Here is a 71,888-nt window from a genome sequence, read left to right on the forward strand (position 1 = left end):
TACTCCAACAAGTCCTAAAATATCATATGAACTTAGTAAAAATCTCAAATCACATCAAACAAAGCTAAAACCACAAATCATACCTCAATTCAAGCTTAATGAAACTTAAGAATTTCCAACTTCTACATTCGATGCCGAAACCTATCAAATCAAGTCCGATTGACCTCAAATTTTGCACACATGTCATAAATAATATAACGGAGCTATAAAAAATTTTAAAAATAGATTCTGACTCCGATATCAAAAAATCAACTCCCCGGTCAAACTTCCAAACTTAAATTTCTATTTTAGCCATTTCAAGCCTAATTTAGCTACGGATTTCCAAATAATTTTTCGGACACGCTCCTAAATACAAAATCACCATACGGAGCTATTGAAATAATCAAAACTCTATTCTGGGATCGTTTACACATAAGTCAATATCCGATCAACCTTTTCAACTTAAGTTTTCAACCTTGAGACTAAGTGTCTTGATGTAACGACCCAACCGGTCGTTTTGAGTATTTGCACTTCGCTCGGTGGTTTACGGGCATGAGTAGCTCTGTATGATGCATTATGACTTATGTGAATCGTCGGTTTTGATTTTCAGGTTATTCGGAATCGAATTGGAAGAATGAATTTTATTGTCAAAGCTTTAAATTGGAAGAGTTGACCAAGTTTAACTTTTTGTGAATTTGAACCCGGAACAAAATTTTGATGGATCTGTTAGCTCCGTTGGGTAATTTTGGACTTAGGAGCGCGTTCGGATTGTGATTCGAAGGTCCGTAGTGGAATTTCGCTTGAAATGGCGAAAGTTAAAATTTTGAGAAGTTTGACCGGGGGTTGACTTTTTGATATCGGGGTCGGAATCTGATTCTGGAAATTAGAATAGGTCCATAATTTGAAATGTGACGTGTGTGAAAAATATGAGGTTAATCGGACGTAATTCGATAGGTTTCGGCATCGGTTGTGGAAGTTGAAGTTTCAAAATTCATAGATTTCGATTTGAGGTGCGCTTCGTCGATTCGATGTGGTTATGCGTGATTTGAGGCCTCGCGTAAGTCCGTGTTATGTTATTGGACTTGATAGTATATTCGGACGGGGTCCCGAGTGGCCCGGATGAGTTTTGGACGAGGTTCGGATCATTTTCACTTCTTGTGCAAAGTTGGAGGTTGTTGGTTCTGGTATGATCGCACCTGCGATTGGTTTGTGCAGGTGTGATGGCTGCAGAAGTGACAAAGGCATCACAGATGCGAGATGAGAGCTGGATGAGGAAGACCGCAAAAGCGGAGATTTGGGTGCATATGCGATGTCGCAGGTGCGGCAGCTCGAGCGCAGGTGCGGAGTTGGAAGGTGTCAGCAGAGGTCGCAGGTGCGATGGGATTTCTGCACCTGCGATTGCGCAGATGCGGGCAGGGAGTCACAGAAGCAAAAATGGTGAGGGAGCCGGGCAGCACAGGTGCGAAGTGTTTCTGCAATAGCGGTGGTCGCAGGTGCGACGAATTGTCCCCAAATGCGGAAGTACTGAGCAGAATGTTATATACAAGGGTTCGCGATTTTGGCTTCATTTTTACATTTTCAAGCTCAGATGGAGGCGATTGTTGGAGCAACTTTCACCATATGAATTGGGGTAAGTGTTCTCTACTCGATTTTGGTTATATTTCATGAATCTATCTTCAGTTTTAGGAACTGGTTGATGAATTTAAAGAGAAATTTGGGGTTTTTGGCCTAAAGTTTCATAATATGAATTTTCGGGTTTTGAACATCGAATTGGAGTAGGATTTTGGTGAAACTAGTATGGTTGGACTCATAATTGAATGGGTTATTGAATTTTGTACATTTTGTCGGGTTTCGAGGTGCGGGTCCGGGTTGGGCTTTTGGCCAATTTTGGGCTTTTGATTCAAGATTTGACCTTTTTCGATCGGAATTGGTTCCTTTAGCATTCTTTGATTTACTTGAGTTATTTTTGGTTAGTTTCGAGTCGTTCGGAGTTCAGAACGCGCGGGATGAAATCTTTGGAGCACCGCTTGGCTTGTTCGGCATTGGTATTGGCTTGTTCGAGGTAAGTAACCCTTCTAATCTTAGTGCTGAGGGTGTGAAACCCCGAAATGCATGTTATGTAGTTGGTATTGAGGTGATGCACATGCTAGGTGACGGGCGTGTGGGCGTGCACCATGTGAATTGGGACTCTGTTGTTTCCATGGCACTATATAGCGGTCCTACTTTATTGATATCCATGTTTTCACCATGTGATAAAGTAGTTAAGTTGTCAATCATGCTAGATATCATGTTTAGGCATTATGCCGATATTGTTTGGACCCATAATGGTCGTTTCTTACTATCATCTCACTGATTTCATTTATATTTAGTACTCAGTCATATTCATGCATTCATATCATATCTCAGTCTCGGTTATTTATTGATACATCATATCATTGTTGTCGGGCTAGTTTCATGATATTGTGAGCCCGTGAGTGAGACTGGAGAGATTGATGACAGAGTGAGGCCGTGAGTTTTTCGTGCAACACGTGACTTGTCAGTGCGATTCCAGGTGTTGATATTATAGCACGTGAGTTGTCTATGCGATTCCAGATATTGATATTATGGTGCGTGAGTTGTCCGTGTGGATTATAGCGCTTAGATTTATAAAACTCTAATTATGTACTTTTCAAATAGATGATGTATTTATTTCATTCCCGCTTTGTAAACTCTATTCTTAGAAGCTCATGATTTTTACTACCAGTTCTTGGGGAATGTATCAGATTCATTTAATTTCTTACTTAATTGCTTTATTAATTATTATTGGAATTGGTTAGTGGTTAATTGGCTTACCTAGCGGGTTGGGTTAGGTGCCATCACGACTAGTGGTTTTGGGGTCGTGACAATGTGGTATCAGAGCTCTAGGTTCATAGCTTCTACAAGTCATGAGCAAGTGTCTAGTAGAGTCTTGCGGATCGGTATGATGACGTCCATACCTATCTTCGAGAGGCTACAGGACATTTAGGATATACTTCCCATCTTTCATTCCTTATCGTGCGACATTGATTCAGCTTGAAGCGTTACTCTTTAAATTCCTTCCATGCATTCGTATGTGCATATGAGCGCTCGGTATCGGTTGTGCGCCAGCGGCTTATGATTCTATGAATGAGGTTCGAGATGTGTATTTTGTGTTTTGGTGAAGGGCCAGTCTGGAGGACTTGAGGCCATGGTTACACCGCAGCTTGAGCTCGGTAGCTTGGTAACTTGTATAACTAGACTCATATGTCCGGTAATGATTTAATGTCCCTACGAGTGGAATTTGTGGCTCGATGAGTGGTGAAATGGCAATGTGGTGAGTATGATGTGACTGCGAGATGTGTTCGGATTGTTCGAATGTGACGAGAAGAGTTTACTTGAGAGGTAGCAAGGACTATTGGGTGTTTGATTTCTGTCTTAATATAGCGTATGGTCTCGAGTTATGGGTGTATTGAGGGATCTCTCATGTTGTTTAGTTGTAGAGTGAAGTAGATTCTCATGTCTTGTTGATGAGTTCAGAATCAAGAAGATTAAGTGATTGCGTTGTAGTCGTGACTGTGGAAGGGTATGTGGAGATGTTAGTTTGAAGCAAATGAGGTGGGTTATTTCCTGCGAGGTGTCCTGAGGTTGTGTGATCCCTGTGATATTTTGTAGAGTGTTCTCTTGTACCAGTGAATGATATATGTTGCAATTTGAGTTTGGATCGCCTGTGGAAGTTGGTTTAACTATCACGAGGATGAATGCAAGATTTGCAGACGATTTGAGGTATTATATGGTTTGTGTTACATGAGCTTACGAATGATTTAGTTGAATTTCAGTGCAAGATTTTGGCAGCAATAGAGTATGGGTATCGTGATGTTATCGACTGTTTGGTTCTATGGCTTTGATCCAAGTGGGGAGTCTACTATCGACAAGTGAGTTGCACGGTTATGTGTTGTATTGGTTTCAGTTCGGGGTATACTGGTGAATCTATTATGACTTGCAGAGGCCGAGATGGAGGATAACTCGGGTAGAGGAATTTCTGGATATAGGTTGTATTACACCCTATGGGTATATGGGAATTATGGAATGATTGAGTGGTTAGTCATGAAAGATGTAGTATGCATGGAGTAGGAATTTGCTCGGTTGCTTAGGAGTGTGGGTTACTCCCTTGGGTGTTGGTGTGCTAATGGGGCACAGGTCGCTCGGTCCGTTTGGTCGGTTAATTGAGATTTGAGTAGAGTGGATGACTCTCGAGAATGGTTCTAATGGATTCAAGGATTATATGTAGCAATTTAGAATTTCGGATTGGCATATGTCTAGGATCTGATATTTGCATTGGATGGTGTCGAGACTCGTGGCATTTTATATCATTGTGGATTATGCATTTCAGTATCAAGAAGGTGAAGGAAATAGTTTTAGGTTCACATAAGGTCTCTTTAGAGTGGGTGTTGCGGTTGTGGTACTTTGGGGTGCTTAAGAAAGGAGTCAACAGCTTATGGGCCTTACGGCGTTGTGGTTTTATACTAGAGTCTCTTGTGTGGTGAATTTTTGTTAAGGATCATGGTGTTCTAGCAAGGAGAAGTATCAATTTGAAGGCAATTTGGAAAGGACTTGGAGAGATAGGACAGCTTGGTAGTAGGTTGGATCAGCACAGTAATGGATATAATCACTTCTTTAGGTACCTATGATGTGGCTGGTCTCTACAAGTGTTTTGTGGCAATACTCTTGGGTTTTGGCAACCTGCGTGGCTGGGTTGAGTTAGATAGATTCGGTTATGATAGCTTGGTTGTGTGCAAATGGGTTTCGAAGAGTTCTCAATGGTTTCTACCACGGTTCGAGGAGTATATTTCCTACCAGCGTGAGGAATATGTTGCATATTGGGATTTTCTCCGGGATGACATCAAATGGAAGGTTTCTGACTGATTGGGTATGTATTCTGCCTGTGACTCAGAGTTGATTATGAGATTCTTGTACTTTTCGTAGGATGGCATAGTAGATGCGGTGTATTGCGTGGGATTGAGATTTGCATTTGCAAGGTCACAGTTCAGTTTTGAAGGGAAGGACATAAATTCATAGGCAGCATGGACAGTTTCAGATGACTAGGTAAATGATATTACTAATCGGTATGGTCTGATGAGAGTATACATTTCAGAAGGGGCAATGTGTTTTGATTTATGGATACTTCACTGGTACTGTAGGACTCTCCTGGTTGATCGATTGCTGATATTCAAATTTTGCTATGTGGCACGGAAGAATTTTAGAAGTATTCCTCGTGGGATGATGGTGTATGAGAGATGAGTTAAACATTCTGGCGGTGGAGTTGGGATCAAATATGGTGATTCGTGTTTTCTATGGAATTGGAGACTGGGAGATCTCAAGAGCAGGTTATTTTCATGGTTGTGGACTGTGAAGTCATGGCCGAAGCTAGCTAGATGATAGTATGTGTTATGATTCAGTCATTGTGGACTTTCGGGGGTTATTTATCTGTTTGTGGGTGACCAGAGTTGACTTGGGATCCATTGGTAGGCCCAAATAGGATGCATATTCTACACCAAGCCGGATTAGTTGGCTCCATACTGCTACTGTTGAGGGATGTGCCATTTGGTTGTTATTGAGCTTATTCGTGTTCTGAAATGATCTGTGAGTTACTCTTCTGTGCTACGAGGAGTTGTGATTCGTTAGTTGTATGCACACACGGTGCAGTTCTATTGGGGCCTTATGGCGGAATTCGCACGAGATGGGTATTTGGGTGATGCATGATTGATTACGCATTGGTTATGTTCTTTCGGGTTTGTGTGGCATTGTGTCATTTTTTTCTCCATGGTTATGGTAGTGCACTTTGAGTACTTGATGTCGGATTGCGCGTGGTTATTGATTTTGAGCGCGGTGGCTGAGGTATTTCATATGGATCAATGTTTGGATGAGGTCACGCATTGCAACGGAGTTATGTTAAGATATGATCCCTTGTGTTAGATTCGTGTGTTATAGTTCTACGGTGTGATGGGCTTTTAGCATTGTGTTGGGGTGGTAATCGTCGAGCTTGCGGGACGGTTCTCTTGTCTGAGTCATTTTTCCATGATTGAGTACATTTGGAATGTTGCTTATTGGTGCACGGCTTGCACGGGTTGTGGCTTTAGATAGTATTGGTGTGGCATGTCAGTAGAGTAGCTAGTATTTGATAAGATGAAGTCGTCGGACCTAGAATGGATACTATCGGAATTAATTACAGCATGGTTGGAAGGATAATATCGAAAGTCGGCTTAGAAATTTGCTATAGTTCTTGTCGAAGGAGACAGACTACCATGACTTGTTGATCTGATGAATAGATATGAGTTCTGCATGTTTCTTTCATCATTGGCAGTGTACGAAGTTTTTTGAATGGAGTCTTGTTTGATATGAGGTTTTTTACCGGCATTGGGTTGTTTTGAGCAGCTACTGTAATTAGAAATCATTGCTTCGAGCATTTGAGCTATGTGGTATTTGAGTTTTGAGTATTTGAGTAATGGTTATGGCTTTTGGTACAGCTTGTTCAGACTTATACAGTGTGTAGGTTGCGGGCTTCAGATCTTATAAGAAATTCCGGATGTTGGAAATTGGATTCTAAGGCTTGTTGGCTAGGTTGAATTAAGAAATTTCAGTTATCTGGTGTTATCAGGCCTATATGGGATAGGGTGATGCAGGGTGACCCCCGGGTACGTGTGTGGTAAGATGGAATAGTGATATGGTGGCTTGGAAACAACACCCGGCACATTCGAGGACGAACGTATGTTTAAGTGGGGGAGGATGAAACAACCCAACCGGTCATTTTGAGCATTTGCACTTTTCTCAGTAGTTTACAGGCATGAGTAGCTTTGTATGATGCATTATGACTTATGTGAATCGTCGGTTTTGATTTTCAGGTTATTCGGAATCGAATTGGAAGAATGGATTTCATTGTCAAAGCTTTAAATTGGGAGAGTTGACCAAGTTTGACTTTTTGTGAATTTGAACCCATAACGGAGTTTTCATGGTTCTCTTAGCTCCGTTGGGTGATTTTGGACTTAGGAGCGCATCTGGATTGTGATTCGAAGGTCCGTAGTGGAATTTCGCTTGAAATGGCGAAAGTTGAAATTTTGAAAAGTTTGACGGGGAGTTGAATTTTTGATATCGGGGTCAGAATCCAATTCTGGAAATTGGAATAGGTCCGTAATGTGAAATGTGACGTGTGTGCAAAATTTGAGATTAATCGGACATAATTCGATAGGTTTCGGCATCGGTTGTGGAAGTTGAAGTTTCAAAGTTCATAGATTTCGATTTGAGATGTGATTCATAGATTCGATGTGGTTATGCATGATTTGAGGCCTCGTGTAGGTCCGTGTTATGTTATTGGACTTGTTAGTATATTCGGACGGGGTCCCGAGTGGCCCGGATAAGTTTTGGACAAGGTTCGGATGATTTTCACCTCATGTACAGAGTTGAAGGCTGTTGGTTCTTGTATGATCGCACCTGCAGTTGCTTTGCGTAGATGCGATGGACGCAGAAGCGACAAAGGCATCGCAGATGCGAGATGAGAGTTGGATGAGGAAGACTGCAGAAGCGGAGATTTGAGTGCATATGCAATGCCGCAGGTGCGGCAGCTCGAGCGCAGGTGCCGAGTTGGAGGGTGTCAGCAGAGGTCGCATGTGCGATGGGATTTCCGTACCTGCGATTGTGCATATGCCGGCAGGGAGTCGCAAAAGAGAAAATGGTGAGGGAGCCGGGCAGCGCAGGTGCGAAGTATTTTCGCAAAAGCGGTGGTCGCAGGTGCAACGAATTGTCTGCAAATGCGGAAGTACTGGGCAGAATGTTATATACAAGGGTTCGCGATTTTGGGTTCATTTTTACATTTTCAAGCTCGGATGGAGGCGATTTTTGGAGCAAATTTCACCATATGAATTGGGGTAAGTGTTCTCTACTCGGTTTTGGTTATATTTCATGAATCTATCTTCATTTTTTGGAATTTGTTGATGAATTTAAAGAGAATTTTGGGGGTTTGGGCTTAAAGTTTCATAATATGAATTTTTGAGTTTTGAGCATCGAATTGGATTCGGATTTGAGTGAAACTAGTATGGTTCGACTCGTAATTGAATGGGTTGTTGAACTTTGTAATTTTTTTCGGGTTCTAAGGTGCGGGCCTCAGTTGGGATTTTTGCCGATTTCAGGCTTTTGATTCAAGATTTGACCTTTTTCGATCGAAATTGGTTCCTTTTAGCATTGTTTGATGTACTTGAGTTGTTTTTGGTTAGTTTCGAGCCGTTCGGAGGTTGGAACGCGCGAGATGGCATCTTTGGAGCACCACTTGGTTTGTTCGACATTGATATTGGCTTCTTCGAGGTAAGTAACTCTTCTAATCTTAGTGCTGAGGGTATGAAACCCCGAAATGCGTGTTATGTGATTGGTATTGAGGTGACGCACATGCTAGGTGATGGGCGTGTGGGCGTGCACCATTTGAATTGGGTCTCTGTTGTTTCCATGGCACTGTATAATGGTCCTACTTTGTTGATATCCATGTTTTCACCATGTGACAAAGTAGTTAAATTGTCAATCATGTTAGATATCATGTTTAGGCATTATGCCGATATTATTTGGACCCATAGTGGTCGTTTGTTGCAGTCATCTCACTGATTTCATTGATATTTAATACTCAGTCATATTCATGCATAATGCTAGACCATTCGCCTCTTTATTGCAACTTGGTGAGAGAATCTCGTGGTGTATCCCTACTTTTGCGGCTAGAGAAGGGAACATTTATGAGCGACTCCTTTTCACCTTTGGCGAGAAAGCATGTGGCGTATCTCCCCTTCTTTTTTCTTGGCGAGACACTTGGAGTGATACTTCCTTTGTGAGCAAGTACATGACGCAACCGTCTTTCAACCTTTGGCGTGGAACTACCTCTTCATTCAACTTGTCGAAGAAGTGCATGGGGTGTCCTAAACTTCAAGCTTTGGAGTAGAACAACCTCTTCTTGCGATTTCGAGAAGAATTGCATAGAACGTCCTTCTCATGACTTGATAAAAAGATACATATAGTGCTCCATATTTTGAGCTATGGAGGAGAGCATCTCGTCCTTCAACCTTTATCGAAAGAAGCACATGGAGCCTATGTTTTCATGCGGCTGGATGAAAGAAAACATGGCGCATTATCCTTTAAGCTTTGACGTGGAGTAACTACTTCAAAGAAGCACATGTCACATACAGAGAGCTAGCATCCTCTTTTGGTTATCGTGAAAAGGAATTGACTCTCTTTTTTCCCGCTTAAATGACTGAACTTAGAAGTATAAGTTTTTTTGTATGCAGTTTATACTCGTGCGGGCAAGGAGTATAGCTACTTGAAAGCTTTGCTCAACTTTTAAGAGCTTTACATCTTGAAAACTTGCTCAAATTTGAAGAGCTTGCAACTTGAAGTCTTTACTCGAATTTGAGGAGCTATGCAACTTGAAGACTTTGCTCGAATTTAAAGAGCTTGACATCTTGAAGACTTTGCTCGAATTTCAAGAGCTCTTCAAATTGAAGATTTTGCTTGAACTTGAAGATCTTTGTGACTTGAAGACTTTGCTCGAATTTTGAAGAGCCTTTCAAGTTGATGATTTGGCTCAAATTTGGGAAGCTTTACAACTTGAAGATTTGGCTCGAATTTTGAGGAATTTTGTGACATACAATTTAGGCTTGTGTATCAAGGAACATTGCAACATGCATTTTAGGCTTATGCATTGAGGAACATTGCGACTTGCAGTTTAGGCCCATGCGTCAAGGAGCATAGCAACATGCAGTTTAGGCTCATGCGTTAAGAAGCGTGTCTTCTTCAAGGATAATACCTTTTCAAAAATTTCCCATTGATAGGGCCAATTCTCATGCCATTTGCATAAACTAACTTGTAAGCTCCACTTGAATAGGCTTCTTGCACAACATATGGACCATCCCATTTTAAAGTGAATTTGCCCCCGGATTTGTGAGAGGTGATAATAGGCCTTCTTACTGCAAGAACTTGATCGCCAACTTGGAAGGACCTCAAGCGAACCTTTTTGTTGAAAGCACGAGAAAGACGAGCTTGATAACATTCACAACTTTGTTGAGCTTCTAGCCTTTTTTAATCAAGGGACTCTAGTTCTTCAAGGCGTAGACGAGCGGTTTCTTATTTAGTAAGACCTTCTTAGACAACGAGTCATAAGGATGGTATTTGATGCTCAAGAGGAAGAACTGCTTCGACTCCATAAGGAGTTGCTTATGTCGATGTGCGATGAGTCGTACGATATGCCTACAAAGGTTCTTCCATTCTGTCATGCCAATCTCTTCTAGACTTAGAGATGGCCTTCTTTAACAAGTTGCAAAGTATCTTGTTAAATGCTTTGGCTAGTCCATTTGTAGCAGCATAATACATTGACGAATTACGTTCCTTGAAGCCAAAAAGGTCACAAATTTTGGTCATCAATTTGTTATCGAACGATTTGCCATTATCTGTTATTATATAACTAGGAATGCCGAAATGATATATGATGTTCACTCGAATGAAGTTTGCAACATTCTCTTTCTTCACTTCCTTGAGAGCGACGGCCTCAGCCCATTTTGAGAAGAAATCAGTTGCAGCCAAGATGAAAAGGTCTTCTTATTTTTTCATAATTTCTTTGGGACTTGTTCTTTTTCCTTTTCAATGTCCCCAACCTCTCAAATACAAAAGTTCTTGTAGTTGGTTTTCCAAGTCGACATAAGGCCTTTTATTAGGATCAGCGGGTTCATGTTCCATCGTGATATAGTTACTACTTGCTCTTCTAATGGAGATGTGAACTGGTGGGGGTTGTTTGTAACCCAGGCCCTCACGTGATTGCTTCACCACATGCTCCTTATCCTTCATCGTGTTTTCTTTCCTAGTAGCTTCAGATGGGAGCTTCCCTAGCTTAGATGGATAGTTAGGATCATATCCAGCCTTTGCGAACAACCTGTAAGCATTCAGATCAAAACCTTCATTTGTGCGTTTCGTGGGGAGTGCCTTATTTTGAGGCATGTTATGGGCCACAAACTTTTCCAGTTGCTTTGAAGATAACTTTATGGTATCAATTTACTTGATAGGAAGGGTTAATTCTCTTAGTTCATCTTTTTGGAGGCATGATGATTCTCCTTCATCTTTCTTCACTTTTGGGACGTAACGAAATAAAGGAGCTATTTTCTTACATGCAGTTGCAACATTAGTTTTGTGAGCTTTCGAATCTTGGTATGCTTCTATTGTAACTTTATCTTCATCAGAAGCTACTTCAGCCCTCTTGGACACGATATTATCAGCTTTGGTCTTCGTGATGTCATCAACCTTTACTCCATTCACGAAGTGGTTCTTCAAGTAGAACTTTGCATCAACGAAGTATGTCTCGGCTTCAGCGAACAACTTTTCATCATCAACTATCTTCTTTTCGACTCCATCTTTATTATATTTCAAACATTGGTAGTAAGTTGAAGGGACAATTTTGTTCTCGTGTATCCACGGCCTGCTAAGCAACAAATTGTATATAGTCTTTACATCAATCATATGCATCCATGCAATTGATTGTATTTCTCCCATGGTAATTTCTAGTTTGATAGATCATATGGCCCTTTCCCCTCTTGATTGAATCCTTGAATCATCAGTCGGCTTTCAGAAAGTTCTTCAGATGAGATGTCGAGTTCTTTCATTATGCGAATTGGAAGAATGTTAACTGCAGATCCGTCATCTATCAAGATTTTGTTTATCCTCCACTCAAGCACATAACCCACCATAAACAAAGGGCGATTGCGTGGTGTTTCACCGAGTAGGAGATCGTCTTCAGTGGAGGTGATTTTTGCATTACAGATATCTGCTTCTTGGAAGGAGGACTCAACGAGACTATTAGACAGTGATAGAGATGGTGTTGATGTGACTTCGTTCTTTTCCTCTTCTTCTTTATCAGCATTACAACACAAGGCCTTGTCATCATCATCAGAAATCCTCATGCTAAACCAACTCGGCAAGAATTCTCCCAAAGTTATCGGGTGGCGTGGCTTTTGGTGATGGTGTGTCTCTATCTCCATCTTCTTTGGGTTCTTAACCATTTGTTGCTTCTTTGGTCTTCTCACCATCTTATTCATCATAGGTTTCTTCGTTGATCCTTTTTGCGGACTCAATTTACGGCGTCTTCGACGAGTCACCAGGGTCCAACCTTCTTCATCAGGTTGATCAACTCGAACTTTGTCATCCTCCAATAATTCTTCATCTTTATTCCCTTCACAGGTGCATATCTCAATCGGATCAAATGAGACAAAGGCAATGGACACATGGTTTGTGCTCGCATTTTTGTCTTCAAGCTCGATCTTCTTTTGACAAGCCAAATCCATAACTTTGTACTTGAAGAAAAGCACTTCTCAAGAGAGTGACTTACAAGCCGATGATATTTGCAGTAATTCGGGTCATTGCTTTTTCCAGCTTCATCTGGCCGCTTCATCTTTGGAAGCTCAATAAGCTTTAGCTCGAGAAGTTCTTCAAATATTGCAAGCACATCGGAGTTTAGAAATTAGTACTACTTTTCTTGCATCTCTTTGAGAGTCAACTTCCGATTTGCATTGTCTTGAGAGGAAATTGTTTTCATACTCTATTTCTTGCTCACCTTGGTAGTAAACTTCAAAGGAGAGACACTAACGTTCATGGATTCTTTGCTTTCATTCTTAGGCACGAGTTTGCTCCATTTCTTGACTTCTTGCTTATCTCTTCCCTTGCGAGGTTCGTAGATGGTCAGCCTTTCATTTCCCGCAGAAGCCATGCTTAACTCCATATCATACGCACAAGTGGCAAGTTCTTCAAATGTCCTGGGCTTAATTCCTTGCAACATGTAATTAAGTCCCCAATGCATTCCTTGGATGTACATCTCTATGGCAGAAGCTTTGCTTAGTCTGTCTTTGCAGTTAAGGCTTGCATTCCTCCATTGGTTGATAAAGTCAATAATTGGTTCATCTTTTCGTTGGCGAGTGTTCGTAAGTTCCACCATGCTTATAGTACTCCTCGTGCTATAAAAGCGATTGAGAAACTCTTGCTCCAATTGGTCCCAACTATCAATAGATCCAGCCTCGAGGTCGGTGTACCAATCAAAAGCATTCCCCTTTAGTGAGCGGACGATTTGCTTGACAAGGTAATCTCCATAAGTCCTTTCATTGTTGCATGTCTCAACAAAGTGCGCGACATGTTGCTTTAGATTTCCCTTGCCGTTGAACTGCTGAAATTTGGGAGTTGATAGCCGGCAGGCATCTTCAAGCTATCGATTCTAGCAGTATACGGCTTTGCGTACGTGACAAAAGACTTTACCTCATACTTATCTTTGATAGTTCCCACAATGAATTCCTTTACTTGTTCGATAGGAATTGATCCTTCGGAGGAGACATGAAGTTCTTTGGCGGATGACACTTGTTTTGTTGGAGGATCAACCTTCTCGTGGTCTTCGGGGAGCTTTCCAGGTGCATGACTTGATTCTCCATCCATCATGCTTTCAACTATGCCTGTTGTTTGAACCAAGAAGTAACGGCTCGTCTCCATACACAGAAGTACAACCAGAGAGAATCACAACCTCTCTATTAGCTTTGGCTTGGTTTACTTCTCATTATTTAGGGGAGAAACTCCATCTACATGAGTTACATGAAAGCCGATTATAGTCAGTCCCAACTCCCAAGCCTGGATAAAAAAGGACGTTACCATAGGTTGACAGCCAGTATAAATAATCTAACTCTGAAGAATCTTGAGGCCTCATAGGCTTCATATAGCAGGCACCAACTATTTGGATTGAGGTGCAGTTGATCGATACTGTTTGGGGGAGACAGAATAGTGAAGCTGATCCAGGTGTATTCCCTGATTTAGGCTTTTTCAAAATTTCAGTGTTTTATTCTTTTTTTGGTTGATAACCGAGAAATCCCAAGAGCCAATAGCGCACGGCTCAAAACAAGGTTGCACTTAAATACCGGGCTTTTGTCTGCAGTAGGGGCCGAACCCGTGACGTGTGCCTAACCTACATATCACGCATTGTGCTCTTACCACCAGACCAAAGCCCTCGGGGCAGTGTTACTTGTTAAACTACAAAGTAAAACCTGAAAAAGCATAAAACCACATGTCAGGATTATACATCAGCTTGCAATCAAGAACAAGCCAATCTTTTGCCATCAAATAGTTCAAAAAATTAACTTAAAAAGAAAAACTCTAGTACAATACCATCAGAAATCTGAATACTCACTCACTCTCTGACAAACAGCAAAAAGTTAAGACTGGCAGAAGAATAAATTGCACATAGCATATATGTAGGCCCATATTAGAGAGGAGCATACTTCAGGAAAAACTGCATTAACATCTGTGGAAAGAATGCAACATTGCAAGGTAATTATGTCTTTATAGCAACTGTCAAGGCCATGCCCTAAAATAGAAATTACAGAAGGTTAGCAGATCAATCAACCATCACAAATTAAAAATTCAACATTACTACCAAGACTCCAGCTTTAAGCCATAGCAATCACACTAGAATCATGTTTGTTTTTGGGTTTTCAAATCCACCTTGAAATATTAGACTTACGAAATCTACAAAAGGAATATTTATGTCTAACTTTGTTACAGTAATGACACACAATGGTTGATCCAGTTTTTGATCTATCACGTGTGTTAGTACTTGTGGACTCAGTTCTAGCATACCCTTTTCCAGTTGACTTGTAAATCACCTGGTTGGACTTGACAGAACTGTGACTGGTGGATTTGCATATGCCATTCAGTTGCATTTGCAATTCGTGAACCTCATCTTAAAATGCATCCCTTTCGATTTCACATACTTCAAGTTTGAGTTCCCGGTCCTTTTTTTTTCCTATTGAGTCTTTTCAATTCATTCAACATATTTTGAGACTCCTTTAGGGTGAGATCAAGAATGTCCTGCAATTCATTACATCTATCACAGTCATAGGATCTTACCTCGCTTGTTTCACCTCATGCCATGAAACAGTTTTTAGTATTTTCTTTGCTTTTATCATCTGATGTGTCTTTCTCAGTCCAGCAACCAGAGTATTTGTTCATATCATTCTCTAAAATAGTCATGAAGCACATGTTTGATATTTCCTCATGTTCTGAGCTGTCTTCATCACTCCAGCTTTCGAAAGATTTGTTTTTGTTGAATCCTCTAGAGACTTTTTTTTAAGTTCAGGACATTCAACTTGAACATGGCATACCTTCCGCATTCAAAGCATTTTCCATCATTTTAGTCTTGTTCATTATATTTTCTGGTTCGTCTGGATGACATCATTTCCTTCTTTGTATTTCTATATCTTCTTATCAACCCGTTAATGTTTCTTGATACCATGGTAATTTTTTCTTCAAGAGCTTCAGGATCGTCATTAATATCATCTTTATGTCCTTTAGTTGTAGTTTTGAAAGCAACTATTTTCTTCTTTTCTTCGTGATTCTTGAGATGGGTTTTCTCAAATGTTATAAGATCTCCTCGTAGTTCATTATATGAAAGCTTTCTTAGATCTTGGGACTCGAGTGCAACTACTTTTGTTTGCCATGTGATAGGAAAATTCCTTACAACTTTTCTAACTTGATCACCACTTTAATAGAGCTTACCAAAGGCTTTCAGATAGCCAATGATTTTGCTAAATCTTGCAAACATTTCCTCAATGGATTCTCCTTCTTTCATCTGGAAGAGTTCATAGTCATGAACCAATATGTTTATCTGAGTTTCTTTCACTTTTCTGGTTCCTTCATAAGTAACTTCCAGTTTATCCCACATTTCTTTGGCAGTATCACATATTGAAATTTTCTCGTACTCTTCTCCACCTATAGCATTATAGAGCAAGTTTCGAGCCTTAGCATTAACTTGAACAACAACCATTTGCTCGTCTGTGTATTCATCTATATCTTCAGGATCAGTGGGAGGTTGAGTTGTTTCTCGCAGTGGATAGTTTCCCTTTTTTATAACACGCCATACTTTGACGTGATATGATTATGCATAGATTTTCATGCGTATTTTTCAGTGAGAGAAATGTTGTCCATTGAAGTATGGTGACCTTACTTGCGATGTCCCTTCTTCAAAGAGTGCTCTAACTGTTACTTGGTTTGACATGATCTTTTCTCAGTAGCTGTTAAGCAAAAGATAAAAAGTGTGAGACCTTCTCTAATACTAATTGAAAGTACAAGAGGGAGTGAATTGTTGATTTTTCTTCTTTGTATTCTAAGTAGTTGACTAGTTTACCAATTAGTCGACTAAAGATAAGAACATAATAGAAATAACGCAGAAATAAAGTGCAGGAATTAAAGATACCATAATTTTTATACTGGTTCGGATTCAACGTGAATCATACATCCAGTCCCCTTGGGTTGCAATGGTGCTCTCTTTCGGTATTAGAAGTTTCTCGATTACAAGATAGTTAATATAGCTTTACACCAACAACTTAGTCACTATGTCACTTCTCTCTTCTTAATACAATATCTCACCAGTGCTTATCTCTTTTTCTTCTCTCACTAATTACATAACAAATCTAAAGAGAACTACAATGCTTGTTGTAGAATAGAAAGAGTGATAGTGATTCGTTCAAAGTATATTTGCTTCAAGCCTGAAACATATGTATATACATACTTTGTGAGGCCTTCTTGAATCTTGATTGACGTGAATCTTGAGAGATTGCAAACCCAAGGGAGTTGATCCTTGAAAGGAATCATAAATTGATTTTTTCTAAGAATAAGGTGAAGTTTCCGTTTATCTTCCTTGACTTGTGGCCTTGACAGGCTTTTCTTCCGCTAGGCAGATCTTTCCGTTACTCGAGTGATCAACGATGGATCCCTTGATTCCGGGATTTAACGATCTCCAGTGCACAGCTTTGCAATCTTGTTTTCCTTTGATTTAGGACCTTCCTATAAGAGCTTCCATCAATCATGTATCAAATCACTGATTAATTCTTCTATTTCCGCTACTTCATCCTTTTTCGTCTCTAATCTTTGATACTTTTCCTTTCCTTTGCTTTTGGAGTTTCCATCATTCTTCTTCCTTACTTGCTTCTGTTGACAAATCTTTTTCTAAATTCTTTTACTTCTTCTATACTTGAATGATAGAGCTTCTTAAATCCTTTATTTTATCCCTCGTGATCATGCACCATAGTAATATATTATTTTTCATCATTGAAACTTATATTTAATAATCTCTCATTTTTTTATGATGACAAAATTACATATAAAAGCAGTTTACTTCCCTGTTAGAGTTGGTGCTTGCTTTGATGTAGTCGACTTGACTTTACCCCTACCCTAGGGTAGAGAGACTGTTTTCGATAGACCCTCGGCTCCCTTCCTCCAAGAACTCTCCACCTTGCTCTTGGGGTGACTCGAACTCACAACCTCTTGGTTGGAAGTGGACGGTGCTTACCACTAGAGCAATACACTCTTGTCACAGTTTGTATTTGGCCAATTCATTTGAAAAGTACTTTTTGCAATATTTGATAAGCAAAATGTATATGGCCAATTTATTCAAAAAGTATATTTTAATGTCAAATTATGAAAAGGAGCAGTAAATGTTCAATTTACAATTAGTATATTAATTGTAGAGAGATATGAATTTAAATATTTATTTAAAAAAAATTAATTATTTTTTTCATTTTATTTAATTAGAATATAAAACATAAATATATATTAAAAATTTTAATCAATATAAAATATAATTATACATATTAATAGTATTAGATATCCAGTATTACTTATTGTTTACATGATGATTTAAATATAACAAAATATAATCATTCAATATAAATTAAAAATCTGCTCCATTAATCCTATATAAAAGAAGAGCTATATTTATAGTGGAGAGACTATTTCAAAGAAGAATATGAGAAGGAGAATAAAAATATGATAGAAATAAAAAAAAGAAGAAAAAAAAGAAAGGAATGGTAGAAACCAAAAAAAGTCAAATTAATAAAGGATAATTTAAAAAATATAAATTTATTGTAAGGATACTTTTGTCTTAAAACAATTAGTTTTCAACTCTTGTTGCTCCTCAAAAGCACTACCTCATCTTGGCCGAGCACATTAAATTTCTAAAAAGGTACTTTTTCTAATTAAAAAAGTACTTTTAGCCTTCAAGAAGTTCGGCTAAACAAGTTCTAAGACTTTGATGGACCATTAATAATACTTATTAACTAATCATAGTTAGGTGATAATTTGATATAAAAGACAAATTTGATACATTTATTACCTTAGGGATTTATGGCAATTGTCAAGTTCTAAGACTTTGATGGACCATTAATAATACTTATTAACTAATCATAGTTAGGTGATAATTTGATATAAAAGACAAATTTGATACATTTATTACCTTAGGGATTTATGGCAATTGTCAAGTTCTAAGACTTTGATGGACCATTAATAATACTTATTAACTAATCATAGTTAGGTGATAATTTGATATAAAAGACAAATTTGATACATTTATTACCTTAGGGATTTATGGCAAAGCGATAATATGAGCTGGTTTTGCTAACTTCTGCATGGCTTTTCCTCTTTAATTTTCAATTTATACACAATGATAAAACAAAGTAAGGCGACGGAGACTCAGAATTGGAATCTCATACCAACTTGAGATCCAAACTAAACTCGGGATAATGTTGATTACAAGTCCAATGCCAACTACAGCTCGTTGATACTGCAACTCGCTCCTTTCATAATAGACATGGACATTTGGTTGCATCATCTTACTAAATTGGTCCAGACATTCTTATTATTGAGTGTGTGAACAAAGTCCCACATGAAAAGTTGAAAGGAAAAAGATTCTACTTATAAGGAGTTGGATACTCTTAATGGTGTAAGACATTTTGGGGAAAACCGCACAGGTTTGACCAGAGACGGATTCAGTGTGAGAGTTACGGGTTCAATTGAACCCATAACTTTCGATGCAAAGTAGAAATTTATGTGTAAAAATCCATTAAAATTACAAAAATAATAGATTTGAACCCATAACTTTTAATATATAATGGATTGAACCCATAACTTTCGATGCAAAGTAGAAATTTATGTGTAAAAATCCATTAAAATTACAAAAATAATAGATTTGAACCCATAACTTTTAATATATAATGGGTTCAATATTAAAAATCTTAAAAATTGAACCCACATAATTTATAAATCCTGAATCCGCCTCTGGGCTTGACCCAAAGTGAACAATATCACATCATGTTAAGAGTATTTTTGGGCCGTTTTAACGCAACGCTTATCTCTATTCATTGCAAATAAAACACTAGCTACACTAGCAGGCGGCTACGATATCCCCATCTTTAATTTTACAGAATTAAAATTGCCTTGTGATTAGCAGAGGTTTGCTGTGAATGTTACTACTTAGGGGTCGTTTGGTAGGAGGTGATACAAGAAATAATGCAAGCATTAATTCTATGCATTACTAGCTAATACCTTGTTTGGTTTTTCAACCTGTGTATAACTAATACTTGTATTAGTTATAAATCATACTTGGTATTATCCTATGTATAAGTAATGCATAGAAAATCATGGCATTAGTAATACCAAGGCTATTAAAGCTTGCATTAGTATGGTTAAAAATAAAATTATCCTTAAAGTCCCTTAAAGCTTGAGAATATGGAGGGAATTTTTGTAAACAACTATTTTTAAAAAAAATATTATGCAATGCATTATAATTTTAATACATCACACCAAACAGTAGATAATAAACATATGCATTACTAATACACCTTATTCCGCACTATTCTTATACACCCTACCAAACGACCCTTACTACTATACTACTAATCAAAAGATACGATGCCCTCATTTTGCAATCAGAAGCGAATCAAGGATGTGAACATTGTGGGTCGAGTTTGAAATTCTGACACAAGGAATTTGATTTACTGGGTTCGAAATTTATACTTGCGTAATAAAATTATTTTTCAAATATAAGATTACGTGATGAAATTGTTTTTCACATATATGATAGGGTCCGAGCTAAAACCACTGGATTTGGATAAACACATATGATGTATGCTAGATTGCCCCGGTTGGCAATTGACATTCAAATCGAATAGACTCTCACACAATGAAAAAGTATAGAGTAATTTCATGTATGATAATTGAACTTTATCCACTGTAACAATAAAGAGAAAACTATTTTTCATAACATTAAAGTAACGGAACTCGCTATAACAAAAAGTCCACTAAAATTTATGTATGACTGTAAAGTTATAAAATTATTTTTGTCGCATTAAAATTATTTTGAGAGATGAAAGAGGGTGACAGAAAAAAGAGAAGCTTGCTCAATTTGTTAGAGCGAAAGTTGGAACTTTACGACATAACATAAGACGTACAAATCACACACACACACACACAAAAAAAAAGAAGATAAAATATAAAACCCTTTCCAGTAAATTCAACATATAATTGGCAATGTTTTCTTGAAATGTTCTGGTCTCTCTGTCATTCAAACTTCCTTGCTTCTTGAATTTTCCTCAGCACTGAACTTTGGTTTTTATCTATCTCTAGTCACTGAACTTTTTCATGGGAATTGGACCATAGTACTAAGAATGCAAAAACATCACCTCACATAATGACAGAGAAAAAAATGAGAAATGTTTGATATAAACAGTAATTTGATATATTTTGATTTATTTTTCATTATTTCATAGTACATAATAAAAAGTGGATTTCGCCATCGATTATACCTCTGAGCAGATAGTCTATACTATAGCATTGTAGTAAGTGCCCCCTGGTTTCTATTAGCACGAAGGAAAAATGGTCAGAAATTAGTTTTAGGTCATTTTCAGGATAAGTAGTTACATAAGAGAGCACAAGGGTAGTTGACTAACTTCTCACCATTTTCTAATTTACCAGCTTCACAAATTGCAGTTATATTGTAAATAACTCCACAAATTATCACCTTGAACAAACTTCAATTTACCTGCAAATCACTTGTTCTATACATGTTTTCTATTTTTACTAACTACTCCTCACACAAGAAATCAATCAACATGGAAACCAGCTCAAAAATTAGTCAGAAATGGATGATATGTGCATTTGGTAGTTTCATTAGCTGCTTCATTTTCTTGATATGTCTTAAGCATAATGAGGCAGGTTATTTCAAGGCACTGCGACATTGCATGTTCAACGTGGAATCGTGCTTTTCGCCTACTGGAAATTTGGAAATGTCTAAACCAGCAAAAAGCAGAGAAGATGAAGGGAATATAATTCAGAAAAACAGCAAGAATAAATGCAATATATTTGAGGGAAGATGGGTTTATAAACCAAAGGAGAGTCCATATTATGAAGCACAACAATGTCCATTCCTTAGTGAACAAGTGAGCTGCCAGAAGAATGGAAGGCCTGATTTTGACTATCAAAATTGGTCTTGGGAAGCTCATCACTGTATCATTCCAAGGTAGAAAAATTATTCATTTGTTTTCTTGTTTGTTGTTTCTGTAACTTATATACACTGACAATGTAGCCTGAGCCGAGAGTCTCTTGGAGACAGTCTTTTTACCTACACAATGTAGGGGTAAGATTAACGTACACACTACCCTCCCAGACCCCATATGTAGGAATATATAGAGTATATTGTTGTTTGTTACTACACTAACAGTGTGAAGATTTTTTGCGCTATCACTGTGTAGAAGTTAAACTCTTTTTTCTTTTGATATAAAAAGATGAGTGGTTCTTTTGCAGCTTGAATGGCATATATATATTGGAGAGGCTTAGAGGAAAGAGGGTAATAATAGTTGGAGATTCACTAAACAGAAACCAGTGGGAATCTCTTGCTTGTCTTCTTTATTCTACAATTCCTCCTTCGAGAGCCCATGTTGATGTTAAGAGTGGCTCTTATAAAATCTTCAAAGCTAAGGTAAATCAACTCAGACTTCGTTGTTTCATTACAAGTAACCTCTTAGTGTAATTTTGGACGTCTAATTGTACAATACTTGTGAATTTAGGTCACACTTTCTTATGTTCATACCAAAAAACAATAATTTTCTGCTTTTCTAGGACTACAATGTGACTGTAGAGTTCTACTGGAGCCCATTCCTGGTTCAGTTGGAATCAAACAAACCTGGTGCTCCTAAAATTTTGAGGCTGGAGAAACTCGATTTATCGTCTAGGCTTTGGCAAGGAGCTGATATTATGGTATTCAACACAGGCCATTGGTGGGTGCATCTTGGAAAGTTGAAGGCGTAAGTCACTAAAGAATTTTCTTTTAAAGTTTATGAGTTTAACATCTCTACGGTGATAAAAAATTTTCACACTATCAGGTCACTTAGAAAATAGTTGTAATAGAAAAAGTGAGACTATAGTTACTTGAAAAAAATAAAACAGGTTATCTGATGAAACAGGTACAAAATAAATATATTTTCCATGCAGGTGGGACTTTTTCGAGTACAAGGGACTATTAGTTAATGAGCTGAAGTTAGAATCAGCATTTGAGGTGGCAATGAGGACCTGGGCAGACTGGATAGATCAGAATGTTAACTTAACCAAAACAACAGTTTTCTTCAGAAGCATTTCTCCAGAACACAAAGCTCAAAATGGGTGTTACAATAAAACACAACCCATCACAGACAAGTCCCACGTAACACATTTTTCCGAGTCCCTGACGGCGATTGTTGAAAGAACATTGTCAAAAATGAGAATCTCTGTAAGATACTTAAACATTACAAAGCTTTCAGAGCACCGCGTAGATGCTCATCCATCAGTCTATGCCAAAAAGAAAGGAAAAGAATTGGTGAAGAGGAAAGTAAAGCCACCGGAGAGTTTTGCTGACTGCAGCCATTGGTGCCTACCTGGACTGCCTGATACATGGAATAGGTTACTATATGCTTCTCTGGTTTTGGATCACTCCACTGATACCCATAGTCTATCGCATTTGATCTCTTGAAAATCAGATATTGACTAATCAGTAAGCTATATATTAGTTGCTATATCAGCATTGAAGTGAGCATATATAGGAGTAATTGTAACTTTTATGTTGAAGTGTCCTGCAGAGAAAACATTTGATTATTGTGCACATTTACCTAGTTCTAAAATGTAGAGGAAAACCTTGACTAACTATTTAGTTGGCCAAGTCCACATGATTCCAGAAGAGAAACTACAGGCTTCCAGAAATGACCAATTCATGGAAATCAATTCTTGCAGCAACTCTTTAACAATATGATATTTGGAATGTTCGAGCAGGTCCACAAGACTACTACTCGGTTGGGTTGAGACCTTAAAAAATAGGGTTACATAATAGAAAAACTACTGTATATAGGCATATGAATCACAACATACCCTTCCAACTCTGTGCGTTATGGCAAAGAACAGGAAGATATCAAAAGGAGAAATTAATCCATTTACTACAAAGAGTGCCTCCACTGTGGAGGCTCCACATATTGACATCCAATCCAACCTAGTAGTAAGCAATCCAACAAAAGCAACCAAAATATTCCTTGGTGAATCGGCCAAAGACTTTAACTACGTACATATTTTTAAGAAAGGGTAAAGCCAACAGACATGAAAATTCTGAGGACAGATTCAGTACTTAAAAAAGTATTCATACATCTTAGTAATTTATAAGAATGCCAAGATTGGATACAAGATGGCCATACCTCAGATATAGGTTGCCAAGATTGGATACAAGATGGCCATACCTCAGATATAGGTTGGTTTCTTCAAGGTACCACTACACATTATTTACTGGTTACACTACTAGAGGAACGGATTATAGATACCTTATATAATTTTATAAAGCAATTAATGGGCTTATAATATCAATAATTGGTGCATCATCTCTCAATATTTGTTTCTCAAGGACGCCATGCAGTGATTGGAAAAGCAACAATACTATTTACACATCATCATAACTACAGAATCTCCCACTCAGATTCAGGATGATCATTAGCAGATAACTTCTTAGTGTTTGAATTCATGGCAAGAACAGGCATCACCTTGTCTTCAGCTTCTTGGTTAAACTGTTGATCTCCATATAGTGCTCCAAGTTGTTCATACTCTTTCCTTGTCAACCTCTTTCTCGTGGAGAATGCCTCCCGAAGCTTCTTCTGAGAAAATATGACAAAACAGTCAACAAAGATCTAAAAGACACATTCAAACAAGATTCAGGCCCCCATTCCTGCCCATCCTAAAACAGAAAAATGAATTAAAGGAGTAAATACAAGAAAGAATATAGTATTTATATATATAGGGTTTTTTTTGGGGGGGGGGGGGGTTGGAACAACCTTGTACGACTTCTGTTTGACTGGGCCCTTCGGAACATGAATCCCGTCCCCTTCAACCATGACACATGTTTCCTCCAACTGGGATTCGTCAAATTTCTCAACAAATTCCACTTCCGATTCATTAATGTCATACTTGGACATAGCAGAAGACAAATTATCTGACCTTTCTGCAAAAAGAGAGCACAATGTGTCATAGAAATAGATTTGAGAAAATGATAATCCTAGAGACAATGAAGTAATCTAAAAAGCAGACACATGCTGGTCAGTCTCGCGAACATCCCTTTGATTCATTTCATCTTAAGTGGATAGAATAGACGGAGGAAGACAATCTAAGGACCTTCTAAATTTTCTTTGATAGAACGAGTCATGCGAAAGGGAAGTACATTTGTTTGCTGGGACGGAGGAAGAGTGATACAGACAAGTTTACTCCAAATTCCCAAAGAAAAAATTAGGTGAAGTGCAACTGTTAATCCTACAGTGTCTGACAAAACATTAATGGTATATAGCACATACTGAATCCCTATTTTCAGGAGCATGATTGAGCATCTGCCCTCCTGCAGAACACATGACTGTGCACTGCAGAGGTATTATCAGTGTGTGGCCTTACTGAGAGGAACCAACTTTTGATAGCTGATTTAACTCCTACACTTGTGCTTGTCTTAGTTCATTCAGATGCTTTATCCAATATAGCGAAACATACGCTCAGCTGTGACTCATTATTACAATCCACTGTATATTTTCTACTATAATAACATGATTTTGGGTAATTAGTTATAACATCTAATGATTTAGCACTTGGTATATAGTTTTTAAGTAGTGCACAGCATTCAGTGTTACACGGAAAAATGGGAACAGAGAGAGAGGGAGAAATCTTTCTTCGTTTTCATTAATAACTGGAATGTGTCAATACCTTCATGAGACCCATTGATCTTCGCAGTAGCTAACTCATTGTTCCGAACATTAGTGCTAATTTCAGTTGTTGTATTACAAGCCAACTCCTTTGTACATGTATCTGTTGCCAATGTAGAAGTTAAAGAGAGCAAATAAAAAGTGAAGAAAACAGCCAGACAATGTACTACAAGAGTCTGGTGAAAAAGCCACCAACTGAGATAGAACTGGAACCTGCTGGCTTCTTCCCAACGGATTCAACTGACGTCTTGACAGAAGCCGAAGAATTAGTTGAAGTACCAGCTGCTGGCACATTAGTTTCTATAGTGTGGTCACAAATTTTACTTGCCGTTTCTCCATAGTCAGATCCTTTAACCGAGGCCAGAGCTGAAGTCAGAGTTACATGGTCAGATGCCATTTCAAAACCACCTCTAACCTCAGCACTTGAAGATAATTTTATTGCATCCCCTGATGCAAGATAGATAGCATCAGATTTCTTAGTTGGATAGCTGTCTCTAACAATTTCTTTGATTCCACCATTTTGACGTTTATAGACTCCTCCGCTTTTGTTTTTCCCTGAGATCTCAGGAAAAATAATATTAGCAGATCTGTCGGACAAAGGATATTTAAATAGTAAATGATGAATAATCAGCATTTGTTTTGTACCCTTGATCACTTGAGTGTCATCATTTAATTTGTTACTGAATCCTCTAGTGCTTCTCTTAAGGTTTGCTTTCAGCTTCTTGTCAATTTCATAGTGAGCATAAGGGTTCAGAGACAAGTCAGCAGCTGCGACTTTCACAGGATCAATGTTATATTGAGGTTGAACATCTTGCAGCACCTCTGAATAGAATCTCTTGACATTCGTACCAACAGTGTTCACCTGATTTTCGACATATTTAACAGTGTCCTGTAATTTATCACAGTCTCAGTTATGCTGATTATAACCCATTTGGTCAAAACTTAGCAGGGTCAATAGCAGATAGTACAATTTCAGTATCCTTTAATATATCCAGCGACGTTATTGATCAAAATTGACAGACAACAGCCAAAATAGCAACATGCAGGATCCAGAATTTCAGCTATAAGCAAATTAACTCAAGGAAGTACCAGGAAACAAGTAATATCGAACATATGTAATAATTAAATAGGGAATAGAAAACTGAAAGAGTGTAGTTCACCTGGTACATAGCCTCTTCCATCTCCAAACACATAGTTTCGAACTTTTGGTATATGTTTCCAACCCATGATATAGCTTTCAAGTCCATTGCAGAACAGGTTGTCAACTTTCCAGGGATTCTATCAAGTTAGTTCGGCAAGGTTCTATAGCTTCCCAACTGCAGAAATTTCAGACAAGTTGTTGCACTATTACAATGGACTTTCTTACGAGTTCCACAAAATTATAAAATTCTCTTGAGCTAAGTCAGGCACCAATTTCAACCTGTTTCAAGAACAATGAATTTGTTAATCAATGATGACTAATTTAAGCTGACTCAATTGCCCTCTTTCTTAACGAGACACCAAATGTTATTACCAAAACAAATAATGAAATGTAGTACTCCTATTTAATATGGTAAGCCTCCTAGTTATTAGGAGGAAACAAGAATTAAGACAATAAAGAAGCTTTCTAACAGATATATTTATTTTAGTATCAAACTTACTTGCTAATGACTTCACACTAAAAGCATGACAATCCCTCACAATTTTTCTCTTAAAGACAGAGATTTCTATTAGCACTTCCTTCCAAGGAAAATCACACCCTTTCTCTCCGCTAATCTTTCTCAACATGTTAAGAATGCAACATTAGGATTAGGTAAGAACAGTAATAAGACCAGAATCTATCTCCTATAATTGATTGTTTGGCCACTCAAAATTAAAGTATCAATGAGCCACCCCATCTAAATCACCAGGAAGAACAAAATCAAATTCCCAACTGTAAACAAGAATACAACTGAACATCAATCTCCACCGTAAAGTTCACGTTTTCCATACACTCATAGGATCAAATTTTCAATATTAGCAAAAATTACATACATCATGCATTTGAATCACCAGAGAAGTAGAAATTATTCTAATAAAAAAATTCAACTATATCAGAAAATTAAAATAGCATAAGCCCCTTCATTCATTATTTTTCTTTTCATCTGGTGATAGAGACATGTTGAAAACATTAGCTGGAGTAGGAAGATCGACAAATTAACAAATCGACTCACATTGAAACATCTAAGATAGAAGGTATACAATAGGTCCTAAAGGTCTAACCATCTAATAGCTATCTCATAAGCTCATCTGTTAAGCATTACCCATATTCCGACATTCAAAAACTTACTGCAGTTTCACAGATCCAACAGCAAACCAAACTCCTCATAGAAACAGAGAAGGGAACAGTATAATGTTACAGCCAATTGCACCAAAGGGGTTACTTAGCAGATTGGCTTCTCAATGCCTTCAGTATATAAAACTCAGAACTGCTCTAAAGATTTCTTTTTTGTTGCCTTAAGAAAAATACTCTTAACATACTAGTATGGGTAAAATTTATGGAACATGTTTTTCATATAATAAAATGAACCTTTTTGGCAATAGAATATCTGCAGAACTCAAGATTCCAAAGCCATTTTGGTCATCCAAAGTCAAGAGGGTTTAAGAGCTTCCTTATTAGCCAAACTAGGCTAATACCAAGTTTCCAAGAAAAGCATTCCAAACACCTAAGAAAACAATCACACACAAAGGAAAAGAAAGCAAGCTACTTTACCTAAACCCCACAATTTCAATATCCAAAACAGCTGCATCCGTCCATTTATAAGATAAGCATAAGCAAAAAAAAATCACAGCAATCCTCAGCATAGACAAAAAGAAACTATTTTTTCACACAATTTCTTCAGGAAAAAAATCATCTTTACCATGATCAAGAAGCACAGCCCAGAAAGGAGAAAGCTTTACTAATTAAAAACAGAAATGCAATAAAGAGGGGGTCTTTATCAACAAAAAAAAATGGAAAGACAAAAAGGGGGTTGTGGTAAACAAAGAAAAATGACTAGTAGAGTTGAAGTAGAGGAACTTACGTAGTAGCAAGAAGCAGAAAGGGCAAGCCACCAACAATTATTTCAGCGGAATACAAAAAGAATCAAGCTTTTACAAGAAAGGGATTCTGAACAAAAAGTAGAAAATACGAAGTGGGACAGAGAAACGGAGTGGGTAAGATAGTTTTCTTGAATAGGAAAATTCTGAAACGTACAGAGAGAGAGATGAGAGAGAGAGAGAGAGATGAGAGTTGAGACGGAGTTCACCTAGCTTTCTTCTACATGGATTCTTGACACGTGTGCAAGAAATGAAAATGAATGACACTTCTATATCTAAAAATAATTTATTCATAAAAAAAATTAATGAATTTTTTTTTATAGTTATGCAACTATTATAACAGGTTTTTTAGCCACAAATTGTAAAAGTTTCATATACATACAAATGTTAATGTATATATAGAACGACTAATGTGAAATGTTAATTTTTCTTTCATTATATCGTATAAATAAAAATGGAAGGTCTATTATATATCTCTTGATTAATATATAATATAATAGTATTTTTGTAAAAAAATGTTGAAGTAAATTTGACAGAAAATATCTCATCATTTTCAAAACTCAAGTAGTTTAAAAAACTGAAAAGATTGACTATCAAACATTTCGAAACGCTCTATAAAATATAAATAGTGGAAGGAGAATTTTTTTCCTGAATTTGTATTGATTTAATAAAGAAACAAGAAAGCAAAAGGGTCATCCTGCTGGTTAATCCAATACAAATCGATTTCTTTCACTCTACAAAGTTCTTTTGAAGCATTTCTTGCAAAACAGAAAATTTATTAACATAATATTTGTATTAATACCCACTTTTTTTTTTGGGGGTGGGGGGGGGGGGGGGCATCACCCTTATCAACATCAACTATGATGGGTTGATAACTATTCTAAGGATAAGAACACAAGCATTGAAGCATGAATCTTGAAATTGAGGGAAAAATAATTTTCTTTTCCTTGAAAATGATATCAAACATATTGTCTTCCTAAATTATATATTCATTAAAAACTATTTATTCTTTCTCTTGAATAAAGGAACATTTGAAATTGGTGAACAAGAATGCGTCTTAGAAGCGCACTTGCAAATCAACTACTAATATAGAAGATCCACTTGCTCAAAAGTCAACTGGAGCCCAAAAGGAAATATTTTTATAACGAGTGTTTTAACATTTAATAAGGAAAAGAATGTCTTGATAAGATGAATTTAAATAAATAGTAGTACTACAACTTAGTAGTTATAGTAGATAATCCTAAGATTCTTTGTATAGATTAAGTTTCACCTCGATCGTTGGTGAAACTAAACACAAAATAATTCCAATACAACAACGTGAGTCCTTTCACAAAATAAAAATAGAGTTCATAAATCACTAAAGAGCATGGTGTAATGATAAAAGATTCTTCACCTTTAACCAAAGCCCTATTCTTCGAATAGGGTTCTTTGATAATAGGGAGTATTAAAACCCTTCACGGTTGGCTTTTCACGGCGCAAATTCGGGAGAAATTCAAAAATAACCAGATTTATAAGTGATAATTAAAAAATAGTCACAGTTTCAAGAGTAATCGAAATTTAACCATTTTTCATGTAAAAATAAATCTGAACGAAAACACTGTTCAAAATCCGAAAAATATTCCAACATAATATATTGGAGTTCCAGTATAATATACCGGTCCAGTATAATATGCTGGAAGTTCATACATAGGTGCTCCAATTTCCAGTATATTATGCTGGAACTTTCCGCGTGTTGGAGTTCCAGCATAATATGCTGGAAGTTCATACACAGGTGCACCAATTTTCATTATATTATGTTGAACCGGTCCGTATTGCAGCAAAATAGTGACTATTTTTCAATAACTTTGCAAACGGTTGCTATTTTTAAATTATCAGTCCGAAAACTGGCTAGCTCGTGCTATTTTTACCACAAATTCGGATTAATCAGTCCAATAGATTCCGAACATCAGATGAGAAAAAAAAAGCTCTTTAAGTACAATCAATTGATTTTAGCAGAGAACTTGTTTCTCCCACCAGATAAAAGTTGCTTCAAAGAAAATGAAAGGCTCTTTAGGCAAAAAGGTGTATAGGAAAGACAATAAAGATATGGAGTGAAAACTATAATACACATCATATGTACCAAGGCATTCAACAACAGTATCTAGTATGAACTTTTAACTTTAGTATTCCAATTGTACTTGAGTTTCCAACAAAATATTCATCCAGCTGCTTGAAAATCCCCAAAGTCATCATCTTCAACATCTTGTGGACCTTGATCTTTAACTGATTCTGGTTTATTTGGCTGCTCTTTTGCTGACGTGGAGTCCTCAGTTTCAGCAGATTGCTCAAGACTAAATTTGGATGGTGATACCAGGGGAGATTTTGCAGCAGTATCGACAGGTGAAAGCGGTGCTGGAGGTGGTGGCGGCGGCTTGATTAATATCGCCGAATCCTTCCGGTTGGCCTTTTCCTCCAATGATAGATTATTTAGACCCTGCTCAAAGAACTTGGATCTTATGGTGCTGCCACCAGTTTTCTGTCGCCAAAAACAGACGAGGTTACAGGATAACAAGAGTAACATAATTGCTGGTAAATCTATTAAACAAGAAATAATACTAACATTCTTTATCTGAAGTTTCAGGGTTTCCCCCTCTTTCAAACTGTAGTCAACTGATGAGGATTTTTGGTATTGCTGCTCCATTTCTTCTGCAGTTTTCTTCTTATTCAGGTATCTGGTTAGCATATTTTGAATCGAATCAATAAAGACCATCAATTAAACACACAACAAATAAGAAGCACCTCATTTAAGTTAACCACTTCCTACCCATACTAAATAAAAAGGACAATGGAAAGAGAGGTAAAAGGTGAACGTGCATAGTGAAGACGGGAAAGCAACATACTTCATATGGTCGTGAAGAGCAGCTTGGAAGTCATAGGCTTCAGGTCTTTCTCGAAATCCAATGCCAATAAAAGCATGCCTGAGGCGACCACCTGTACAAGTACAGTATTACACTCTAAAAGTACGAAGTACAGGATTAGAAGCTAAAGTATAAGAAGAATGTTGGTTTTTGGTTAGCTTGTCTTGAATAACGCCGGAAGTAGGGGGGTAAGCATCATGGATCACGGTTGATAGCATGGTTGAAAACCTACGCATGCAGTTCCAAATAGCAATATACATAAGCATTTTCTAACATGTAAAGTTTGTGATGACCTAATAGCATCGCCGCAGTAATGACTATGAAACAGGTTATAGTACATAAACAGATGCTATGTTCGGAAACCCAGAAAAACAGAGAATCTCGTACTATTAACCTTGACTGCTCCTAGGTTACACTTGAGACATGTCTAACCTCGACTCCTCGAGTTGAACTGGAATCCCATAACCTGATAAGCATATAAGGTGACACAAAAGAATCAACTGTTTTGGGACCTGTAAAGATCTTGTGTCGGTAATCTGGTAAGCTAATAACAGAATATCAACTACACACCTACGCAAAAATCTGACCTGGATTCTTGTAAGATCTTTTACATCCCCCTCCCCCCCATTGCCCCAGGGAGCTATAATTTGGGTTTATTCAACCTCTAATGCCGGGTAACAGCAAATTTGTTCCATGTACATGAGTGTGTGCATGTCTGCGTGTGACTGTATACAATGCATACATACATATTCATCTCTACATCAACTAAAGGAAACTCGAGGTAGAATGATATAACAGATTTCCTGTTCTATATAACAAATTAAATTACAAACTAACGTAGAACTGAAAGAATATGAGAGCATCGTAGATACCAATATTCTCTTCAATCCGAAGAACAAAGTATCTGCAAGAGAAGAAAATAAACAGTGAGTACCGGAGCAGCTACTGTTAATTTGAATTTGTAAACTAATAACACCGTTAGAAACAGCTAGAATCTGGCAGAGAAGTCTAAGAAGTCATTAGACTGCTTCTAAAGCAGGAAAACAGAATCAAAAGGGGGTGAATCATATTGAGCAGAAGCTATATATACCTGCTACTATCGATTACAGGCTCCACCGGATGTGGTTCCCCATCTCTGAGAAATGCCCGAGCATACAATTCACCTGCATTCAATGTACATACAAGAAAGGAGATTACAAGTCAATAAAAGAACATTTTAATTATCCCAACTTCTACAATAGCAATTAATAGGAGAATAAACTGAAACATTGTGGGGCTACAAAGATTGTAAATAAATTGTTAGCACTGCATAAAATAATTCCTCCTAGAGTAGCTTTTAATACGAATAAGAGAAACTCTTTTGTAGCCACTTTGTACATTCATGTACACTATGGATAGAGGAATTCATAGAGTTTAACAAAGTAAAATAAGAGATTGAGAATTTTTCGCTGAGTGTTTAATTGGAGATTTTCCAAAAAGCTAATCCGCAAGTAAACTGACCTGTTTCCTTGTCTTCCAGTTTGATGATGCACTCTTCTCCTTTGCTTAAAACCTTTAACGTACCCTCCCATGCCCATTTATTCACATTCCATTCATCAGCCCTACAAAGAGCTTAAAGTCAATGAATATTTTGGCCCGTAATGTCAAACAGCTATTAAAGAAGGTGGTCATTTTCTATCTCAACCAAGATCTATATGAAGTGCACATGCAGCTCAACATAAATAGGAAGCAAATCACTATAGTGCCAACAAAATCAAAGTAGGAATTCCATCAAGAGCACAAGAAGAAAGTTATAATATCAGACATACATATAGCTCTTTTTCGCTGTTGCTTCAGATCCATAAACTCGCACCCCTACCAAACAGAACAACCAAGAATTTTGCAGGACTTTAAAGAAGATAAACAAACAAAGATGATCATAACATCCTTAATGTGTAGCATGCAACTATCAAATGGTTATCATATCTTGTGCTTGGAAGACGTTAAAGCAACAGCACAAACATTGCTCACACATGCTTGACCCTGTATATGTTTCTTTCTGTTTAACCACCACACAAGCAAGGTTCACATGTATCTTAGAGATGACTTTTCTTCAATTGAATATAGGGTTCGATATTGAAGGTGTCATGAAAATTGGAATGTAAGAAAGAAACAGGGAAGAGCTACATCAAACAGTTACCACGTAGAGTTAGGGAAAAGCTACACCAAGATTCTCTATATGACAGTATATCTTTTTTTATCAGTTACTATATGATATTTATCCTGATGTAACTAACACTTCGTCATATAGAATTTCGCTTATCATGGTCTCGTTGACTTCACCTTCTATTTATGCAGTTATTTATCTATTTATATTTTTCATTTTGTTGACTTTCCTTTTTATTATTCGTTCAATGGCTTTTACATAATTATTTATAAGAATCTCCTAAAATTTGGAGGAATGAATCAGAGAAATGTATACTCAAATAATTAGGAAGAAATATCATCAGGAATAGACCAACATTAAAAGATATTGAATTAACAAAGTTTTCTTATCGATGAATGAAACATTAAGTGCATGAAACAAGAATTTTCGATGAAATGCATTGGTTGTACCTGTATGAAGCTGCACTTTTCCTTGGAGGGATCTGCATATTGGCAAACACACAAATGTCAGTTTGAGTGGTACTTCCTTTTTTTCTATCAATGCCAGGACTGCAGCTAATGTGAACATTTTTCACCAACCAAAGGAAAAGCAATGGACAAACAAAATGGACTCTCCAAGGGTCAAGATTTATCCAATAGATGTGGCGAGCTCAATAATTAGCATAAGCTGTGATGGTTGAGACTTGAGAAGGACTACAATGTAAACAGATTCCATTCTTATCCTTGGAATGAAAACTATAAAGTCAATAGAAAAGGATAAAAATGATAGATGAGGATTATCAGCCAGATCAAGGATAAGTTTACAATGCAAATACACAAACTTCAGTTATTAGGGGCAAATTTTGAGACTCAAGCTCCTCCAACTCCTACCGTAAGACCCACTTTAAAAGACAGAAACTATCAGAAGAGTTATATGTAAAGTGTTATGCCAGAGAAAGATCAAAGGAATAGGGCTTCACTGGTCATAAAACACTCCACATATCACATTCCAAAAGTGAAGTTAGATGTTTAGGAACCACTTTGAGGACTTCCCTATTTAGTCAATCCAGATGGTGGAATGAGACTCATTAACTTGTCACTTTTCTCTAGCTACCTTTTCTCCAAATTTTCAACATTAAACTAAGCATATATTGAAAAATTACCTTGAGCGCTATGATGCTACTATGGCTCATAGGATGAGAAGACCAACTTTTTCCAGGACAAGAAAACCAATCTAATTATTTACTACTTGGAGGTATGCAACACGCAAAAGACCACTCTTTAATTTTCTTTTTTATCTTCAAAATTGTTCGAAACAAATGATCAAGACACTAGAAAAAGGTAAGAAGTTAACGTCGGAGATAAACAAGACAGATGAAAAGGCGACTACGGCACAAGCAATGCCACCACTAAAAGTCCTGTGTGTTCATCAAGATCACCCTAAACTCATGGGCCAATATTTGACTTCCATATAACTGCCTAAATAGGAACTATCAACCTTAGCTCAAACGATCCCCATTAGGTTTCTAAAAGACTAATTGTCTTTCGAAAAAAAATCAGCCCTTTTTCACCAACCCAACATACAAACTAGCTCTCAGGAAACATCATATATTGAATGGTGAATGAAAATTGAACCAGAAGTCCCACTACAACACCAAAGCAGTACAATTATCCTAAGCGAAGAATGATCTTAGCAGAGCGCTACAATGGGGTAGAGAGGCTATTTCCGATAGACCCCAGAGCGTTAGAAACTATAAAAACGGCAGCTTGATGAAGTTGCAAAAGCTAATAAACACAAGAACCCATTTAATGCCACACAAGTAAAAGGTATGAAGTCAATGTTAAAGATAAAGAAGACGGGATGAATACGCCACTAGAGCACAAGCAATGCCACCACTACAAGTCCACTGTAGGCATCAGTATCACCCCAACTCACGAGCAAATATTTGACTTCCCATTAACTGCCTAAATAGGGACGTCATCTTTATCCAAAAAAATCATTCTTCTTTCAGTAATCCAATAATCAAATAAGCTGTCCAAGAACATCATAATCTAATGGTGTATAAAAGAATTGCCACAACTTTTCAATCAAAAGAAAAGACACATTACAATAGAAGAATTACCTTACCACTGAGCCAGAAGTAAAAGAAAGGCATCTTAAAAGCTACAAAAATTGCAAAATCTAATACACATCACAAGAACCATTTAAAGGTAGTAATAGATTTCTCAGATAAAACAGTGAAAGACTCAATCAATTAATCAATCAACCTGGCCTCAAAACCAAAACTAGCTGGTTCAGCTATACAAATCCTCTATATCCATTCCACTCTATTCAAACTCATTTGATCTCAATACTGACAAATAATGCGTCTTTTTTAAGGTAAATAGTTAAAGATTACATATGTTGAGCATAGTCTAATACCCATAATTGATCCAAGTCCAACTCAAATGGGTATTAGTAAATTGGAATAACAAAGAATCACGAAGCTAAATTTCCACAACCCCATGACGACATTTACAAGAAACAGTAAAAAAATAAAAGAAAAAGGGAGAGAAAAAATAAATTACCAAGTAAACATAACATTCAGGAACTTGAAAGAGAAGAACTTCAATGGGTTCTTCTATTTCTGGGCTCAGAGATTCTTCTGTTATTTTCTTTTCTTTCTCCATTGATCTAATCTAATCTGTTACACAGTTGATGCACAAAATCTTAATTCCAATTCCATTCAATTGAAAGTGCAAGATCAGAGTAAAAGAGGAAACTCACCAGTATTAGAGTTTTTTATGAAACTTAAGGGGCTCGTTTGGGATTTTTGATTAATTATCGCGTTTCTTTTCAAAGCTTTTGTTTCTAAGAAGACAAACAAATGTCCTAAGTAGTATTTTATTTTCCTTTTCTTCTTTTATTCACTTTGTTAAGTGTCAAATTAATTTTTTTTAAAACATTTTTGTAGTTGTTGGTGATGTGATAACGTGGGTAGAGTAGTTTTTAAAGGTATAAACAGATATTCTATTATCACATGACTAATAAAAATGTTATAGAAAACTACTGAATTGATTAGAAATAATAACATTACAAATTAAAGTGATCTTTGTGGACCTTTATAGAGAATAAAGTAGAGTGAATGAAGAATATAAGAGTTAAACTGATAGTGAAATATAATTTAAATTTTATAAAAAAGGGATCCTATTAATTTATTCGTACCTAGGATAATAATTTTATGAACTTGACTTGATGTTACTTCACAATTGAGATATAAATTGTCTTTTATCTCCGAGCTTAACTTAGATATAATTCCCTTCTTTTGCTTATTTTTTTTTTGGTATGAAATAGTATTAATACGAGGCGATTGTAGCAGTTTGGAATCAGATTGGGTAACTCTAAAGGTGCTCACAAGGAGAGTGAAGCAAAGTTCCTCCTCAGAAGGAAAGAGGCACGAGCGGAACGACTTCGATATCGGTAAGCATTCTCCCACCGAACTCCGTAAAAAATTAAAAAATTAACGACGGAACGAAGAACGAAACTTTATGACAACAACACAACCAAAATTTATTTTACGGGACTTTCTCCTTTGCAATGGCGAGCCCAAAATACTCATCAAGCATTAGTTGCATTAGTTCGCTCTAAAAAAAAAAAGGGAGGTCGAGACGCACCTTCTCTTCTAGTATGATTATCTTGATATAAGAAGAATCAAAGGCTTTCGACTCCACAACTCCGTTGGTTGATCAGGAGTGCCAAACGGCTATATTTCATTCTCATTAACCATGTGCATTTCTTTCAACTTTTTAAAAAGCCATACTTTAAATAAAAAAAAAAGGTATCAACAATATCTACCGTATCAACGTAATTTAATCGATGTAACAAGATGTATCTCTTATTTTTTTAAGTAATTAGCTTTACTTATTATTAACATGTAGTACTTGTAATAAGTTATTGCTTACACAATGATCTAAAATATCCTAGACCTAAGATTTGCCTTTTCCTCTATTCGTTCCTTCTAATTTATGAAACTATTACTTCGTAACTCGTGTATCCATTCCTTTTTGTTTGTCGTAGAAATAAAGAAATTAGAAGTAGGAATGGTATAAGATATCCAGAAAGAGAATATTCTTTCACCAACTAAACTAGGTAGTTGTATCTTCCTCATAGACTTGGTAAATGTTAGATGAAAGCAAAAAACAAATAAAAAAGAAGTTAGACTCAGCTAATTAGATTGTACGATTGCTGGAAATACTTCAATAAAGAAGAGTCTTGATAAACTGGGGGGGGGGGGGGTAATTGTGAAAAATTATTTAGTTTAATGAAAACTCGTGTTATGTATTTTTTTATTATTATTATTTTTTTAAAAATAAATTATTTAATTTAATGTAAAATGAAGTATTTCTCAAACTTCAACCCGTTTACTAAAGGGGTGAATGTTGGACTTCATCTAACCCATCCACAATCATCGTGTAGAGTACGTACCATCATTCTATGCCATATTAATATTATATCCATATATATCAATGTATTTCTATAAATTAGAAAGATTATTACTTCAGCTTAACAATAAATTTGCCTAACAAATCAGAGGCGGAGTTAGGAATTGAAGTTTATGGGTTTATAATTATAGTCTGTTTAAGTTATTCGATTCTATATTAATAATTTATATATATTTGTCACACCCCTTTTATGCCCCCGAAAACGATAATGGTATTGTTATGGATGGTGGGTTAAAGAGTTTTTCCAAATAAAGTGACAAATTTGATTAGGGATTATTTTATTTATAGAGTCGTCACTTGGAATTGAGTTTTGGGTGTTCCAAGTCACCTTTTATTTGAATCCCTAGTCAAAGGAAGGTTTGACTCTATTATTATTGGTCTGCGAAAACAAAGTCCAGATAAGGAATTCTGTTGACTGGGGAGAAGGTGTAAGGCATTCCCCGAATCCCGTGGTTCTAGCACGGTTACTTTTATTGACTAAAACTTGGCTTGAATTAATTTTGGACAAACTGTGATTTATTGGTTTCCATATTTTTCTTTATCCGCTTTTATTGCTTGATTATTCGTAATTAAGGAATTATCTTGAAACGAGTCACGCGTACGTGTACCCGTTTTGTTTGGCGCATTAAAAATCATGCCACGCATGTGTGTACACAATTGATAACACTTTTATTATTATTAAAATTGTTCTGTCAAAGTTGCGTGAACGAATACCTTGCCTTTAACTTTGGAAATCGTAATTATGTCACGTGAATGTATACATAATCACGATAATTAATTTATTACTGTACGCCTAAAGCATACTAGAGATATTTATGAGTTATTTTCCTAAACTAGTTTGAGATTAAGGCCCAGGGTTTATGGGGATCATTGTGGAAGAGGTAAGATTTGACTATTATAATTATGAAATAAATGGAGACAAAAAGGCTAAATCTTCTTAAATCCTATCAGCCCCAAACTACTCCAAACATAATCAAACATCTCTAAAAATCCAACTAGCTAATCAAATCCCATTTATGGCATACTATATGAACTAAAACAAATATTAACTAAGCAACCTTTTAATTTCCACCAAGCAAACCTATGGCCCATCTTGATACACCATAAATCACAAGGCACAATACCAACTCAACTACTGTCTCCTTCGAATGTTCCCCATTTTACATGTATATAAATTAAACCAAAATTATATGCTTACAGAATAAGAAAAAGAAAAAGAAGAAAACAAACAAAACAACCACAACCTATTTGATTAGAGCTTATTAGAAAGCCCTTTATTCATTCATTTTTTTTTTCCAGTGGTTATTTTACCTATAAAAGAAATTTAATAGTGCGATGAAATATGCAAATCAGTAACTTCCACCCATCAAGTAAACACATGAATATAAATCTTAACTCATACAAATTTCAGTGATGTTCTTAAACAAACGTAGGCAACAAAGAAATTTAGTAAGCTATCAAAGACATTTAAACAAAATAAAGCACTAAAAGATTAAACAAGAACATGATATTAAACCAAAAGTGAATCAAAGAAGAAAGTGACCTCTGTTGAGCAGAGCTTTTCACTGTATTAATAAAGAGCCTCGAGTGTTGGGTTACAAGGAAGAAAACTAACCAAACTTGACAGTGGACTAGAGCATCAAACGAAACGGAACGACGAACTTGCCTCCCTCGACTGAAACTCGCGTGTTTTAAATGGGTAATTGTTGCTGCGTTTTGGCAGCAATTTCAGCCATGTTTTGGCTTGATTTTCATGGATGTTTCGTGGATTTTTACGGATGTTTTGGGGCTGGGATTCGGACTGGTTTTTATCTTTTTTGGCTATTTTCGCAGCTGATTATTTGCTGGAAAAAGGGCTGTTTTTCAGCTGCTTTTGGAGCTAAAGATGGAGGGAAAATCCATGAAGCTTTGATGGTTGATGAGGTATTTTTAATGGAGATTTTGGAGATGTTTTAATAGTGTTTATCAGAGATATTTCAGTTGTTCGTTATGGTATTTGAAGGCTGATATCTGGAGGAAAATGGATGGAGTGTTCGCCTGTCCAAAAATGGAGGTTCAAGGTTTTTCCCCGTTTTTGTGACCGCCTTTTTTTCTCCTCTAATAGAGGGAAGAAGATGGTATTTTTATGGGTGATCTTTTTTGCCCCCTCACGTGAAGAAAGAAAATGGAGATATGTGGGGGATTGTGTGTGGGGGACAAGCATGGGGGACAAAGCATGTGTGACAAGTATGAAGGACAAGCATGAGGGACAAAGGAAAGTGGAGTGGGGACACGCCTGGGAAGATGGGAGCAGAAAAGATGGAGTGGGAAGTGAAGTATTGGTGAGATGAGTGGGGAAAAACTCAAGAATGATCAAAAATTAGGTGCTCACAATATTTAATGAATTTCTTAAAACAAATACAAAGTTTAAACCAAATCTATTAAGTTCGACCGAACCTGTATCCCACGTACTTAGCTCTGCCCCTAATATAAACTAATTCTTCTCTGTTCATAGTCAAGCAAACGGACGCTGGCCGCCGCAATGATACATGAAGAAGTTATGAAATCATTTTCCAGGGATATTAAACTCAAAATATCTGTCACAAAGATGGATAACAAGCTAAGAACAGCTGCAGCTCCGAATTAATTGACTGTTGTATCTTAGGAGAATATAAGAATTAGTTCATGTACACAACATTAAACTAGTTTAATTACACTTATCTAGTATATTTTTAATAATCAGCATATTGTCAACTAGATGTGATGTCTATAGCAAGGAAAAGGTTGGCCGTTAAGTTGTAACATCCTATGTCAAAGGAGTTTGAAAACCCTATTTTTATATAGTGTTAAACTATGGGATGAACTAGTTTAAATAGTGTAATATTCACAATTAAGCAGTCATTTGCATGCAAGTTGGAAATATGAATGTAATTTGGGCGTTCGAGAAGTCAAAAAAAAAAAAATGGACTGGTATTGTAACTATAGATGTTTAATTAGAAAACAATAAGCTAATCAACATACAAGAAATGAGAAAAATATTGCATCTCATGTTACATATGATTATGATCAACTTGCTTAATTTAAAATTTATTCATTTAGGTGTAACGTTCAATCCTCATGACCCTCAACGCCTTAAGCAACTTGAGGATCTTAATATTTAAAAACTTAATATAATTGATTGTTGGATATGTGTTGTTTTCGACAACTTTGATAGTATAACTACAAAAAAATAAGGTTTTCAGTGAAGTCTTTCTATGTCAACTTCTTTAGACGCCACTAAAAGTAGTTCGTCATTTTGAATAGTGTTCCACCTATCTATGGCGAACCAACTTCAGGCAAATACATTAAATGGAAAGCTAAAGCAAAATCAATTAGCCTGAAGTAGGTCGCCATTTTGAATAGTGTTCCACCTGAAGCAGAATCAAGGCCTGAAGTTTGTCCCGATTTATAGCCTGTTTGGCCAAGCTTCTAAAATCAGCTTATTTTGAGACATATTTTTCTCAAAAGTACTTTTTAAAAAAGTATTTTTGGGGAGAAGTAGTTTGTGTTTGACTAATTAATTTGAAAAGCACTTTTGAGCAGTAATTAGTGTTTGGTCAAACTTTTAAAAACTACTTCTAAGTGTATTTTTCTCAAAAGTGCTTCTCAAAAAAATGCTTTTGGAGAGCAGCTACTTTTTTCTGTTTCTCAAAAATTGCTTCTGCTTTTCCTCAAAAACACTTTTTTCCTTCCAAAAGCTTGGCCAAACACCTTAATTTTTGGCCAAAAATGCTTTTGGCCAAAAAAATAATATTTAAAAGAAGCTTGGCCAAATAGTTGCACTTTTGGCCAAAAAAATAATATTTAAAAGAAGCTTGGCCAAACAGTCTATTATTAGAGTGCACCACTTCCATGATAATACTTGTTTATGATATAGACTGATTTTCGAGAATTTCGACAAAACAAAGGCTGATTTCAACAAAAATTGCTCAAATAATAAGTAGCAGGAGTTATGCTTTCTATTTATCTAATTTGAGGAAGAGAAAAAAGCAAAAATTTTATGTTATACTTCTATTTCAAATAAATGTAATTTTCTTTTCGCCTTTTCAAACTTATGTTTATCCTTCATTTTTGTACAAACCGATCGAAATAGAGCTTATAAAATCTTTCAAACTTTAAATACTCAATCGTATAAGACCGCCTTTTGATTTTCTCTATACAACTTTTGTTGTACTTTATTCTAATCCAAAAAAGTTTACACATGATCTCTCACACTTCTTTTAAAAAAATATAACTAATTCATCACATTTTATTTGGAATTTAGATACTTCCTAACAGTTCAACAGGTAAAAAAGATTCACAATCACATGATATGTGCATCATAATCCAACTCATCCAACAGTTACAATGTACACAAAAAACCAAATCTAAAAAAGAACTAGTCACACTATTGTGTCAATGTAGCTACATAATACATGTTTGCTTGGTAAAATAGTACGTAACCGCAAAGTAGAAATTTTCATTTTAAGTGTCAGTGCTGACTTTAGCATATCAAATAAATGAGGATTTTAATGGTAGTACTCTTACCTTATCCTATATCATTGGTAACACCAACTCCTCTATTTAAGGACTATTCATTTAAGTATAACTTCTATCCATTTTTGTCAGTCCTGAAATTGCCAAATTCTTAAGTACTCACAATAATAGTGAACCCGACAAAATAATTAACCAAACTCCATGACTACTTAGCCAACTTCATGACTTGCATTTCCATGCCCAACACAATTCATGTGCCCTCTTGTGATATAAAACTGTATATAATATCCAGCTTATATTATACTAATCCCATAATCCAAGAATAGGTCTTAAGTCTCATACTCAGTACATGCATGCAAATACTTCGACATTAGTTTACTGGCAAACAAGTACTATATAAAAGAGCCCATTTTTGTTGAGTTAGTTCATCTACCTTCTTTACTTTCACTTTCCAAAGCTATTTTTCTATCTCCCCCCCCCCCCCCCCCCACATGGATTTACCTGTGAAGACATCAAATTCTGATAGATACAAAATTGAGGCCAGAAATCTTTCCTACAAACTACCTCCAAAATATAATGAGTTAAAATGGTTAGTCAAAAAGTTGGCTACCAACAACAAGACTAGTAATTACATTCTAAGGAATGTGAGTTGTGAAGCCAAACCAGGGGAAATTACAGCAGTTGCTGGTCCAAGTGGAGCAGGAAAAACAACATTGTTGGATATTCTAGCAGGAAATGTCGGTCCCTCAAGATTTTCAGGTCATGTTCTTGTCAATGACCAGCCTATGAAGCCTGCAAATTTCAGGAGAATATCTGGCTATGTTACACAAGATGAATCTCTTTTCCCTCTTCTCACAGTTGAAGAAACTTTGATGTATAGTGCACGATTCAGGCTTCGTGAGGGGGACGATAAGGCCAAAGATAGAGTAACAAAGCTGTTGAATGAGCTTGGTTTAGACCATGTTGGTAGTATGAAAGTTGGGAGTGAATCAAGCAGGACAATTTCGGGTGGTGAGAAGCGTAGAGTGGCAATTGGAGTTGAATTAGTCCATGATCCTGCTGTTATTCTACTCGACGAACCAACTTCAGGTCTTGATTCTGCTTCAGCTTTTCATTTAATGTATTTGCTAAAAACCATGGCCAAGAATCAAGGTAAGACAATTATATTAACTATCCATCAGCCTGGTTTTCGAATTCTTGAACTGTTTGATAAAGCTGTGTTGCTATCAAATGGATTTGTCCTTCACAATGGATCTTTGCATTTATTGGAAGAGAAGCTCAAATCCACTGGCCATTTCATTCCTCACCATGTCAATGTTCTTGAATTTGCAATTGATATTACAGAAAGCTTAGCAGAAAGCCTGCATTATGGAGAAAGTGACATTGAAAAATGTGAAACAGAAACAGAAAGTGATAATATGCCTAACAAAAATGCTGAAGAAAAGCAAGTTCTTTACTCTAATTCTCCACTGAAGGAAGTACTAATTCTGAGTCAGAGATTCTGTAGGAATATTTTCAGAACCAAACAACTTTTCTTGGCTAAGGTAATCCAAGCATTACTTGTGGGGCTAATTTTGGGATCAATATTTTTTAATGCTTATAGCAACACAAAGAATTTGGAGCTGCAATCTCAAGTTGGATTCTTTGCTTTTAGTCTCACATTCTTGTTATCATCCAATACAGAAGCTCTACCAATTTTCTTAGAAGAGAGGAGAATTCTAATGAGGGAAACATCTAGAGGAGCCTACAGAATTTACACCTACAATATAGCAAACACTATAGTTTTCCTCCCTTTCCTTCTAATAGTTGCTCTTCTCTATGCTATACCAGTTTACTGGCTAGTCGGATTAAGGTACGAATTCAGTGCATTCGCCTACTATACTCTCGTGTCATGGATGATTTTCGCAATGGGGAATTCATTTGTGGCAGCATGTTCAGCGCTAGTGCCAAATTTCCTCCTTGGAATGTCATTTATCGGTTGCCTAATAGGTGCATTTTTCCTGTTCTCGGGGTACTTTATATCGAAGGAATCAATACCCATTTTCTGGCTATTTGTGCACTATCTGAGTCTGTTTAAGTATCCATTTGAGTGTTTCTTGATCAATGAGTATGGAGGAGAGAATGGGAAACTGAAGTGTATACAGAAAGTTGATGGAGTTTGCCTAATGTATGGTGAACAGTTATTGGCGCGACGTGGTTTAGAGGAGTCACAGAAGTGGATTAACATAGGTATTATGTTAAGTTTCATCTTTGGTTACAGGTTTTTGTGTTTTCTGATTCTCTGGTATAGATCTATTAGAAACAAATGTTGAAAGAATGACTAACAAAATTTCCTTTCATATATGAATATCTCAGTACATTAGTTTGTTTTTTTTAGACTTTTCCATATTCTTGCAACATATTTCAGTCTTCTTTCTCATGCAAAACAGTCCAAAATGCTAATTCCAAATGAAACCATCCCACTTCAAATTCAAGAAGAGTTGTTAATTTTCAACTCCAACTTGCTTATCAGCCGCAAAAAGAGAGCACAAAAACTCATCATTTGTGTTATTAAATGGAAAGAAAAATGACAATGTCTTTGCTATGACAATGAACTAGGTAAAGATACAATAGATGACTCAACTTGTATAGTAATAGTAGCCATAAAAAGTAATTTAATTATACTCCATTGGCAGCAGATGCTATTTTGTATTGTTTTATAGAGAAGATTAACTTTTTTTCAATGTATTTGTTATGGGAGAGGAACACTTCACTTTTCGGTACTTTATTGCAGCGAAAGACTTGACAAAGTCTTCAAAAGCTAATTAGTTTCAGCCTAACCTGTTGACATCTCTAACATTATTGGGTGACACTCTAAGAAGCAATGTACTTGGTCCAATAATTCTTGTTAAGAAGAGGAAAAAAGAACAATTTTACTAAATTATAGTGGATGATCTTCTCATACTTTAGGAAAAAAATTTACACCCAACTTGCTCTTGTCAACAACCCTTTGGATTCACAAATCTCAATTTGAGTTTGCATTGGGTAAAAAGAGAACCAAGAAGCCAACCTTAAGACAATTTATTTATTCATTCTTTTTCTACCTGGAAGGGAGCTTTAGAGCAACGGATAATGGTAAAGTTGTCTCTGTGTGACCTATAGGTTGCGAGTTCAAGTTATGAAATCAGTCACTGATACTTGCATTTGAGTAGGCTGTCTACATCACACCCCCTCTCAAGGTACAACCCTTCCCGGATTCTTTATGCACCGAGTTGCTCTTTTATGCTTTTTCTCCTAGATAACTTACATCAATGATTAACAATATCCATGAAGAAAAAAATACACTATAAGAAAAAGTCAATTATGAGTAATTTGGTAAAACAAAGGTAAGTCGATAACACAAAAAAGAGGTAAGTAATATACATCTGGTTAAACTATACTAACAGTGTACAATTTGCTATATTACACTATTAATGTATGTAAGTTAGGTCCTATTAATAAGGAAGTATTACTGAACCACAAACTCTCTAGTTTCCGAGCATGTGCTAGCAGAGGCGAATCCAGAATTTAAATTATATGGGTTCAACTATAAAATTTTTAGCATTGAACTCATTATATTTTTAAAGTTATGGGTTCATATTTATTATTTTTATAATTTTAAGGAATTTTTACACATAAAAATTTACTCCGCGTCAAAAGTTATGGGTTCAATTGAACCCGCTGCTAACCCTCTGCATCCGCCCCTGTTTGCTAGTGTAGAATAGGCTCGTTAAGAGAAACAATTTAACTACATTCAATATTCACATCAAATCAATAAATACAAGACATTTGCCCGTTATATAAAGATTTATAAAATATAGTTAAGTGATGTGACTCTCACTTTAATCTGTAATCTTAAGGATAAACAGCCTCGTTTGGTGTAAACACGGGTATGTTTTTTGCCTTGATAAGCATCTATCTGGACTGGTAAGGATAACTAGCACTGCAGTTAGGATGCAACTGCAGTGCTACTTAATATAGTAACGAAAGTTGATTGTTTTCACATTATATTATAAGAATATATGTAAGTTTCAATCCAAGTTCTATGTGTGCTTGTTATATACAATTAAAAAGAAAAAAATTACAACATGTTCGTAGCAGAAAAGAGCTTGGTCCTTAATTAAAAAATTTCAGAAGGTAAGATTGTGGCATTATTGGGCTTTGGTCCCTATATTGAGATACTTGGTTGAACGTCAAAAGGCTGAAATCTGCATCATGTACCAGTTAAAGAACTTCCTACTTTTGCAGATTTTATTTATGAGTTGGGTACAATTCAAAAAGAGAAAGGATAGGAAAAGCACAACCTCTATGAAATTACAGAAATGCCTGGCCAATTTTCCAAAGTGTGCACTTTTGGCTTTAATTCCAGTGCTGTATTGTTTTTAAGGAAATACAAGAATTATGTAAAACGTATTAATAGGATGCGACTTAAGATAGACTGAAACAATAAAAGGAAGTCGTTGACAATACAAGCTAACAAATCGCTGACTTGTAAATCATATTTACATAATGCGACTTATAAAATGCAACTTGTAAACCGCATTTCGATTGTAAGTCGCATTTGCTAATTGCAACTTATAAATCGATTCGCCAGTTCAGCCTGATCAGTAAGCTCCACGTCTTTCGGAGTTATCGGGTCTAGGGTTTCGTGTACATCTTTTGTATGTATGTATATATGTTATGGGTAGGTCAGAGCCCTGTTCCGTTCATAATATATCCATCAGTAGATGCTTGTAGACATATCCTGTCAGTTAGTGCAGTATCTTGGGCTTGTAGGCATGGTATGTATATTTTGGTGGTTTGTCAGTTGTAGTAGTTACGACGGCCTTGTTGGCCCAGCTTTATATTGATATTTAGTCAGTGCTAGTTTCCATTCAGTTTTATATTTTGCTTCGCAAATTTCTTGCAATGTGGCCCCATGGCCAAATTATGACATTATATGTTCAGAGTCCCTTAGTCGCAATTTAGTACGCTAGGTTAGGTGAGACACCGGGTGCCGGTCTCGCTCCCAGGTTCGGGGCATGACAAACTTGGTAATTATAAGTCTGCATTTGATAAGTCGCACATAGGTTTTATAAATCGCATACATTGATTGCTACTTAAACATCGCATTCACATTGAGACGCATCTACTTGCTGACTTATACGACTTTACAAGTTACTACCTATAAATCGCATAACGTTGACTAGTAAGCATTGGACAAATGCAACTTAAAAGCGATCTATGAACTTGCGTCATTTGCAATTTAGGCAAAAAATTAAGCCGCTTCACAATCAAAATCCTCAGTGAATAGTTTTTGCATGCTTTTAATTTAAACAACAAAAGTTGGTATCATGTTTCTCTGTTTCGTTTTAGCATCGGACCATAATGTTTTGGAAATTTGGGTTTAAGTTATATATACTGGTGTGTAAAAAAAACTTTTACACTAATAGAATCACCTATTATTGTGGATAAATTTAACCTGCCAATCTATAATTATTAGAGCAAAGAACTTTAACTCGATTGAATCTGCCTGCTAATATGACTTGGCACCATATAGCAAAGAGTAGTATATGGAGTTATTAGCCTGAAGCTAAAGGGACAGCAGGATGAAGAGTTGGAGATTCACCATTGATTCTTGTTATTCAACAACCTGGCAGCATAATCTTACAGTTACTTTACTTAAAATGAACTAAGAAAGAAATTTCGAATCTTACTTCACAGTTCACATTATACCTGTTAATCGGGCCGGGCTGACCCGTTTACAACCCGGTTCAGCCCGGTACTGTAGCATGGGGACGGGTTGGGCGGGAGCGGATTTCAAACGAATAATTTTTTGATACCGGTGCACCGGAACCCGCTAAGCCCGTTAACGGATTTTTAACGGGCTACAACCCGGTTCAACCCGATATCCGTTACAATTTCTTCTTTTTTTTTCTTTTTTTTTTTCTAGTAATGGTAATGATTATTTGACTGTTACATGCCATTGGATAGATGATAATTTTTGTATGCAAAAACGTATTATTACTTTTAAATATGATGAAGATCAAAGTCATACTGGTGCATTTATAAGTAATATTATCCATGAAATTGCTATATTTTATAATCTTGCAGAAAAAGTTTTGTGTGTGTCATTTGATAATGCTTCTAACAACAATGTTGCTATTACAATATTAAAATTGTATCTACACCCACCACTTCCTGAAATATTTCATGTTATTTATGCATGTCATATTTATAATTTGATCGTGAAGAGTGGCCTTGAATTATTTAGAGATGATATCACTTTAGTTAGAAGAGTTGTTGGTGTAATTCAAGAAAATAATAGAAGTGCTAGATTAAATGCATTTAAAGAAAAATGTATACACTATGGACTAAAACCAAGACTCATGCCTGAAGAAATAGTTACTAGGTGGAATTATACTTATTTATTCTTAAAATGTTGTTATAAATATAGAATGCCTATAATTGAAGTTGTTAATTCTCATTGTACTGATCCTAGCCGTTTGTTAACATCTAGAACTTGGGATGTCATTGAAGATGTTGTAAAGTTTTTACAAAAATTTTATGTGGCTACACTTGAGTTTTCTGGAGCTTATTATCCCACTATTGCAAATAGTTTAGTTCATATTGTTGAAATTTCTCTTTTACTACATAATTTGAAGAAGAAAGAAGGATATACTTCTGTTGTTGAATCTATGCTAGATAAGTTTAAAAAATATTTCTACCCAATTTCCCCTATTTACCTAATTGGTGCTATTTTAAACCTTTCTATCAAAATGGCCACTTGTCGCCAATTAATCAGTGCTTTATATTCTTATATGGATATTGGACCAACTGAAACTCCTGATATTGACACTTATATTTCTAATCTACACAAACATTTAGAAACATTATATAATTATTATGTTAACATTGTTGATGCTTCTTCTGCTGTAGATGCAAATATTCCTTCAAGTTTAGTTTTAACATCTGGGACCAGTGCTTTGGATGATAATGATGGTGTTGAAGATTATTTGATTTGGTCTACACTAGGGGAGCATCAACAAACCCAGTAGCAGGAATATTGATGAACTTCAATTCTACTTGCAAAAGTCAGCAGAGCCTCGCACAATAGAATTTCTACCACTGGGTTGGTGGAGGAGCAACTCAAATCAATTTCCTGTTCTTTCGGCCATGGCCCGAGACGTGCTAAATGTGCCGATTTCAACAGTCGCATCAGAGAGCGTATTTAGCCAAGCAAGGCAGCAACTAGAAGATACCCGTCATTCATTGGGCAGCAACGCTTTGGAAATTCTAGTGTGCTTCAGAGATTGGATAAGATCAGAACGACGAAATCACGGGCGTGACGAGGTAGATGAAGCGGAGGACCAAGAAATTGGAGATATAATGATTTATGGTTCTGATTCAACCAATGCCGGAAACCAAGAACCTCATGTTGACTTGGATGAACTTACAAAAATGATGCAAAGCATGTGATGTACTATTTCTTATTTTTATAATTGTTGTAAACTTTTAATTTGCAAGTTTAAAAATAACAAAATCAAAAAAGAACTTGCAACTTAATTTGAAGTATTATATATTATTCAATAAAAATATCAAATGAAAGTTTTCGGAGCTTGATCCTTACATATTGCCTATTGGTCTTATTAAATAATTTTTTGTAGCCACTTACTTTCAAATTTCAATTTTAAAATTATAAAATTCAAATTTAAAACTTTAAACTTCAAAATTTAATTCTAAGCCTTAAGTTTGCAAACACTTGTATCAATAACATTGAATAAAAAAAATAAAATTTACTTAAAAAAAAAATTAAAAAAATTGCACTGCCCGGTCCAGCCCGAACCCGGACGGAAAAAAAATACGAAAAAGTACAGCCCGCTAACAGCCCGGAACGTTAAACGAACGGGCTGATTTTTTGTGTACAGCCCGTCCCACCCCGCCCGTTAAACACCCTTAGTTCACATTCGCCTCCTCCAAAGTAGGGGTAAGGTCTACTAGATACATACTACTCTCCCCAGACCTAACATGTGAGATTATAATGGTTTATTGTTGTTGTTATACTTCACCTCCCACCCCTTCTCCCTAGCCCGGCCGATGATTGTGCAGCAGTGAATTCACCTGACCTTTTGCGATAGGTTTGACGCGAATGTGAATTAGTCTGAACAGTAAACTTCATATACCAGATGGTTATACTGGAAAGAAGGAAAAAAAAAAATTTGCTGAACACACAAGTAGGGCTGCTTATCGGGCGGATTGGACGGTTAATTACTCTTAATGGTTTGGCTTAACGGTTATCGGCTTTTAAATGTATTAATCCGCTAGCCACCCGATAAGATATCGTGCGGATTGGTAACGGTTTAGCTCTTATCGGGCGGTTTATCGGCCTAATTCAATATATATTGCGTTCATTAATTGTTTGTTGACCGCCTAGCATACAAATTCAGAATAGAAAATTACACATTGAGTCCAGACATACATGTCTGTTAACGCCTACATAAGAATGATGTAGTGTGTCATGCGTTGTAGAGTGAAAAAAGTTGTGGCACAACACTATTGTTCTTCTATTAAACATAGACAACATGCATTAGTTTTAAAAAAACAAAAGCAGAGGTGAACCATAGACAGCAGCTTAAACAATCTTGTTGTAGGGTGGGAGAGTAAGCTAAGCTAAGCCAAGCCTGGGATCTTCTGATGCATAGTACGTAAGGGTTCTGATTATTTAGGAATTAGGCGTTAGAACTTAGAGATGGAGTACTGGAAGAAGTGGAAGGGTTTTTGATATATATATATATATATATATATATATATATATATATATATATATATATATATATATATATATATATATATATATATATATATTCTTAACGGGTTAACGGATTATCCGTTAAGAAAATTGAATAATCCGCTCCCAAACCGATAAACCGTTAATAAAAAAATTTTAATTCGTTCCCCGTCCGTTAAACCGTTAACCCGATACCAATAAGCCATTAAGCTTCGATTTCGATTCGGTTTTCGATTTCGGTTCGATTTTGAACACCCCTACACACAAGGCATGCCACAAGCCAACAATTATAGCACTTGGGTTGGAGTATCAATCCGGCACCAGCCTTTCTTTTGACTCTGACAATGTAGTAGGAATATATACAAGGTTGAATATTTTAGAGCAAATAAATAAAAAATACACCATGACAATACCCATGGCAACTTGTATTTTTAAAGAAATCTACAATATTGTTTATAAATTTTCTGGCCATCGACATCAGAAAAGAGAAGGAACTATAATCACCGATTACATCAGAATTATTTTCTTATATATTTTCTGGTTGCAACTTAGTGCAACACATTTACCATTTACAAAGGCAGACATATGTAGGAGCATGCACATCCATTTAATCAGAGGACATGCATGCTAAAACATATGCTATTAATTAACCTGTGATCGCGACATTAATTATAACATGATACTTGATAATAAAAAAAGAAGCAGTAAATAGGATGCCTTTTTCACCAGAAATCGCCTAAAGAAGATGAGCTCGAAGAATCGAGGAGTGAAACTCTTCGTCTCTTGCTTGACAGTGTACTTCTCGAAGAGAACTCCTCAGAGGCATAAAATTTATCAAGCACTGACCTCAAAGCCTGACGAACAGAAGTTACAAGAAGCTGGCACCTTTCGTTATCCTCAATATTCCCTTCATTGCCCTCAGTGATCACGAAAACGCTAACCATTCTGTTTCCTAACGTAGCGATCTCTGCCCTCAAAGTCTTTAGGGGAAGAGTATCCAGAGCTTGTCGCAGATCAGAAATAAGCTCATGCTTATATTCACAGCACACAGATGCTTTGACAGAATAAGTGGCTCCGCCAGATCCCTCTGCTTGTTGTTCGACACATACTTCATCGATGTCTGTTGGAACTAGAACACCTTTGGTAGCTTCTGCTGCATTCACTCTCAAATCCTTTATGTGACTGATGACTTTGGCAAGTAAAGCGGCCTTATCCATCTATAATATGAAATGAAATTCAGCTTGAATTAAACTCAAAGACTCTTCAAAGGGAATCTACAATAGTTATGGCACTAGAATTGCAGCAACTTCATCATTGTCGCTAGGTTAAGTATCTTAGATATGTTAGGACTTAGGAGGTAAACCAACCACCTTTGCCCCTCTTAAACATACAAGTAATGCATATAATAATGAGTTTAAATACCAAGAAACAGAATCTCCTCCCAACTTAACATTTCAAGTAGTTATGACAGACATAAGATGCATGAAACTAGTCTTGTTCTTATACCTTTCTTGGCCTTTTGGCTACGATCAAGTGTAGTATGAAACTAGTCCTGTTCTTCTAACATACAGCTGTGTCTAGTAATCTGGCATAATTAGACATGTGTTTCATGCAAAATCAAAAAAGATTTCTAAAACAATTTACCTAATATTGACTATCAACAAGTTAGTGGCAGCCATTCTTTCCAAGAATGGAGAAGCCCTAAATTCCTGTAGGCTATGGCTACAAGTTACAGAACTTAGGATGTCGAGAAATTGTAGTAAAGCTCCAGAATAGCCTTATAAATTCAGATCTTTACCGTCCTTAGCCTTCTACTTTTATATCACAGGCAGCAGCAAATATAGTTCACATTTCGTCGCAAGGAAAAGTTAACTGCTAATTCAGGTGACATACCATTTTTTAAATGTTTCAATTAATTGCTTAAATAAGTTCAGCCAGAGCAGCTAAGCAATATTAACAATCCAATCATTTAAACAAACCAGTTAACATGTAAAGCAGTACCATATATAAACAACACAATACACTCCTCTTCTATTTATGATACAACCAGTCGTGGAGCCACGTGTATTCTTTCCTTGCAGAGCTAACATGTTTAGAACCCAATAACTTAAAAAGACTAGAATCTCAAATCCATAAGCGGCTTTGCCTCTGATTCTCTTTATCGAAAAATTACATTGCTAGGTAAATTCTTTTTATGTATATATATTACGTATTGACACCATTTGGTTTCTTCCTGAGTCTACTTCTTTATATTTTGGTCCCTTAGTGAAAATTCTAACTCCGCCGCTAGATACAACCTAAGGACAAAGTTGGCGTTGCTTCCTGCCTAATTTCAGTTTGTCTAAATATCTTCACTAGTTCTAAAATAAGAACATAACACAGTAGACAAAGTTTGAAAAAATAAAACAAACCAAATAAAGGGAAATTACCTTATTAGTGCCAGGAATAAGGTTTCTGAGAGTGCCCAAATGACCATTAATTCTCTCTCTCCGCCGCCTTTCAGCTTCACTATGATTCTTCAATGCAATCAAAGCCTTTTCAGGATTAACACCTTTTTGCTCTTGTCTCACCATTGCCTTAACTAGCTCTCCTCTTTCATTATCTAAAATCAATGATGATGATGGAGTTGACCCATTTGCCATTATCCCCTGAAAACCATAGTCCTCATAAAACCCATTAAAAGAATTGAAAAACTCCATCTTTTTTTTCTCCAAAACACACACTAAGTGTGTAAAAACACCAACTACAGTCTACAGCTTGTTGTTAAAGAAGAAAACCAGGTGGACGGTTAGTTGGTGATGACCAAATAGAAATTCTTGGACTAGGTTTGCTTATTATTTCAGTTCCACTACAAACTGGAATTTCCATCACAAAAAAAACTAACTTTTTTGGTTATTGACAAAGTTTCTGACCAAGAATATATGTAACATTGAAAATTTTCTTGAATTCAAACATTATTGGAGAATTTGTGATAAGCCAACTTCCACTTGCAAGATAAACAGAGAGATTTTGAAGGGGTCCCTCAAAGAGAAGAGGTAGACAGAAAAACTGAGTGACACTTTAGTTGATAAGACAGTCACGGCATACTAGTTGGTTTTGGCAATTACTCTATTTAAACCCTAAATATTTTGCCTAAGACTGTACAAAAGTCTAATTCACAATAATATAAAAACAGCTAAAGGGACAGCAATGACTACCGAATCATATAAAAAAATTTAATGTTCCAAATTAAAATCTTAGAACATTAGTTGTCTGTGACATTCATTTTAATATTAATATAAATCTTGCGGCAAATATTGATATCCGCATCCGCTGTATTAAGATCCTGTTATGTGCGAGATCCGAAAAAGGACCAGATCTATTGTACGTAATCTTATCCTATATTTTTACAAAAGCCTATTTGCATGGTTCCAACTCATAACCTTCTATGTATAAGTTATTTTATGTTCTTTAAATAACAAAATATCTCCAGTAATCCAACTCTTAAATAACTTTTTCTAAAAGGACTTCCATTTACTCTTTTGTTCTTTAGCACAGTACCTTTTTGAATACTGTCTTAGCCTGTTGTGTTCTTTTTAATAAGGTCATATTTTGACAAAATGTTTGGAGGAAATAATTTGTTTACCAAACTACCAAAGTCATGAAAATGCAATAATATAGTGTGTGTCTGTGTGTATGGCCAAGTTAGGCCATCAGACAAATGCAGTTGGTGGGGACCACTTTCCTGTGGGTGACTAAACCCCATCTTATCTCATCATTTTGCCAAAGAGCCAATCACTCACTTACCAACTCCATTTTTTACTCTAATACTGAGACCCTTCAACTAAAAATGACTCATTATTTTAGGGATCTTCGTCCAAAATAGACCGTCAAATTTATTATTTATTTTTTAAATTGATATACACATATTATGTATGATTATATACATATTATATATCTATTAATTATTTTTAGTTAAGTGGTTATGTAAACAGTTATTTAAATTAATCTTCTTCGTTATTTTAAGCTCCAATTAGACAGGTGCCCTGTTAATTTACATTTTCTTACCTACCACTTTCCTCTAAGTACTATTTTGGAGGATTTTCCCTTGTCTTTATCCAACTTTGGGCTGATCCTCTTTGTTGTGATACCATTTTTCTACAAAAGCAGCATTATCTTATTATAAAGTTAAAACACAAGAACCAAGATTTTGATTTTGGCACCTTATTAGTTTTAGTCTAAGTAGGTTTAGACCTTGAAATTAATAGTATAGCTAAACCTGATATCTTTACCTGTGAATTTTATGTGGCTGTGGTTTTTAGATCTTAGTATCTAGAAGAGATCTTGCTAATGTCTGTAGTTTTAGCATCCTGTTGTCCTCATCTGGCCAGATCTATCCCAACCTAAAAAAGAGCAATTAAATCTTCAATTCAGATTTGGAAGATTTTTTGACCTAGATTGATGTAAAACTTTATGTTCACCAATCCAACCACAGGGCTCTTATTCACACCCGAACTATACAAGTAAAGATCAAGTGGTAACTCACTTTTAATAGCTAGCTTTTCCACTTTAAATAGCCAGCTCTAGGGATGGCAATAGAGCGAGGCGGGCAGTGCAGACATTTTGACCGGCCCTATCCTGTCCCATTTAGTTTTTTCTCGGATTTTTGCTCTGCTCTGCCATGCCCCGTCCCGCTAAGCCCTGACCAGCCCTGCCCGTTTATGTTTTTTCATCATTTTTCTTTATTTTTTATTTTGTTGTATTCTAAATTAATTTTTTTTAACTTTTTTCAAAATTTTATTTGAACCTCATATAACTGAGTAAGTTGTTTTATCCTTGTTCAATAGTTGATTCAAAATTTCCTTCATTCTTATAAATTATTTACTGAAATAGTTATTTTCATTACATATTATGCTTCCAGCAGTATTGCTCCTTTAATGGAGTAATCAGTTAAGGTTAAAATACGAAATCAACGGCAACAAAATGAATAAACACAATCTATCATAACTTACCAGACCATTAAGTTTGAGATTTTTCTAAACAAAAAAAATTATATCATTCAATTCATCATTTCACTAGTAGAAATATGAAGAATTTAATAAGCAATCCAACTTAAACATACCGTTATAGTTAATGTATTCAAAGCAAGTCCACAAAACACAAACAAGAATGACAATAAGAAGTAGCGAGAGACGTGATACGGTACCAACTTACCCACACCATGTATTTACTCCCGGTTAATAAACAAAAGACACATGTGTCACTTTATTCGACTACAACTATTAGTACTTAATATAGTTAACTAATTTTGCACATATCTTAAACTTATTAATACTAAAATACTTATTAGTCTTGCCTAGCTTAATTTTTCAGTTTGAATTAGGTGTGGATTCAAAATTTTAAGTCAATAGTTTCAACCCGTAAGATTAATTTATACTCATTATATATTTTTTTAAAAAGGCTCAGACATGGATAAATTTATTAAATTTTTAATAATTTTTATATGTATATTTATGCTTCATATAAAAAAATTACAAAATAAGTTCAGAACCCCATAAAACCTATGCTACATAGACAAAAAGTTTGAATTAGGCAGCTGGTTATACTTTTCATTTTCTTTAACATTATATTGCTTGTGTAGAAAACAGTCAGTTTCATGTTGTGTGGGTAAATTGCGCAGATTGACGCGCGGTTAGCTAAATAATTTAAATATTCTCTTAAAATTTGATGTATATAATGAAATAAATATAAAAATGTAAATAATCGACCTTAAGTCCGTAACTAGTTTGAGATTGAGTTGTACAGAGCAGTTTATATTTCCTTTCCTTTCAATTGTTTTTTTTTCTTTATCATCAGGTTCTGGTCAAAAAAACATTTGATTGTGTTTCAACTTTCAAACTACTGCTAGCTGTTAATTATCACCAGTTTTTCTTTCCCTCACGGTGATATAATTCTTTTTCTATAATCGTAGAAAATATAGACAAAGGCAGCATACTATATATAATATCCCTGAATAATTTGTAGAAAGAGTTTGGTTTTTGTTAAGTACTTCCACGTACGTACGTAGATAGAAATATGTTTTTTTTTCAAATTGCATGATGTGAGAGATAAGTAATATTAGTATTAAAAAAGGGACAACGTCATGCATGCTCATGCAAAATCAAGAACACGTCGAAATTAAATGACAAGAGCATCAACTACTCACATTATATATTCGACATAAGTCAACAGATTAATGCGACCCTATTAACAGGAAACAAAGCTCGTGCCTCTACACTATTTCGTATTGAGAGACCAAGGCGATGATTGAGATATATATATATATAATTAAACCCCAAGACGAAAATTTGAAAGAAAAAAAGATACGTACTTCATTTGTTACGTGAACCCATTTGACTGGGCACATAGTTTAAGAAAAGAGAGAAGATTTTTGAACTTGTGATAAAAAATGAGGCACATATATTTTGTTTGGTTATAAATTATTAAATAAAGGTAAATTATTTCCAAATAAGGAAATTGATCATCATTTTTTTGTACGGACTAAAAAAAAATAGGTTCACATAAATTAAAACAGAGGGAGTACTACTTTCTTAACCATAACATTGCTTGTCTAAATTATATTTTATCTCTCCTCAAACATTTTAATTAGTATTCCATTAATTGGAGCGATAAAGATAGATCTGGAAAATAAATATAAATGACTTATTATATAACGGCCCGGCTCGCTAGTGATATTGTCTGCTATGTGACTAGGCCCTCACAGGTTTAAAACGGGTCACTAGGGTTTAAGACTTGTTAGCTTTATACCAAACATCCCTCTTATGTTTCACATCGTCCTTGTTGAGGTTTGCCCCCACCACATGAGATTCGCCTAGACTCAACATTGAGGTTTGCCCCCGCCTAACCGGGATTTGACTAAACTCAGTTGACCTCTGATACGCCATGGCAAGACTGACACGAGAGTGACTCTGATACCATATATAATGGCTCAACCCGCTAGTGATATTGTCCGCTTTAGGCCTAGGTCCTCACGGGTTTAAAACGTGTCACTAGGGTCTACGGCTTGTTAGTTTATATACCCAACACCCCTCTTGTATTTTGTTGATGTGGGACTTGTTCTAAAGTCAAAGATGTTACGTATTATTTTTCTAAATCATAAAATTTTATGAAGTAAATTGAGTTTATAAACATAGCTAATATTTGGGACGGGAGAGTACTAGGATAATACTAATTAATAGCAAATCAGTATTACGCGGCAGTTGGAACACATTAATTTAAACATTATTCACAAAATTTTGGACGTTTACCTTTACCTAAGTTTTTTATGAGCATTTGCCAATAGGTCTTTTAAGAGGCCGTTTAATCTTCCATAGGATTCCTACTGTTTGGTTGAGATTTAGTTGGGGATAGGAAAATAAATTGTAATATGGTAAGGATAAAAGGGGGAAAATATATAAAATGGTTGGAGATGAGCTTAATTAATGATGAAAGATTAATGATTGAGGGGCAGGAAATAGGAAAAGGAGCAGGTTGGCAACAATGGCAAGTGCCACAACCTGCAACTCTTTACCTTACCTGCTCCAATATATTGCACTCTGTGAGACAACTCTCTCAAAATGACCGCATTCAATAACAACGTGTCAAATGCTAACTCAGTTTCGTACCAGGCCCAAGGGATTGATCGTATATAACTTATATGGAAAATTTACGTAATTATAGTATAATAGAAATTTATTTACCACTTTTCTTTAGGTTACTTAAAAATTATATTTTCTATCTATATTTATTATTTATATACAACACTTTAATAAATAGAGCATTCTTAAAATTAGGATGTAACTGATGCATCCCTTCCCTCTCCCCACGTCAGTCCCCCCCTCCCCCACTCTCATGTATATCAGTTATACAAAGCCCCTAAAATTACGTTTTCATCCCATTTTTAAAAAGATTTTGAAATATTTCTCTCTTTCATACAAATTAATCCAAATCTCATCCTTTTCACACAAATTCATCGACATTATCTTTAAAATTGCAGTAGCAAAGTGTTCTCCATTGACAACTATTAAAAAGTTTCGAAACTTTGAATTCAACATTTGGGTTTTGCGAATTTGTGATTTGTTTGGATTGGGTGCTCTTGCAAACGATTGAGAATATAACTTGGAGTTTATATCTCAATTATGAGGAAGATTGGCTAAATTTAGAGTTATTTTTATGTAAAATTTCATATTGAAACTCGAAGAAAAGTTTCTGAATTGTATCACGATTGTATGATAATTGTATCAAAGTTGTATTTGACTTGTATCTGATATATCAATATGTAAAATAATACCTAATACAATACTAAGACAATTATAATACAATATTGTATCAAAATTTAAGTTTAAAATTGTGATTGAAACTTGAAGAAGATGAAGGTCAGAATTGTATCACGACTGCATCATAATTGTATTTGTATCATAATTATTGTAGAAATTATATCACAAATATATGATAATTGTATATGGTGATGAGCAATTGTAAGTTTGTGACCACTTTCACATTTGGATTGTGTATGAGCCATTATCCTATTAGTAATAATTTTGCTAGAGTTTAATAATTTTTAAATTGTTGAAGAAACTTTTAGCAACTGATTTTTTTGTCATCTCATGACATTCTATGTCGTGTGTATAGATTTTTAACTGCAAAGAAAAATATCTTTTTGGTATCTATTATGAAAATCAGTTCTGTATTATTGGATTTGTTAGATTAGGTATCACTTTTCTAACATTATAAGGATAATAGGGACATAGAATATGTAGTATGGCATTATATCCAGTATTTGAAGGTTCCAACTAAAATTATTCAACAACTGAAGCAAAACTACCAACTTCTTGTTGAAGACGTGCATCTATTGAAGAGAGAGAAGAGGAGATTTGCGTACTGAAAAAATTAGGACGCATGAAATGAGGAGAAGTGTAAAAAAAAAAGAAAGGATATAATTGAATCCCTTAATTGAAGGTATTAATCATGGGATGAGAGCTTTTTAACGGGGGAATGTATATAATTTATAAGAAAAACCTAGATACTTTTTGAAAACTATAAAACCTAGAAAAAATAAATTAATAAGTTCCTATCATAGTATGTATAGGAAAAAACTCACAACTTATATGTACGGTAGACATTTTTTGGGTGATTTGACGATATAAAAAATTTCTTAATCATAGCTTATACAACTTATATTCTTATAATAATTGTGCTAGTGGAATAGCCATGTAAAGTCGAAGATGGTCAATTGAATATTTTTTATTGTGTATATAAAAAATTATATTAAGTATAGTTTAAAATTACTTTATATATATGTATATTAAAATCATGTCACGCGTACGTGTACATAATTAATAACACTTTATTACTATTAAGATTGTTTCACCCGAAGTTGTGCGAACGCATACCTTGGTTTTAATTTTAAAAATCGTAATTATGTCACGCGAACATATACATAATCACGATAATTTGAAATTAAGAGCGTACCTAAAAGCATACTAACGTATTCATGATTCATTTCTTTCCTAAATTTGAGATTGTTGTGAGGCATGATTATGGAAAAGTGATCGTGGAATGGGTGTAAGGTTCGTTGCTTAAGGATTATTATCAAGTCAACTACACTTATAAAACTAATTACAACTTAATAAATTACTAAAGTTTTAGCTCGTGAATTAGCGGAATTATACGAATCAAGTGAGTATTATGAATAAATGAAGTGGTTTGATTACTAATGTATTGCTAAAGAATTATTTAAGGGAAAGTTTTGAGGGGGTTAAAATTGCGGGTTATGCGAGAGATAAAAACTAGCACGATGGGCCACTTTTAGGTATTGTTGAAGGATGATGACCTGGCATGAGCTGGCGGTTAGTTTTAGTGAAATAGTCACAGTTAGTCATTTGTAATTAGTTAGTCGATTAGGCTTAAATATTCTTTTACATATAGCACAGTACAGTGTAAACGGTTCTTACAGTTAATGAGAAAAAGGACATTTCTCAAATCCTCTATTTTCTCTCTCTATGACCTTTGCTACATTCCTCCATTGAAGAAGCTTCTAGCTCTCTCAACATGGTATCAGAGCCCTAATGGGCAATTTTTCACGCAATTTTCTGCTTTACAACTGAAAATCAACCTTCCTGCTTCTGAATTTCTTCTATTCAATAATGGGGGATGAGAAAATCGATCATACGCATCCTCTGTTTATGCATCCATCAGATAGTTCTGGCTCGATTTTGATCCCGATTTAGCTCACAGGTTCTGAAAATTACGATCTCTGGTGCCGAACGATGTGTATTGCACTCCAACCCAAACGAAAACTAGGGTTTGTGACCGGTACTTGTAAGAAGGAGTCATTCAAGGAGGCATTACATGAAGACTGGGAAATTTGTAATGCGATTGTATTCTCTTGGATAATGAATACCGCATCAAAGGATCTATTTAGTGGAACTGCATATGCATCGAATGCGCATCTGGTTTGGAAAGACCTGCATGAGCGTTTCGACAAGGTGAATCGAGTTCGCATTTTTATGTTACATCGCCAAATTGCTACAATTTTTTAAGGGATTGGCTCAGTTGCAACCTATTTCACTAAGCTGAGAGAACTCTAGGCTGAATATGATGCGTTAGTGCCTTCTCTAGAATACGATTGCCCTAAGTCGAAGGACTATATTGTGCATTTGCAGCGACAGAGATTGCTTCAGTTCCTTAATGGCTTGAATTATTCTTATGACCAAGCGAGGCGTCAAATTCTCATGAAGACCACAAAACCCACACTAAATCAGGCTTATGCCAGGATAATTGAGGATGACAGTCAACGAGGCAATTCAGGACCACAACTAGTTGGTGGACACTCCATTGCAGATGGAGGAAAGATCACTGCTCTTTGGAGTGCTAAAGAAGGACAATAGAGGCCCAAGAAGAATTTCAATATTCAATGTGAGGTTTGCAAGATAAAGGGGCAGCAAAGAGAATTGCTATAAAATCATTGGCTACCCATTGGATTTCGAAAGAAGAAGGAAGGAAAGGATATCTGCTCATAATGCTTCTGTACACAATGCACATGATGCTCACAATATTTCTGCACACAATGGTTCTGTCTCTTTTGTGTTATACCTAAGTTTTAATGATGACAATAGTGCAAATCTAACTGTATCTATTTAATTACAGGAAATTAGGAGGGCAATACTAAATCAAAGAAAGTCAATTTGTTAAAGATATCAGAAAAGGAACAAGATCAAATATAGCAAGGACAATGCTAAATCAAAGGATGTCAAGGCCATCAAAAAGGAAACAAGATCAAGTGTAATCGCTATAGGAAGATAGTACCTACTTCAAGGATTGATTTGGAATATGGAGATTCTGAAAATTGATCGATCAAGTCAAGCCACAAATCACTCCCTTGGTTATGAATACGAAAAGGAAGGACGTAAATAAATCCAGCCCATCTCTTGAGCAGGATTCGAAGGCACTCCTTGGGTCAAAACTCTTAGAATACTATGTGCCTCAAGCAAGGGTCAATCTATAACGACTACTGAAGACTCTCGTATAAGAAGACTGTCAGACTCAAGAATTTAATTACGTAAGTTACCATTGTTTTCTATGTCTTCCTAGTTCTTAGCACAAATATTGTATTCCTAAGTTTACTAGTGTCTCAAAATATAGGAGGTGTTAGGAAGCAAAACAAGAGTTGTGTCAAGTTTATAAAACACTGTTGCTGAAAATCGTTGGTGGTAAACGACCCATAAAATCAGTGCTACTGTAACCAACTATTGCAGATCTAAGAGAACCCTTGTGACCCAAGGGAACTGGATGTAGGTACCACACCGGTACTAAACCAGTATAAAACTCATATGTTCTCAGCTTTTAAATTACTTTCAATTTACTTTCATCGTCAATCAAACCTGCTGATAAAATAAAGTCGACTAATTCTCTTCTAAGTTGACAGAGTTTTTAAATTAGTTACAATTCACCCCCTCCCCTCTTGTACTTTTAATTGGTATCAGAGCGAGACTCACGAATATTGCTTAACAGTCGTTGGAGCACTATTTCAAGAAGGAACTTCTCATGTGCGACCCCATTACTTCAATGGTCAGCACTTCTCTCATTGGAAAGTGCGCATGGAGACCTACACTATGTCATATTACATTAAATTTTGGCGCGTGATCAAAAATGGAAATCTTCCAATTCCGCCAAAGAAGGATGACAACAGTCAAATTATAGTATCATCTGATCCTTTTGATTTGGACGATTACACTGAAAAACAATCAGTCGTTATCCAAGTGAATGCTAAGGTAAAAAAATCTGTTGTACAATGCTATCAGCAGAGAAGAATATAAAAAGATATCAAGTTGTGAAACTGCAAAGGAAATGTGGGATAAGTTATAGGTCACATATGAAGGAACCAACAAAGTGAAAAAAATAAGGATCAATCTCCTAGTTCGAGACAATGAACTGTTTCAAATGAAAGATGGAGAATCAATAGAGGAAATGTTTTTCAGGTTTAGCAAAATCCTTGGAGACTTAAAATTATTTGGTAGACCAATCAAAAGCGGAGAACAAGTCAGAAAATATATTCTTATGGATATCAAGACCACTAATACTCTCTTGAAAATCTACAAAAGAGAAAAAAACATTTGGAGCCCCCGGTGCCAATGACATGAAGTTTTTGGTTTTGTTTAGTTGATCGATGCCAAATGACATGGAGCTTTAGCTTAGCAGTAAGTACCGGTATCAATTACATAACGCTCCAATACAGATAGTGAACATTGTGACATGCACTTCTCCATCAAATCTTGAAGGATGTAATGCTCCCAAGATTATTACGTCAAAGCCGTGAGAAAGATGCTCCAGGAACTTCTTCGTTAAGTTGTAAGAAGTCATCCATGCCAAGACTTAATGGATAGTAAGTTTCATGCACCTCTTCGCCTGAAAATATAGCTTTGATCATGTAATACTCACGTGATCTGCCACAGAGAACTCTCCATGCTCGTCGCCAAAGCTGCAAAAAAAAATTAAGTATGATGCCCGAACAATCCTCCTGATTTCAGCGCTTGATTCAACATTTTGCTGCGATTGTATCAACAAGGGTAGAGCTTCGAGTTTTATGCATGTTGTAGATCTTAGAGTCTTCTTTCGAATGCCACAAATGGCTCATGATCCGGACACTCTTGTCTTGAGATATGAATTTTACGGCGAGAGTGCCCAAAGATGTAAGCTAAACGGGCCAGACGTGTAGATCAACTTAAGAGCTTAATTCCAGCCAGTCTAGAATGACTTTGGCTATGAATTTATGATATGTTGCGGTCTTATGAGTCTAGTTTCAGTATAATCAAACGGCTTGCAATTTAGGGTCTCCTACAATGAGATCTGAATTGTTTGCCACAGACGTACAAAGCTGACAACTCCAGGCAGCTTCTGCAACCAACAAAAAACTTGAATAACTTTTGCAAAAAAAGAAGCAAGAAGAAGAGAATAGCAAAAAAAAAATGGAAGCCCAAGCCCTTTTATGAGAGAACGTTAACTCCCTGTATGAGTTAATGTGGAGACTGTAACAATAAACAATATGAAGTTTTGATGTGAAAAGTTTGGAGGAACACCTGCTATTTATAATTATGTTAAGCCGGTTGTGCTTTCATTAACGTGTAGGAATTTTCCTTTCAAGGGAAAGAAAATTCCTTGTGGGTTAGAAAGTCTTACACAGTAAAGGAAAAGTTTTGAGACAGTTGCTCAAAAGGGCACCACGACAGGAGTTTGGTTTGAGTAAAGGAAAACTATTTTTCTTGGTTCAAAGTCAAGAAATTTCTTACCATATCTGGCAGTCTCATATTTATTCCAACTTGGAATGGATTTAACCTTGGTTATTACTTTATTAAGTCCATACTTCGTAAGGAAATATATGGAATCTCCTTCCTTTTGGAAGAACTTATAAAATCAAAGTTAGAGGATCTATCTTGCCGCAGAGAGTCTTAATGTTATATTTTGACCAAATTACTAAATATGGTTGAGAAACACATTCTATTTAGATACTCTAAATTTCATAGATACTTCAAATCTCGTCTTCAAGATTTCATCATTATCTGTATCCTGAAAAGTCTTGAAGTATGGGACATTTGTAGCCGGTTAAAATTTTATTAAATTTAAATCCATAAAAGATTTAAAGTTTACTATAAATTAAATATATATTAGTCCAAATAAATATCATGGGCTAATTTAATTGGGTTAATTATTTAAATCTAATTAAATTAATTTAAATAAAGATCCAATATACCATTGGGCTAGCCTTGGGTCGGCTCATGAGCCTCAAGCCCAATGACCCAGTAGGGTTTTCTTGGAAGCTGCTCCACCCCACACCTATATAAAGGGGACACAGGAGAAGGCTAGAAAATCAATGAAGTAAGCATAAGAAAAGGCTAAAGAAGCTCTGAAAAATAACATCAAGGTCTTCCTCCACATCTGCAATCTTCGTCTGTGGTCAAATCCCAAAGGCGGGCTCAAATCATAGGCGGGCGGCTTCAAATCTTCCGTTCGTGATAACCAACACCAAATCCTGATTCGTGACGATCTTTAAATTATTCGTGGCGCACCATAAATCTAAAATCCATCAAGTTCAAGATCAAGCTCTCGAGCTCTCGAACCATCGTTCGTGAGGAGAAGAATCAGAGGACTACGTCTCTTTAGATTTGAGATATTCTAGAGATTGTAACCCCGTTACTTAAAATCGAATATAATATTTTTCGCTATATTTCTTGTATTGATTATTATTTTTCAGGAACGGAATTTAGTTGTTATAGAAGCTTTGAAAGTTTTTGAGATTTTCTATAAAAGAGTTAAAAGAGAAAAAGAGTATCTCATCACAACCATCCAAAGTGACCATGGAGGAGAATTCGAAAGCAGAGCATTTAAAGATTTCTACAATGATCAAGGATATACCCACAACTTTTTAGCTCCAATATCACCTCAACATAATGGAGTAGTTGAGCGAAAAAATTGAACTCTACAAGATATGGCTAGAACGATAATATTAGAACATTCCCTGCCAAATCACTTTTGGGCAAATGCAGTAAGCAAGCCCTGCCACATTCTCAACAGATGTCTTATAAGACCTATTTTAAAGAAAACTTCATATGAATTATGGAAAGGGAAACGGCCCAACATAGGCTACTTTCATCCATTTGACAATAAGTGTTTAATTCACAATAACGGTAAGGACAACCTTGGAAATTTGATCCAAGGAGTGACGAAGGTATCTTTTTGGGTTATTTTATCAATAGTAGATCTTTTAGAATTTATAATAAACGTATTTTATCTATAGAAGAATCAAAGCATGTCATATTTGATGAAAATGACATTACGATCGAGAAAGGAATTATTGCAGGTGATGAAGATATCAACCAAGAAACATCACAGACAAGCAAGTCACAAAAGTCAACTGATAGCACAGACGCAGTCATAGAGTCAACTAATGAATATGCCAACAATCAACCTGAACCACAGATGGAGTTAACTACTCCTACGATAAGAACACGTCCAAATGAGTGGAGAAGTGAACCATAATATCCCCAAAAGTTTATCATAGGAGATCCAGGGGAAGGAATGAAAATCGGGGAAGCTCTCAAAAAGAAGGCAAATATAGCACTCTTCTTTCAAATCAAACCAAAGAAAGTGGAGGAAGCCTTAAAAGCTCCAGCTGGGTACAAGCAATGCAGGAGGAACTCGATCAGTTTGATAAAAATCAAGTTTGGGAATTGCTACCTAAGCCTGCAAATGCTACCATAGTTGAAACCAAATGGGTTTTCAGAAATAAGCTGAATGAAGATGGAAAAGTTGTGCGAAACAAAGCCAGATTAGTAGGAATGAGTATGATGAAACTTTCGCTCCCGTAGCTCGAGTAGAGTCTATATGGATTCTTCTGCATATGCATTTTTCGAAGGATTTAGACTTTTCCAGATGGATGTCAAAAATGCCTTCTTAAATGGCTTTATTGATAAGGAGGTGTATGTAAAACAACCTCCTGATTTTGAAGACTCATAATTTTTCTTACCATATATATAAGTTGACTAAAGCTTTGTATGGACTCAAACAAGCTCCTCGAGCCTGGTACGAAAGGCTTAGCTCATTTTTACTTGATCGTGATTTTACAAGAGGTAAAGTAGACGCTACATTATTTATCAAAAGATCATCAGGAGGTAATTTTATTATTCAAGTCTATGTTGATGATATTATTTTTGGAAGTGCTAACCCTATTTTGTGCAAGGAATTTGCTAATCTCATGCAAAGTGAGTTTGAAATGAGCATGATGGGAGAACTTATGTTTTTCCTTGGACTTCAAATCTAAAAATCTGAGGAAGGAACTTTTGTATGTCAGACCAAATATACAAAGGAATTGATTCAAAAGTTCGACATGAGCAGTGCTAAAGCATTTGGTACACCAATGAGCCCATTAACAAGTTTCAACAAAGACGAAAAGGGAAATCCAGTTGATGAAACTAAAACCCATGGAATGATTGGCTCTTTACTTTATTTAACTGCCAGTCAACCAGATATTATGTTCAGTATGTGTAAATGTGTCAGGTTTCAGTCAGGTCCTAAGGAATCGCATCTAACTGCAGTAAATAGACTAATTCGTTATGGTTCTAACAATTTTAAACTTGATGGTTTTTCAGATGTTGATCTTGAAGGTGATAAGAAAGACATAAAAAGCACCAGTAGAACATGTCAGTTACTGGAAAAGGCATTAATATCATAGAACAGTAAGAAACTAGACTCAATTGCATTATCCACAACTGAGGTAGAGTATATTGCCATTGGACAGTGTTGTGCACAATTACTATGGATGTCTCATCAACTGGATGACTATGAATTATCTTTTAAACCTATTCAAATATTTCGTGATAATGCTAGTGCTATATGTCCCTCAAAGAATCTTGTGCATCATTCTAGGGCTAAGCATATAGATATTAAGCATCATTTCATTAGAGATCATGCCCTTAAGGGAGATATAGAGTTATCATTTATTGGCACCACTGATCAACTAGCAGATATTTTTACTAAGCCTTTACTTGAAGATAGATTCTGCTCTTTAAGAGAACTACTTGGCACTATTTCGCTTGATCATAAAAATTAGGACATATGCGTTAATTTTAATTCTTGTGTGTATAATGTTTTTAGTTTTCTTTTCTTCTGTAAGTACACATTAATTAAGCGCCTCCAATTTCCCTCTCTTTTCCCATCAGTTGTAGCTTTCAAGAAAGGAAAATCAATCATCATGTCCTTTCACAGACACCATTTCCTTTCCTGTAGTCAACCGTTAAACCTTTTTTTAATCCTCTGAACCATCTTCTATTTTCTTCATTATTCTTATCGCTCAGAAACCCTTCTCCAAAAATCCTTCAATGGCTAAACATTCCAAGAATCTCTCTGTCTCCACAAGAAAAATTACTCGTTCTAAAGGAAAACCCTCTTCTCAGCCTCCAGAACAAGTAGACCTAGGGTCCAACCATTCTGAAGGGTTTGCCTCTTCTTAGGCAGAACCATCTGACTACTCTCACCGAATAGGAGAAAAAGCTCTTGGCAAAAGGCCCATGGAAGACCCTTTTGAGTCTTTTACCCCCAAGAAATCTAAGGTAGACCTCTCGAGTTCTCTAGAGTCAGACCACAATTTCTGGGATACTCCAAATAGAGATTTCTTTGTTTCTCTCAAAGATATGCCCATTGCTCACAGCAGATTAATCGATCTTGACGACATTGATAAGTGGGGATTTTGACTGTTTATTAGCCCTTTTTAGCTTTTGATTTAGTTCGAAAATATTGAATTGTGTTCCCGAAACTAATGAAATTGTAAAAATTGCAGGAATGCTGGAAGTTTGATCTCCCGAGCTAAAATCCGACTCAAAAAGGAGTATTCCGAAGCACAAGGCAATAAAGGGCGCAGAAGCATAACTATGCGGTCTGCAGAATTCCATCCGCGGCTGCAAACTAAGAAGAAATACCCAACAGGACTTTCAGCAATGTGCGGACCACACATGAATTGTGCGGCAACAGATCTGGGCTTAAGAGTCAAAGATCATAGAGTATGCAAAAAGATCAAGTTCAGGAGTCTTTATGAAGTGCGGATCACACAAGAATTGTTCGACCGTAGAACATTGCCTCACGGACACAATCGAGAAATGTGTGACCAAAAAAGATTACCTCGCGACCACGGTCCAGAAATGTGCGGCCAAAGAACTCACCTGCCTGCCAACTGAAAAAATCTGCGGACCGCATATGGAATTGTACGGCCGCAGAACCTCTCGAGGGGCATTTTTGTTCGCAATTTTCAGCCCTGTATAAATAGATGAGTTTCACAAAGTTAGATCAAGTTTGAACATACAAAGCTGATGTAGCCGTTTCTCTTTGCTATTTTAGGAAATTTTAGCTTGTATTTTTAAATTAGATTTCATTATTTTAATCTTCCATTATGAGTTTAATTAGCTTTTCATCTTTATTTTCTTCAAATACCATTATGAGTAGCTAGATTTTTATTAGGGTTGTGACCCAACCCTAGTGTGTAAACCTTATGGGTGATTAATTTTATGCTTCTTTATGATTGAGTGTTGATTATTTAGCTCAATTCATGCTTCAATTTTAGAATTAATGGTTGCAAATATTGATTCATGCGTATTTGACTTATTCTTTACTTGAGAAAGAGGGACCTAGTTTAGGTTAACTTAGCTAAAATGGAATAGGGTTAAGTGATAGATTGATTAACCTAATTAAAGGGTTCACACTAGAGATAGTAAAAGTACGGCTTGAGCTCTTATCAACTGTTTTGGTTGATATCCATTTGGACTTGAGAAAGCCAAATTTGGCAAAATCACTCTCTAACCGAGAGGTATTGAGTGGGTAATGTGGAGTTGAGAGCTATAATACACCCCCAATAAATAAAACAAGTATAAACATCTTTATCCCATTAGACAAACATCTAGGTTATGGTCACAACCCTAGGACTTTAATCCAATTGGAAAAACCTCAAAAATATTTATCTATAATCTATTTTATTTAGATTGCATTCATTAGAGTAATAGTAGAAATAGAAAACAAAATCGTGTTGTGGAAGTTCAATCTTATATAACCTATTTTCTTGCTTCAAATATATACTCCTAACACCCCTAATAACTCTAGTGAATTCAACCCCGACTCATAGTTGGGTAATTATTATTGCATACGATCGTATCATATCTCCCATAAAGGTGTGTTGTGGACGTCATCAATTTTTGGCGTCGTTGCTGGGGAGTTAAAACGGTGTTAGCTATATATTTGAGTATGTTTTTGGGATATCTTCTTTTCCTTCCGTGTTACTAACTTGTGTGAGAAATCGTAGGTACAACCATAGAGAACAATGAGCTCATAAATTTGCCTTTGGGGGAAGTGGATGTCGAGGATGATCAAGTTGATGAGGTTTCTCTTGAACCTCAAGCCAATATAAGAGGCCGAGTAAAGGATATGCAAGTGCAATAGTCTCTCCCTGTATTAGGGTGGGAAACTTTCAAATCAGCAATGTGATTCTCATTTTGCTTGAGCAACAAGGTTTATTCACCGGTGCTCCTACTCAAAATACGTACAAACATTCGAAGGGGTTTGTGGACACTTTTTGGGAGAGCAAACAAACATATGTCTATGATGATGCATTGAGGCTAAGGCTCTTTCCCTTCTCTCTAAGGGGGAAAGCTTTAGATTGGCTGGACGATTGCCGAACCATTCTATTCACACTTGGGATGAGTTGGCGGAAAAGTTTATTTCTAAGTTCTTATCTCCGGGGCACATGGCTACACTTCGAGATGATATTTTGGCATTTAAGCAAGAGCCAAATGAACCACTACACGAGATATAGGAACACCATAGAACAATTATTAAGAAATGTCCCAACAACGATATGACAGAGAATATGATTCAACAAACTTTCCATCGTGGGATTAACACAACCAACCAATGTGTAGTGAATCAACTTGCTGGTAGGAATTTCATGACTACGCCTTATACGGAGGCATGTGAGATTTTGGATGAGATGGAGGAAACGTTATCGGCTTGGAAATCCCGGGCCAATATTCCATAAGGTGACCCAAATATGATTCACCTTCACAAAGAATTGCAAGACCATGGGCAAGCCATTGCTGAGTTGACAACCACCAGGACGCAATTAGCAAAGTCCCAACTAAATCAAGTGCAAAATCCCAAGCAAGTCAATGCAATGGAGGGAGTGAACATGATAGTGAACAAGAGGAGGACTAAAGGTCCACAAGTGCAAAATCGAGTGGAGAATTATGTGTAAGAAGATAGTGGTTTTGATGAAGATGATTCTTATAATGATCAAGAAAAGGAGGTGCAATATGTGAACAACTTTCAAGGCCCAAACCAACAACGATGGCGACCTCAAAACAATCAAGGCAATTGGAATTCTAACAATCAAGGAAATTGGAGTGGTGACAACAATCAAGGAAATTGTAATAACAACAAAAATCAAGGAAATTAGAGTGGAAATAATCAAGGAAATTTGGGGGGGGGATAACAAACAAGGAGTATGGATCAACAATCAAGGCAACCGTGGGTCGGGCTTTCAAAGGCCCCCAATGTATCAACGACCGAACAACCCGCCTCTTTATCCAACATATGGTTCAAGTTCTTCAAACAACGAGATGGGGCGTATTGAAAACATGTTTAAGCAAATGATGAAAAAGAATGTCGATTCGGATGCCCAACTTGCCCCGCAATGGCTCATTCTCCACCTTCTCTCAACAAGACACCTTTCTTGTCTACTGTCTAGTGACCAAACTTAAAGTTAAACTGTCCTCACGGGTCATAAATTTTATGATTGGAAGTGCTGATGACCCCACTAGTCTACCTTATGGTATGGTTAGCACACATCTCTTGGAAGCCTACAATATCTCTATCTTAGAATAACCTTTTGTCTCTGTCTCA

At 36.1% G+C, this 71,888-nt stretch overlaps 6 protein-coding genes across 10 annotated transcripts; 3 read left to right on the top strand and 3 right to left on the bottom strand.

Moving 5' to 3' along the window:
* Positions 1-20,400: 20,400 nt before the first annotated feature.
* On the top strand, positions 20,401-23,342 carry LOC107797301 (protein trichome birefringence-like 42). The gene is made up of 4 exons (XM_016620172.2): positions 20,401-21,367; positions 21,652-21,826; positions 21,967-22,151; positions 22,339-23,342. Exons 1-4 carry the CDS (start codon positions 20,913-20,915, stop codon positions 22,850-22,852), a joined length of 1,329 nt encoding a protein of 442 aa, XP_016475658.1. The 5' UTR covers positions 20,401-20,912; the 3' UTR covers positions 22,853-23,342.
* A 131-nt stretch (positions 23,343-23,473) lies between these two features.
* Positions 23,474-28,359, bottom strand: LOC107797302 (uncharacterized). 5 transcript variants are annotated; one of them, XM_016620175.2, is made up of 7 exons: positions 28,139-28,359; positions 26,258-26,413; positions 25,743-25,986; positions 25,311-25,652; positions 25,099-25,200; positions 24,189-24,355; positions 23,474-24,011 (listed from the first exon to the last, which is right to left on the bottom strand). In XM_016620175.2, exons 2-7 carry the CDS (start codon positions 26,342-26,344, stop codon positions 23,817-23,819), a joined length of 1,137 nt encoding a protein of 378 aa, XP_016475661.1. In that variant the 5' UTR covers positions 26,345-26,413; positions 28,139-28,359; the 3' UTR covers positions 23,474-23,816. The 5 variants fall into 5 exon arrangements, with proteins under 5 accessions (XP_016475661.1, XP_016475659.1, XP_016475660.1 ...); XM_016620173.2 differs by having other exon boundaries at positions 26,258-26,517; XM_016620174.2 differs by lacking the exon at positions 28,139-28,359 and adding an exon at positions 27,977-28,117 and having other exon boundaries at positions 26,258-26,517.
* A 1,762-nt stretch (positions 28,360-30,121) lies between these two features.
* LOC107797303 (uncharacterized) lies at positions 30,122-36,078 on the bottom strand. The gene is made up of 9 exons (XM_016620176.2): positions 35,943-36,078; positions 35,744-35,859; positions 33,647-33,678; positions 32,552-32,652; positions 32,142-32,214; positions 31,924-31,955; positions 31,034-31,124; positions 30,754-30,865; positions 30,122-30,669 (listed from the first exon to the last, which is right to left on the bottom strand). Exons 2-9 carry the CDS (start codon positions 35,843-35,845, stop codon positions 30,352-30,354), a joined length of 861 nt encoding a protein of 286 aa, XP_016475662.1. The 5' UTR covers positions 35,846-35,859; positions 35,943-36,078; the 3' UTR covers positions 30,122-30,351.
* Positions 36,079-42,642: 6,564 nt separating this feature from the next.
* On the top strand, positions 42,643-44,468 carry LOC107797300 (ABC transporter G family member 10-like). The gene has a single exon (XM_016620171.2). The coding sequence runs from the start codon at positions 42,643-42,645 to the stop codon at positions 44,461-44,463; it is 1,821 nt and encodes a 606-aa protein (XP_016475657.1). The 3' UTR covers positions 44,464-44,468.
* A 6,858-nt stretch (positions 44,469-51,326) lies between these two features.
* On the bottom strand, positions 51,327-54,024 carry LOC107811315 (transcription factor bHLH30). The gene is made up of 2 exons (XM_016636215.2): positions 53,366-54,024; positions 51,327-52,153 (listed from the first exon to the last, which is right to left on the bottom strand). Exons 1-2 carry the CDS (start codon positions 53,633-53,635, stop codon positions 51,659-51,661), a joined length of 765 nt encoding a protein of 254 aa, XP_016491701.1. The 5' UTR covers positions 53,636-54,024; the 3' UTR covers positions 51,327-51,658.
* Positions 54,025-61,222: 7,198 nt separating this feature from the next.
* Positions 61,223-61,843, top strand: LOC142167790 (uncharacterized). Its single transcript, XM_075227696.1, has 2 exons — positions 61,223-61,441; positions 61,544-61,843. Exons 1-2 carry the CDS (start codon positions 61,223-61,225, stop codon positions 61,841-61,843), a joined length of 519 nt encoding a protein of 172 aa, XP_075083797.1.
* The last annotated feature ends 10,045 nt before the right edge of the window (positions 61,844-71,888 follow it).

This window comes from Nicotiana tabacum, chromosome 2, assembly GCF_000715075.1.
Source record: "Nicotiana tabacum cultivar K326 chromosome 2, ASM71507v2, whole genome shotgun sequence".
Classification (NCBI taxonomy): Eukaryota; Viridiplantae; Streptophyta; class Magnoliopsida; order Solanales; family Solanaceae; genus Nicotiana; species Nicotiana tabacum.

Bases quoted from the DNA above. Each gene is read 5' to 3' on its own strand.
- LOC107797301 (XM_016620172.2), top strand. From the start codon at position 20,913: ATGTTTTCTATTTTTACTAACTACTCCTCACACAAGAAATCAATCAAC. The intron at 21,827-21,966 runs GTAAATCAACTC...CTGCTTTTCTAG, and splicing joins ATAAAATCTTCAAAGCTAAG to GACTACAATGTGACTGTAGA. The intron at 22,152-22,338 runs GTAAGTCACTAA...TTTTCCATGCAG, and splicing joins CATCTTGGAAAGTTGAAGGC to GTGGGACTTTTTCGAGTACA.
- LOC107797302 (XM_016620175.2), bottom strand. From the start codon at position 26,344: ATGGACTTGAAAGCTATATCATGGGTTGGAAACATATACCAAAAGTTC. The intron at 25,987-26,257 runs GTGAACTACACT...GATAAATTACAG, and splicing joins TGGAAGAGGCTATGTACCAG to GACACTGTTAAATATGTCGA. The intron at 25,653-25,742 runs GTACAAAACAAA...CTGAGATCTCAG, and splicing joins TGACACTCAAGTGATCAAGG to GGAAAAACAAAAGCGGAGGA.
- LOC107797303 (XM_016620176.2), bottom strand. From the start codon at position 35,845: ATGGAGAAAGAAAAGAAAATAACAGAAGAATCTCTGAGCCCAGAAATA. The intron at 33,679-35,743 runs GTAATTTATTTT...GCCAATATGCAG, and splicing joins CTGAATGTTATGTTTACTTG to ATCCCTCCAAGGAAAAGTGC. The intron at 30,670-30,753 runs GTTAGTATTATT...TTTTGGCGACAG, and splicing joins TGAAACTTCAGATAAAGAAT to AAAACTGGTGGCAGCACCAT.
- LOC107797300 (XM_016620171.2), top strand. From the start codon at position 42,643: ATGGATTTACCTGTGAAGACATCAAATTCTGATAGATACAAAATTGAG.
- LOC107811315 (XM_016636215.2), bottom strand. From the start codon at position 53,635: ATGGAGTTTTTCAATTCTTTTAATGGGTTTTATGAGGACTATGGTTTT. The intron at 52,154-53,365 runs GTAATTTCCCTT...TTCATATTATAG, and splicing joins TTATTCCTGGCACTAATAAG to ATGGATAAGGCCGCTTTACT.
- LOC142167790 (XM_075227696.1), top strand. From the start codon at position 61,223: ATGTGTATTGCACTCCAACCCAAACGAAAACTAGGGTTTGTGACCGGT. The intron at 61,442-61,543 runs GTGAATCGAGTT...AGAGAACTCTAG, and splicing joins TGCATGAGCGTTTCGACAAG to GCTGAATATGATGCGTTAGT.